Raw genomic sequence first — 71,517 nt, 5'->3', positions numbered from 1 at the left:
AATGTTTCAAATACGTTTTCTGGGGTGGAGTTAACAAAAGTGCAAAAGACAACAAGGATAGATTGAAGCAGATCAAGTAATGTTCAGTAAGGCGACATGGGGGCTGATAATATAATGGTCAGTAATGATACATGGTGGCTGATAATACAATGGTCAGTAAGGATACATGGGGGCTGATAATACAATGGTCAGTAATGTTACATGGGGGCTGATAATACAATGGTCAGTAAGGATACATGGGGACTGATAATACAATGGTCAGTAAGGATACATGGGGACTGATAATACAATGGTCAGTTCGGGTCCAGGGGGACTGATAATACAATGGTCAGTAAGGGTACACGGGGGCTGATAATATAATGGTCAGTAAGAACACATTTGGTGTGATAATGCAATGTCCTGTACGGATACATGTGGGTGACAACTGAATGTTCCGGAAGGATTCTTGAATGCAGATAATGCAATGATCAGTAAGGAAACACGGGGTTTGCTAATGCAATGGTCAGAAAGAACACATTTGTGTGATAATGTAACGGTCAGTAAGAACACAGCGGGATGATAATACAGCAGTCAGGAAGAACACCTGGGGTTTATCCGACAATGGTCAGTAAGGATACGTGGGGTGTGATACTGCAATGGTCAATAACTGTAAATGGGGCAGATAATATAATGGTCACTAATAATGTGTAGGGGTGATAATACAACGGTCAGTACGGATACTTGAGATGTGATAATGCAATGGTCGATAAGGATACTTGGATGCAGATGATACAATGGTCAATTATGATACATGGGGGTTATAATACAATGGGCAGTAAGGATACTTGGGGGCTGATAATGTAATGGTCAGCAAGGAGAGATGGGATTGATAATACAATGGTCAGTAATTATACATGGGGTGTGATAATGCAATGGCAATAAGGATACATCGGTGGTAATAATACAATGATCAGTAAAAATACACGGGGGTGATAACACAATGATCCATAAAAATACACGGGGGTGATAATACACTATTCATTCAGGAAACATGGGGCCGTTAATTCAACAGTCGGTTAGAATACATGGGATCTGACATTTACATGCTCATTTAGGATATTTTAGGCAAATAATGCAATGGTCAGTAAGAAGACACAGGGGCTGATAATGGAGTGGTCTCTAAGAACACATAGTGGTGGTAATACAATGGTCAGTAAAGATAATTGGACACAGATATTACAATTGACAGTACGAATACATGTGAGTGATAATGCAATGGTCTGTAAGAATACATGACGGTTCATAATACAATCGTCAGTCAGGATACATGGGATTGATAATACAGTGGTCAGCAAGTATACATGGGGGCTGATAATTCAATGGTTACCACGAATTCAGGGGGCCTGATAATACAATGGTTAATAAGTATACACGGGGGCCGATAATACAATGGTCAGTAAGTAAAGATGGGTGCTGATAATATAATGGTCAGTAAGTATACATGGGGACTGATCATATAATGGTCAGTAAGTATACATGGGGTCTGACATTACAATGGTCAGTAAGGATACATGGGGGTTGATAATATAATGGTCAGTAAGTATACATGGGATCTGATATTACAATGGTCAGTAAGGACGCATAGGGGCTGATAATACAATGGTTTCTAAGGATGCATGGGGTCTGATAATACGGTAGTTACTAAGGATGCATGGGGCCTGATAATACAATGGTCAGTAAGTATACATGGGGGCTGATATTAAAATGGTCACGAAGGATACATGGAGACTGATAATATAATGGTCAGTAAGTATACATGGGGTCTGATTTTACAATGGTCAGTAAGCATACATGGGGGCTGATAATACAATGGTCAGTAAGGATACATGGCGGCTGATAATAAAATGCTCAGTGACTATACATGGGGTCTGATATTACAATGGTTTGTCAGGACACATGGGGGCTGATAATACAATGGTTACGAAGGATACATGGGGGCTGATAATACAATGGTTTCAAAGGATGCGTGGGGCCTGATAATACAATGGTTACTAAGGATACATGGTGGCTGAAAATACAATGGCCAGTAAGTGTACATGGGGACTGATAATAGAATGGTCAGTAAGGATACATGAGGGCTGATAATACTATGGCCCGTAAGTAAAGATGGGGATTGATAATACAATGGTCAGTAAGGATACATGGGGGCTGATAATATAATGGTCAGGAAGTATAAATGGGAGCTGATAATATAACGGTCAGCAAGTATACATGAGGGCTGATAATGCAATGGTCAGTAAGGATACATGGGGCCTGATAATACAATATTTACCAAGGATACATGGGGGCTGATAATATAATGGTTACAAAGGATGCATGTGGCCTGAAAATATAATGGTTACGAAGGATACATGGGGCCTGGTAATTCAATTGTCAGTAAGGATGCATGGGGCCTGATAGTACAATGGTTACTCAGGATACATGGGGGTCGATAATACAGTGGTCAGTATGTAGACATGGGGGCCGATAATACAATGGTCAGTAATTATCCACGGGGAGTATTAATACAATGGTCAATAAGTATACAAGGGTGCTGACAATACAATGGCCAGTAGGTATACACGGCGGCTGATAATAGAATGGTCAGTAAGTGTACACGGGGGCTGACAATACAATGGCCAGTACGTATACATGGGGGCTGATAATACAATAGTCTTGAAGTACACATGGGAGTGATAATATAATGGTGAGTAAGGATACATGGGAGTGATAATAGAATGGTCCGTACGTATACATGGGGGCTGATAATACAATGGTCAGTCAGTATACATGGGGGCTGATAATACAATGGTCAATTATTATACGCGGCGGCTGATCATGCAATGGTCAGTAAGTGTACATGTGGACTGATAATACACTGGTCAGTAAGTGTACATGTGGACTGATAATACAATGGTCAGTAACTGTACATGCGGACTGATAATACACTGGTCAGTAAGTGTACATGTGGACTGATAATACAATGGTCAGTAAGGATACATGGGAGTGATAATACAATGGTCAGTAAGTATACATGGAGTCTGATAACACAATGGTCAGTGAGGAAGCATGAGGCAGATCTTGCCAGAAATTGTTCGGAGCGTCGAATCAACGTTCACCGCCGCTCCTTCGATTTAAATTAACGAAATTCCTTCCGGCGGGCTCTTCGGCGTCGAATTGTTTGAATTGGACCATGAATCCAATCCTGCTCTGTCCCCCGAGCCTCTGAGCAGCGTTGGTTGCCGCGGCTGGAAATGTCTGTGAGAGGAGAAGACACGCCCACAAAATCTGTCAGGAAGTGAAGTCACGCCCACAGCTCCAGCCTTCATTGCTCAAAGAGGTGAGCTGACTTCTCATTGAAAGTTAGTGTTCTTCATGCAATTGTAAATTCAAAATAAACTTTTTATAAAAAGCCGAATTTAAATGCATTTTTAAAAAGCAGTGGAAACTTAAATACACAGTCTTTAAAAAGGAGTGTAAAATAAAATGAACTGTTTTTGAAAAGGCTGTTTTTACACTGAGAAAAATGATGGAACAGCAAAAGATGAATGAGAAGAGGTGAAACAAATGTTGTGATGAAGACCTCTACACACTCCTCAATGAGGTTGAGGTGAGGCTTCGGCGGCTTCTGGGGAACGGAAGTCTCGGGCGGCACAGAAAGTTAGCGTGTTGGTGTGGAAGGAGGTGGCACAGGTTCTGAGCACGAACAGCACCGTGTCACGGAGAGCGGAACAGGGCCGCAAAAAAATCAATGATTTAATGCAGTCGGCTAGGATATATAGAGAGTTTTTGAAATTCAAAATTTCAGATTTAAATGTGCTGAGTTTAACTAATGCATAAACACAGGTTGTTTCTGGGTGGTGTGGTCAAGGTTCAATCCAATGGCAACTGGTCGTAAAACTCAGTTACCATTGTGGACGGCCCTCACTGAATGCTTTTCGAGATCTTTTATCCCAACTCCAGAGATTTGAGATGTTGAATTAAAATTAATGAATTAGACCCCGTCTCCAAACCCCCAATTTATCTCTCTCGCACAAACAAGCACAAACTGATTTTTATTGTTAAATATCCTGTAGAGTAAAATGGCTTTTACTAACCGTGAGAGGTCGAAGACCGGCGGCGGTTCAGCCTTTATGAGGGAGATGACCGAGCATGAAGAAAGGGCCAATCAGCTGCAGGGCAACACTTCCAGTTTCGTGCCTGGTGTCCGATCAGACACTGGAGCGAGGAAAGGTGAGATTCACATTCCTCTATTGGCCAGCTGCATGTTTAAAACCTGCGTGTTGTCTGAAGGATGGGAAAAGGAGATTCGAGTCTGACCATGCTCGTGCAGCGTGTGGGCGTCTGTGATGTGACCGATGAACATGCTTCACCAGTGGAACATTTTGTTCTTCCTTCCCACAGGTACACAGCCGTCTGAGGACACTCGGGCTGCAGAAGGTGGTGAGTCGGCGGCTGCAGAGGGTGATGGTGTTTGTGCTGCAGAGGGTGATGGTGTTTGGGCTGCAGAGGGTGATGGTGTTTGTGCTGCAGAGAGTGATGGTGCTTGGGCTGCAGAGAGTGATGGTGTTTGGGCTGCAGAGAGTGATGGTGTTTGTGCTGCAGAAGTTGATGGTGTTTGTGCTGCGGAGAGTGATGGTGTTTGGGCTGCAGAGAGTGATGGTGTTTGTGCTGCAGAAGGTGATGGTGTTTGGGCTGCAGAGAGTGATGGTGTTTGTGCTGCAGAGAGTGATGGTGTTTGGGCTGCAGAGGGTGATGGTGTTTGTGCTGCGGAGGGTGATGGTGTTTGCGCTGCAGAGGGTGATGGTGTTTGTGCTGCAGAGGGTGATGGTGTTTGGGCTGCAGAGAGTGATGGTGTTTGTGCTGCAGAGGGTGATGGTGTTTGCGCTGCAGAGGGTGATGCTGTTTGTGCTGCAGAGAGTGATGGTGTTTGTGCTGCAGAGGGTGATGGTGTTTGTGCTGCAGAGGGTGATGGTATTTGTGCTACAGAGAGTGATGGTGTTTGTGCTGCAGAGGGTGATGGTGTTTGGGCTGCAGAGAGTGATGGTGTTTGTGCTGCAGAGGGTGATGGTGTTTGTGCTGCAGAGAGTGATGGTGATTGGGCTGCAGAGAGTGATGGTGTTTGTGCTGCAGAGAGTGATGGTGTTTGTGCTGCAGAGAGTGATGGTGTTTGGGCTGCAGAGAGTGATGGTGATTGGGCTGCAGAGAGTGATGGTGTTTGTGCTGCAGAGGGTGATGGTGTTTGGGCTGCAGAGAGTGATGGTGTTTGTGCTGCAGAGAGTGATGGTGATTGGGCTGCAGAGAGTGATGGTGTTTGTGCTGCAGAGAGTGATGGTGTTTGGGCTGCAGAGAGTGATGGTGCTTGGGCTGCAGAGCGTGATGGTGTTTGAGCTGCAGAGGGTGATGGTGTTTGTGCTGCAGAGGGTGATGGTGTTTGGGCTGCAGAGGGTGATGGTGTTTGGGCTGCAGAGAGTGATGGTGTTTGTGCTGCAGAGGGTGATGGTGTTTGGGCTGCAGAGAGTGATGGTGTTTGGGCTGCAGAGAGTGATGGTGTTTGGGCTGCAGAGGGTGATGGTGTTTGAGCTGCAGAGGGTGATGGTGTTTGAGCTGCAGAGAGTGATGGTGTTTGAGCTGCAGAGAGTGATGGTGTTTGTGCTGCAGAGGGTGATGGTGTTTGAGCTGCAGAGGGTGATGGTGTTTGGGCTGCAGAGGGTGATGGTGTTTGTGCTGCAGAGGGTGATGGTGTTTGGGCTGCAGAGGGTGATGGTGTTTGTCCTGCAGTGGGTGATGGTGTTTGTGCTGCAGAGGGTGATGGTGTTTGTGCTGCAGAGGGTGATGGTGTTTGTGCTGCAGAGAGTGATGTTGTTTGGGCTGCAGAGGGTGATGGTGTTTGAGCTGCAGAGAGTGATGGTGTTTGTGCTGCAGAGGGTGATGGTGTTTGAGCAGCAGAGGGTGATGGTGTTTGGGCTGCAGAGGGTGATGGTGTTTGTGCTGCAGAGGGTGATGGTGTTTGTGCTGCAGAGGGTGATGGTGTTTGGGCTGCAGAGGGTGATGGTGTTTCAGTTCCTGACTCCACCTGCCACCCTCAGGGTGTTTATGTGGGGGGAGCGCTTTACTATGAGGAGCCTCACCTCACCGCCTCTCCAACTCCCGGCCCCTCTGGCTCTGTGCGAGATACACACAATCCCTGAGTCCGACCTGTCGGGGTGTGAGGCACCGATGCGAGTTAGGGTAGATGCGCCCAAGTCCCCCGTGAGTCGACGTTGACGTAATCCCCCCTTCCCCCTCGCCCCCCATGTAGATGATGAATTGGGAGAGGACATCAACGGTCAACAAGTGAGACGATTGACGGCTGATGAGAGCGACAAGTGCCGTGACTGTTTCGTCTCCATGAGACAGGAGATCAAGGATGCTGGACACAACATTCGCGCCCAGCTGGCCCATACTGGACTGAACATTGCCCAGCTGGCCCACACTGGACTGAACATTGCCCAGCTGGCCCAGACTGGACAGAACATTGCCGAGCTGACAAATATTCACAAGGCTCTCGTACATTTCATGGAGTTGAATACGAGTACGGCTATGCTGCACCCGAAGCCCGTGACACACCCCGTGCCACTTCCTGCCGCAGACAGAGTACAGGCCCAAGAGCCAGGAGCTGTTCCTGCACCTGACGCTACTTTTATTCATGTCCCCGTGGAACAGCAGCACTCCAGCTCCGAACTCCCTGATTACAGCCATTTTGTAAGGCACAGATTTCGTGTCCTTGGCTCAAGAGGGGCTCGATCACAGGGAGGGATGGGGGCCAGGAGGAAATCGGATGCTCCTCGAGTGAAGAGTTCGCCTCATCTTGTTCAGAGAGTCACAGCGACCTTCGAGCATGCCGCAAGGGGGCGTCTGTAAATCTCATTGCTGTTTGTTCGGTTGGTGTTTTGGTTGTTTGTTTTCATTCGCTTCTTGATATTTTGTGATGTAATGAATCTCTCCTGATTGTTTGTCTGATATTTTTTGTTGGTGCTGCTGCTGCCCTTCAAACTTAACCTGAAGTCATTTGTAATTGTTCGAAGATTTTCTGAATATAAACCATGTTAGCATCACAATTGCTTTCAAACAAGAAAATTAATGAGTTAACGTAATTTTTATTTAAAGTTTTTCAATACACACCTCAATGTTCACAATAAAGTTTTACAATAATTAACTGCCTCAAAATGTTAATGTAAAGTTTTGCACTAATTTTTTGATGCTGCAATTAAAGCTCACTGTTTCACTTTCAATCTCGCTTGTCCTGTTATCTGCTTTCCTGGGAGGGGGCGAGGAGGCAATTACCCATTTTCATCGATGTCTAAAAGCATCAGCCACTGGGTGCTCTCCCGCTGCCCTGTCCCCTGCAGCCACGGTTTCCTCGGGGGTGGGGGAACCAACAATGGCCCCAGCAACATCCGGGTTGTCATCCTGCATCTCATCCATTCCCAGAGGCATCTCGTCTTCCTGGTCAAAGGTCAGTCCTTCCCGCAGTGTAAAGTTGTGCAATGCGCATCAGACAACCACAACCCTGGACATCTTGACAGGTGATTACGGCAAAGATCCCCCGACCTGTCCAAGTCTCGAAAGCGTGATTTCAACTCCCCGATTCTCCTCTCCACGACTTGGCGTGAGCACACGTGGGCACGGTTGTTCCTCTCCTGAGCTGGACTATTGGTCCTGTGGTTGGGTGTCACCAGCCACGGCTTCAGCGGGTCGCCCTTATCACCTGAAATCCATCCAGATCCTTGCTGCTCTCCGGTGAAGGTATCATTGCAAGTCTGAGTGGCGAAGGACGAAGGCATCATGGGCACTTCCCTTGTGATCTGTATTTACACTCATGATCCACAGGTCGGCATCGCAAAGGATCCTCACATTTCACCTCTTCCTGTTGTTGTTAGTGACAGGTGCCTCATTGGGTGCCTTGAACGTCACATTGAATCCGTCGACAGCCCCCTGCAATCTGGGAATCCAGCGATCCTGTGGAACGCGGTAAACCTTTCCCTTTGAGAATCCAGCGATCCTGTGGAACGCGGTAAACCTTTCCCTTTGAGAATCCAGCGATCCTGTGGAACGCGGTACCCTTTCCCTTTCAGAATCCAGCGATCCTGTGGAACGCGGTAAACCTCTCCCTTTGGGGAAATCAGCGATCCTGTCGAACGCCGGAGACCTCTCCCTTTGGGGAAATCAGCGATCCTGTGGAACACGGTTGATCTCTCCCTTTGGGGAATCCAGCGATCCTGTGGAACACGGTAGATCTCTCCCTTTGGAGAATCCAGCGATCGTGTGGAACGCGGTAGATCTCTCCCTTTGGGGAATCCAGCGATCCTGTGGAACACGGTCGACCTCTCCCTTTACCGCGCTGGGGACATGTCAAGTTTGATCAACTGGGAAACCGCGCGGAATATCGCGCCCGTGACCTCATGAATCCACTCTCACAGGACTCTGGGTGATTGTGTATCTGTGACCTGATGAATACAGACTCCCGCAGGGCTCTGGCTAATGGTGTATCTGTGACCTGATAAATTCAGACTCTCACAGGGCTCTGGGTGATGGTGTATCTGTGACCTGATAAATTCAGACTCTCACAGGGCTCTGGGTGATGGTGTATCTGTGACCTGATGAATTCAGACTCTCACAGGGATCTGATGATGTTGCACATGTCACCAGGGCCTGACTGAAATGACCCACATGCCACTGACGAGGCCCTGCAGGAAGTAGAAGGTGGCTGAAGGTCCTCTTGTAACATCTCATAGAGGCGGCCGATTGCCTCCTTGCTAAAACGAAGTCTCCACACAGATATCTCTTCCGATAACAATGTGGTTGGTGTGGTGTATATGGACTTTCAAAAGGCGTTTGATAGAGTGCCGCACGGTCGGCTTATGATCACGATTGCGGCCCATGGAACAAAAGGGGCAGTAGCAGCATGGATATAGAATTGAATTTGGGACAGGAAACAGAGAGAAGTGGTGAACGGTTGTTTTAGGACTGGAGGGAGGTGGATAGTGGTGTTCCCCAGTGTGGGTCCTGGGACCACTGCTTTTATTGATATATATTAATGACTTGGACTTGGGCGTGCAGGGCTCAATTTCAAAATTTGCAGATGAAACAAAACTTGGAATGGTCGGAAACAGCGAGGAGGATAGTGATAGACTTCAAGAGGATATACACAGGCTGGTGGCATGGGCGGACACGTGGAAGGTGAAATTTAATGCAGAAAAATGCGAAGTGATACATTTTATTAGGAAGAATGAGGAGACGCAATATAAACTAAAGGGCACAAGTCTAAAACGGGTAGAGGAACAAAGAGATCGGGGGCTTTTTGTGCACAAATCTTGAAAGGTGGCAGGGCATGTTGAGAAACCGTTTCAAAAAGCAATGGGATCCTTGGCTTTATAAATAGAGGCACAAGTACAAAAGTATGGAAGTCATGATGAACCTTTATAAAACACTGGTTTGACCACAACTGGAGTATTGTGTCCAATTCTGGGCACCGCACTTTCGGAAAGATGTGAAGGCCCTGGCGGGGGTACAGAAGAGATTTACTCGAATGATTCCAGGGATGAGGGACTTTAGTTACTTGAATGGACTGAAGGTTGAGAGGAGATTTGATCGAGATATTCAAAATCATGAAGGGTCCAGACAGAGTCGATAGAGAAGAAGTGTTCCCATTGGTGGAAGGGTCAAGAACTAGAGGACATGGCTTTAAGGCGATTGACAAAAGAACCAAAGGTGAAAAACTTTTTTACACAGCGAGTGGTTCGGATCTGGAATGCACTGCCCGAGGGGGTGGTGGAGGCAGATTCAATCATGGCTGAAAAAATGCAGGGCCACGGGGACAGGGACGAGCTGCAATGTTCTTGCACAGGGCCGGTACAGACTCGATGGGACGAATGGCCTCCTTTCGTGCTGAAACCTTCATCTGACGGTATGATGTGAATGGGAGAAGAGTGACAATGAGCACTGTCAAAATGTAACCGAAATAACAACTCGCTGGAGTGCGGTTCGAACCCACGAGAACATAAACCCAGCGGATTTTAAGTAAAACGCTTGAACCACTCGGCCACTCTGTTTACTGTGTTTTTATATAATGTGCTTGAGTGTCATTTCTTCCATCTCTTTGTCAGTCAAGGTCCAGAATGAAATGATGTCGGGAGCAGGGAAAGAGAGACACTCTGAAAAGCGTTGAAGAAGTGACACATTAAACATACACATACACGGACAGGTACCCACCTGTGTAGGTTGAAACGCAGAAATGAAATCTTTGGAAAGTAAGCTCTGAACGGCTGTCGGCAGGATTCAAAGCTGCGCGGGGAGATCCCAATGGATTTCTAATCGATCGCCTTAACCACTTGGCGACGACGACTTGATTTCAGTTAAATGCTGCTCACTGGAAATTGCAACGATCCCTCCGTGCTGTAACCTTTCTCTGATGCAAATGGATGAAGAGTGACAATGAGCAGTATCAAAATGAAACAGCTACGAGGAGTGTGGAAACACGCTGATATAAAACAATTGGATTTTAAATCCAACGCCTTAAGCACTAACGATCGTTAGTCTTCAGCTTTTTCCATACCGACAGAAGCTTTTAGAGTCCGTTATGTTTCTTGCTAGTTGACTCTCATTTTCTATTTTCCCTTTCATCATCAATTTCTTGGTCCTCCTTTGTTGAATTCTAAAATGCTCCCAATCCTCAGGTTTACTGCTTTTTCTGGCAACTTTATTTGCCTCTTCCTTTGATTTAATACTATCTTTAATTTATCTTGTTCGCCACGGTTGGACCACTTTTCCTGTTGGGTTTTTGTGCCTTAAGGAATATATATTTGTTGCAGTCTATCACTGTCCTCCTCACTGTTCACTACACTTCCAAGTTTTGAGTCACCTGCAATTTTTTAAATTTTGCCCTGTACACCCAAGTCCAAGTCATTAATATATATCAAAAAAGCAATGGTCCCAATACCGACCTAAGGGGAACACCACTGTACACCTCCCTCCGTCCGAAAAACTTTCACTTGCAATTGATCTCCAATATTAGATGTGGAAAATACACTGAAAATCTAACTCGGACCATCCCACTTTCCACAATTTAATTTCACTGATATTCCAGCGATTTTAAAACCTGCTCTCTGCCTCACTCTTCACCTCGATTTCAGAACACTAATAATGTGCAAGTAATGAATACGCAGAATCGAGCTGTTTGCAGACCCGGGCTAATTCAGCCGCTCTAAACGGAGAGAAAGAGAGAGAGAGACATACAGAAATAAATTTATTTCCAATATTTGATGTGGAAAATACATTGAAAGACTTACTCGGACCATCCCAGTTTCCTGAATTTAATTTCACTGATATTCCACCGATTTTAAAACTCTCCATTAAGGTCTCTCTCTCTGCATCTCTCTCCCCGTATCTCCATCTGTCTCGATCTCTCTCTCTCTCTCTCTTTCTGTCTGTCTCTTTCTATCTCTCTCTCTGTGACTCTTTCCACAACGGCCCGTTAAATAAACTGTCATGAAATTATTCGTTAAGGCGGAATAGTAGAAATCCATTGTTCCTCGATTAGTCGATTGTCGCAATCAGTTGCATGAACCTGTTGATCTGACTTCACCCGCTGAAGAGCATTATCATCGGGTTTTTGCTCGTGGGGTGCGGTGGCCAAGTGGAAAGGCGTTTGGTCTTGTAAACCGAAAAGCGCGGGTTCGAACCCCGTCCGTTCTTGTTTCAAGCTTGAATTTTTAATGAAATGACCTATTTGATGACAGTTTGTTTAACTTTCCACGGGCCACTGTTGAAAGAAGACTCACCGTTCACATTTCCATCTCTCTGTTCGTTCAGATCCAGAATAAAGTGATGTGGGGTGCGAGGAAAAGAGTGATAAAGAGAGACACTCAGAAAGAGAGAGAGACACTGGGACAGAAAGAGACTCTCTCGGTCTGTCTGAGTCTGTGTCAGTCCAATACCCGCAGATTTGAGAATCACAGGGTCAAAGACGGAAACAGATTGGAGAAAATTGAGCCTGTGTCCTGTTTCAAAACCGACTCCCAGGAAAACGGCTCTGGTGGAATCGTTAAATGGTTCAAGTTTTTCCGGCGAGTTTGACCTCCTCCCTGAGATGGCGAGACACGGGGACGTGGGGCGATTAAAAGGCTTCGGAAAAATAATTTCCAATTGGATATTCTCCATCGTGGTGAGATATCCCCCCCAGCCAGGGATTTAGCTCCCCGACGGGGAGGAAGCATTTTTAAGACGCTAACTACAAATTTTGCTTCTTTGCCTCACTTCTTCTTCAAAAACGACAGAAAAATAGAACAGAAAAAGAATGAAACAGGTGATTGTCACTTTCAGAATATTATTGAGCGGAGACTGTTTGGGGACTGAATTCTTTGGGCCCGTCTGTTGCAGAGCACAAATGTGTTCCGATCTGTTTCCTTCTTTGACCATGTGATTCTCAGATCTGCGGGAATTAGAGAGAGGGAGGGGGAGAGACAAACAGAGAGAGAGAGAGAGACTGAAACAGAGAGAGAGAGAGAGAAAGACTGATCCTGAGAGACACCTTGAAATATTGGGGGGAGAGGGAGAGAGAGAGATTTAACGATTATGCCTGTGTGTGTAATGTGCCGAAATAAGTGTGTATGTCTCACTTTTGCTGAGCTTTTCTGAGTGATTCTCTGTTTCTCTGTCTTTCTCTCTCTGTCACTCCCTCCCGCTCTCCCCACATCACTTTATTCTGGACCTTGACGAACAGAGAGATGGAAATGTGAAAGGTCAGTCTTCTTTCAACAGTGGCCCGTGGAAACCAGGGTTCAATTTCCCCACCGGGAGATTACATTTTTATTGCCTTTAAAAGCTTCACTTTCATTCCTCTTGCAATATATCTCCAAGTGGAGGTTTACCAGAAAGATCCCACATACAACAATGAAATGGATGGTCAGTCAATCTGCGTTTTGGTTTTGTTAGTTGAGGGAGGAAGGATAATTTCCTTAATAATGGATTCTAGCATTTTCATTTTAGACACACACATACACAGCCATGTACACACGCAGACACTGATACATAGACAGATACTAACACACACACACACACACACACACACACAGGTACACTCACTGACAGACAGACACACGTGTAGATTGAACCACAGAGATGAAAGGTCATCAAATAAATGGTTAGAATAGATTCACTGAAATTTGAATCCTGTTTAACGCCATCTGTGGTGAGTGTCCTTTACTGACCCACACCAGTTCTTCGTTAGTGTGCTGGTGAGTATCACCGCTTATCACGCAAGTGACCGGGGGTTCAATTCTCCAACGGGGAGGTTGCACTTTCGCTGCCTTCAAAAGTTTCACGTTCATTTCTCTTGCAATTTATCTCTAATATTTGATGCGGAAAATACACTGAAAGGCTATCACGGACCTCGAGGCACCGGACACAACAAAGGCAAACCAAGCCCAGTCGACAATGCAAAGTCCTCCTCACAAACATCTTGGGACTTGTAACAAAATTGGGAGCGCTGTCCCAAGAATAGCCTGACATAGCCATACTCACAGAATCATACCTTTCGGCCAACGTCCCAGACTCTTCCATCACCATCCCTGGGTGTGTCCACTCCCACCGGCAGGACAGACCCACCAGAGGTGGCGGTGTAGTGATATGCAGTCAGGAGGGAGTCCTCAGCATTGACTCCGGACCCCATGAAATCTCATGGCATCAGGTCAAACATGGGCAAGGAAACCTCCTGCTGATTACCACCTAGCGCCCTCCTTCAGCTGATGAATCAGTCCTCCTCCATGTTGAGCACCACTTGGAGGAGGCAGTGACGGGAGCAGGGGCACTCTGGGTGGGGAACTTCCATGTCCATCACCAAGAGTGGCTCGGTAGCACCACTAAATTTAGCGAATTGTAATGAACTAAATGGTTGAAATAGAGTCACTGAAAATTGAAGCGCATCTAACGCCATCCGTGGTGATTGTCCTTGACCGACTCACGGCAGTTCCTCGTTCGTATAGTCTGTCCAGCGGGAGACCGGGGAGACCCAACTTTAACTGCCTTTAAAAGACAGAGAGACAATCTGAAAAACGTTGAAGAAGTGAGACACATTACACACACACATATAGAGCGACCTACACACCCAGACACTGATACACAAACAGGTACACACACTGACAGACAGGCGCACCCTTCACCTCGATGTCAGAACCACAATAATTTGCAAGTAGTGAATACGCAGAATCGAGCTGTGAGCAGACCCGGGCTAATTCAGCAGCTCTAAACAGGGAGAGAGAGAGAGAGAGATACAGTAAGAAAGAGAAACAGAGAGCGAGACACAAGAAGAGAGATGGAGAGTGAGAGAAGCCTTGATAAGGACGCAGAGGAGGATTGGCAGAAAGATCCCACATGCAACAATGAAATGGATGGCCAGTTAATCTGTTTTTTGGTGGTGTTCGTTGAGGGAGGAAGGATTACCGTTCAGGTTTCCAAATTTGCGCACAGCAAGGTCCCATTAATAGTAATGAGAAAGTACCAGGTACATAATGGAGATGTAAAAAGAGTGTCACTGAACAGTATGAAAGTGTAAATTAAAAAGCTACCAGGAGTGGGCTTCAAACCGCAGAACTGGTCGAGGTGTCAGCAGTCGCTCAGTGGGCAGCACTCTCGGCAGCCAGCACACAATCTGCTGAAAGAAGGCTTGTCTTTCACATTTCCATCTCTTTGTCAGTCAAGATGAAATGATGTGGGGAGCGGGGGAAAGAGAGACAGAGAGAAAGAAAGACAGAGAAACACTCTGATATGCGTTGTAAAAGTGAGACACACACAAGCAGACACCCACACTGACAGACAGACACACTCGTGCAGATTGAAACGGAGAGATGAAAGGTTTGAAAAGAAAGCTCTGAACCGTAGTCGGCAGGATTCGAACAGACGCGGGGAGAATCCAATGGATTTCGGGACGACGACTTCACCTGTTCTAAATGCTGTTTACATTAAAATTACAAAGACCCATCGCTCTGTAACAGACGAGCATTAAGAATCAGGATGCCTGTGTGTGTAATGTACCTGTATTTGTGTGTCTCACTTTTTCGAAGCTTTTCTGAGTGAGTCTCCGTTCCTCTGCCTTTCTTCGCTCTGTCACTCTCTCCCGCGCTCCCCACATCACTTTATTCTGGACATTGAAGAACAAAGAGATGGAAATGTGAAAGGTAAGTCTTCTTTCAACAGTGGCCCGTGGAAAGTTAAGTAAATTGTCATCAAATAAATGGTTAAAATAGATTCACTGAAACGTGAAGCTTGTCTGACGCCATCTGTGGTGAGTGTCCTTAATTAGCCCACGGCAGTTCCTCGTCAGTATAGTGGTGAATATCCCCGCCTGTCATGCAAGAGGCCGGGGCTTAATTCCCCGACGAAATATATCAAATCCCATTGCCTTTAAAAGCTTCACTTTCATTTCTCTTGCAATTCATCTTCAACATTGGATGCGTGAAAAAACACTGATAAACTAACTCGGACTATCCCACTTTCCACAATATAATTTCACTGACATTCCAGCGATTTTAAACCTTCCTCTCTGCGTCACCTTGATGAAAGAACCACAATAATGAGCAAGAAATGAAAGGCAGAATCGCGTTGTTTTATTTTATTCGTTCATGGGATATGGGCGTCGCTGGAGAGACCAGCATTTATTGCCCTCCCTAATTGCCCTTGAGAAGGTGGTGGTGAACCGCCTTCTTGAACCGCTGCAGTCCGTGTGGTGAAGGTTCTCCCACAGCGCTGTTAGGAAGGGAGTTCCAGGATTTTGACCCAGCTCCGATGAAGGAACGGCGATATATTTCCAAGTCGGGATGGTTTGTGACTTGGAGGGGAACGTGCAGGTGGTGTTGTTTCCATGCGCCTGATGCCCTTGTCCTTCTGGGTGGTAGAGGTCGCGGGTTTGGGAGGTGCTGTCGAAGATGCCTTGGCGAGTTGCTGCAGTGCATCCTGTAGATGGTACATACTGCAGCCACTGTGCGCCGGTGGTGGAGGGAGTGAATGTTTATGGTGGTGGATGATCCTGAGGACCTTCTGCAGCAGTGTCCTGGGGCTGAGATGATTGGCCTTTGGCAACCACCAATCATCTTCCTTTGTGCTTTGTATGTCTTCAGCCACTGGAGAGTTTTCACCCTGATTCCCATTGACTTCAATTTTACGAGGGCTCCTTGGTGCTACTCTCTGTCAAATGCTGCCTTGATGTCAAGGGCAGTCACTCTCACCCCACATCTGGAATTCAGCTCTTTTGTCCATGTTTGGACAAAGGCTGTAATGAGGTCTGGAGCCGAGTGGTCCTGGCGTAACCCAAACTGAGCATTGGTGAGCAGGTGCCGCTTGATAGCACTGTCGACGACACCTTCCATCACTTTGTTGATGATTGAGAGTAGACAGATGGGGCGGTAATTGGCCGGATTGGTTGTGTCCTGCTTTTTATGGACAGGACATACCTGGGCAATTTTCCACATTGTCGGGTAGATGCCAGTGTTGTACCTGTACTGGGACAGTTTGGCTGGAGGCGCCGCTAGTTCTGGAGCACAAGTCTTCAGCACGAGAGCCGGGATGTTGTCGGGGCCCATAGCTTTTGTTGTATCCACTGCACTCAGCTGTGAGACACACACGCACGGACACATTACACACATGCAGCCATATACAAACAGACACTGATGCACAGATAGATAATCACACATACAGTTACACACACTGACAGACAGACACACACGTGTATGTTGAAACGCAGATATGGAAGGTTTGAAAAGAAAGCTGTGAACCGTTGTCGGCAGGATTCGAAGCTGCGGGGAGGCCCCAATAGATTTCTGGTCCATTGCCTTCAGCACAACTCGTTCACCTCAACTAAAACCTGCTCACTTAAAATGGCAACGACCCATCGCTCTGCAACACACGGGCACCAAGGTTCACGAGGCCTGTGTGTGTAATGTGTATGTTTGTCTCACTTTTTCTAAGCTTTTCTGAGTGGGACTCCGTTTCTCTGCCTTTCTCGCTCTCTGTCACTCTCTCCCGCGCTCCACACATCACTTTATTCTGGACCTTGACTAACAAAGAGATGGAAATGTGAAAGGTAAGTTTTCTTTCAACAGAGGCCCGTGGAAAGTTTGTGTGCAACGTGCCTGAGTGTCACTTCCACGCTTTTCTGAGTGTCTCACAGTCTTTCTTTCTCCCTGTCATTTTGTCCCCAGCTCCCCACATCATTTTGCTCTGCACCTTGACTAACAAAGTGATGGAATTGTGAAATGTAAGACCTCTTTCAACAGAGACCCATGGAAAGTTAATCAAACTATCATCGAATAAATAGTTTAAAAAGATTCACTGGAACGTAAAGCATGTTTAAGACCACCTGTGGGGAGAGGACATTCACTTCGTGCATCAGTTCTCCGTTAGTGGGAGCACGCGGAAGACCGAGGTTCAATTGTGCCATTAAAAGTTTCATTTTTATTTTTCTATCCATTTATGTACAATATTGGATGCAGAAAATCTATTGGTAAAAGTTTCCCACCTTCCCGAAATTAATTGCACTGATATTCCAGCGAATCTCAGATCACTCTTCTCTGCTCCACTCTGGCCTTTGAGTCTGAAGATTGTGGTTTCAAGCCCCAACCCACCAGAGAGCTGAGCAGAGCAGAAGTTCCCAAACCGGGAACCGGACAAGGTTGTCAAGGGGTCTGAGAAGAGGGAGGCCGGTGAAACTCACAAAACAGGAGATGCCTGCAATACCAATCGTCTCCAGTGGTAGCGCTGCAGCTGTCCCCCCTACTCTCTCAGGTTGATTCAATCACTGTTGCCCACAACAAGAATTTGCATTGATACAGAGACTTTAACGCAACAAAATGCCCCAAGGCACTTCACAGCAGCGTAATTGGACAAAACATTGACGCAGAGCCGCAAGACTTGCATAGTTATCAGCCGTCGCTCAGTGGGCGGCACTCACGGGAGCCAGCACACAATCTGTTGAAAGAAGGCATGTCTTTCTCAGATTCCATCTCTTTGTTCGTCAAAGTCCAGAATGAAAAGATGTGGGGAGCGGGGGAAAAAGTGACAGAGAGACACTCTGAAAAGCGTTGAAGAAGTGAGACACACACACACACAAAACAGACACTGATATACAGACAAATACTCACACAAACAGGTACACACACTGACAGACAGACACACACGTGTTGCTTGAAACGCAGACGTGAAAGGCTTGAAAAGAAAGTTCTGAACCATAGTCGGCAAGACTCGAACCTGCCCGGGGAGACCCCAGTGAATTTTTTATCCATCGCTCGAAACAACCCCCGCCACGACTGCTTGAGTTTAGCGAAATGCTGCCCACTTAAAATTGCAACGATCCATCGCTCTGCAACAGACGGGCACAAAGAACGACCATGCCTCTGTGTGTAATGTGTGTGTATCTCACTTTTTCTCAGCTTTTCAGTGAGAGTGTTCGTTTCTCTGTCTTTCTCACAATAGTCCAACATTCCGTTTGCCTTCCGGATTACCTGCTGCACCTGTGTGTTGACTTTTTGTGTTTCGTGTACGAGGACACCCAGATCCCTCTGTACCGCAGCATTTTGTTGTATTTCTCTGTTCAAATAATATGTTGCTTTTTTATTTTTCCTCCAAAGTGGATTAATTTACATTTTCCCACGTTATATTCCATCTGCCAAATTTTTGCCCATTCGCTTAACCTGTCAATATCCCTGTGCAGATACTTTGTGTCACCCTCACAACTTGTTTTTCCACTTATTTTCGTATCATCAGCAAATTTGGCCACAATACACTCTGTCCCTTAATCCAAGTCATTGAAATATATTGTAAATAGTTGAGGCCCCAGCTCTGATCCCTGTGGCACCCCACTAGTTACAGATTGTCATTTTGAAAATGACCCTTTTATCCCGACTCTTTGTTTTCTGTTAGCCAATCCTCAATCTATGAGCTCTTATCTTGTGCCTGTTATTCTCTGCGAGGTAAAGGCCAGAAGCAGTGGCTGCAGCGTGGCAGGAAGCGGCAGAAGGCACGGGTGGGTGCAAGCGTGGAGAATAACAAGCAGCAGGGATATCACCTTTTATGTGGCATCTCATCGAATGCCTTTTGGAAATCCAAATATACTGCATCCATTGGTTCCCCTTCATCCACCCTGCTCGTTACTTCCTCAAAGAACTCTAATAAAATTGTCCGACACGATTTCCCATTCATAAAACCATGTTGACTATTTTAGATTGTATTGTGAGTCCGCGAATGTCCTGCCACTACTTCTTAATAATGAATTCTCGCATTTTCATTTTACACGCACTCGCATTGGTTGAAGAGCAGAGATAAAAGCAATGAAAAGAAAAATCTAAACCGTAGTCGGCAGGACCCCATTGGATTTCTCGTCCATCGCCTTAACCACTCGGCCACGACTACTGGTTTAAAACCTAATGCTGCTCACTTAAAATCGCAATAATCCAGCGCTCTGCTGCACAGAGCCACAGAACTGGTATCGGTATCAACCGTCGCTCAGGGCGTCGGATGTCCATGCCAGTTACTCGTTTGCATAGTGGTGGGTATCCCTGCCTATTACACGGTCGACCTGGCTTCAAATACACCTGGACGATGAACTTCTTCTACCTTTAAAGTTTTCATTTTTCTCCAACATTGGACGTGTGAAAAAACACACATAAAATAACTCAGACAATCCCACTTTCCACAGAATAATTTCACTGATATTTCTGCGATTTTAAATCTCACTCTCCGCGTCACCTCGATGTCAGAACCACCATAATGAGCAAGAAATGAAAGGCAGAGTCGCGTTGTGAACAGACCCGGGCTAATTCAGCACCCCGACGGGGGGATGGCGGCAGATTCAATCATGGCTTTCAAAACGGAACAGGATAAGTACTTAAAAGGAAAAAATTGCAGCGCTACGGGGATAGGGCTGGCGAGTGGGACCAGCTGGATTGGTCTTGCATCGAGCCGGCACGGACTCGATGGGCGGAAAGGCCTCCTTCCGTGGTGTGAAAAGGAGGGTCAATGAGCAGTATCAAAATTCAACTGAGTAATACATACCAGGAGTGGGGTTCGAACCCACGCGGGTATAAGCCCATTGGATCTTAAGTCCAACGCCTTAACCACTCGGCCATCCTGGTGTACTCGCACGTTTGTTCTATGTGTAATGTACCTGACTGTCACTTCTTCTACGCTTTTCTTTGTCATTGAATAAATGGTGGGAAAAGATTCACTGAAGTTTGAAGCGTGTCTCACGCCATTTGTGGGGAGTGTCCATCACCCGCTCACGCCAGTTCCTCGTTCGTGCAGTGCTGAGTATCCCCGTCTGTCAAGCGGTTGATCCAGGTTAAATTCTCCTGTGTCGAGGTTCCAGTGCTGCTGCCTTTAAAAGCTTCACTTTCATTGATCTTGCAATTTATCTCCACTATTTGATGTGGAAAATACACTGAATGTCGAACTCGGACCATCCCACTTTCCACAATTTAATTTCACTGATATTCCAGCGATTTTAAAACCTGCTCTCTGCCTTGCCCTTCAACTCGTTGTCAGAACCCCAATAATTTGCAAGTAATGAATACGCCGAATCGAGCTGTGAGGAGACCCGGGCTAATTCAGCAACCCGAAACAGAGAGATGGAGAGAGAAATAGAAAGAAAGGGAAACAGAGAGCGAGACACAGGAAGAGAGACGGAGCCTGAGAGAGGCCCTGATCAGGGCGCAGAGGAGGTTTATCAGAAAGATCCCGCATACAACAGTGAAATGAATGGCCAGTTAATTTGCATTTTGGTGGTGTGAGTTGAAGGAGGAAATTAAGCTAATTATCATCAAATAAATGTTTGAAATATATTCACTGAAATTTGAAGGCTGTCGAATGCCATCTATGGTGCGTGTCCATCACCAGACGACACCAGCTCCTCGTTCGGATAGTGGTGAGCATCCTTGCCTGTTATTCGTTGGACCCGCGGTTCAATTTCCCGACCGGTGGTGGAAATTTTGCTGCCTTTAAAAGCTTCATTTTCCGTCCTGTGCCAGTTCCTCGTTAGTGTCGTGGTGAGGGACAGGGAGAGACAGAGAGAGAAAGGCATCGGAAAGGGCGGAGAGGAGGTTCACCAGAAAGATCTCACAAACAGCAATGAAATGGATGGTCAGTTCATCGGCTTTTTGGTGGTGTTGATTATCGTCCAGGTTTCGAAATTCAAATATACTGCATCCATTGGTTCCCCTTCATCCACCCTGCTCGTTACTTCCTCAAAGAACTCAAATAAAATTGTCAGACACGATTTCCCATTCAGAAAACCATGTTGACTATTTTAGATTGTATTTTGAGTCCGCGAATGTCCTGCCAATACTTCTTAATAATGGATTCGAGCATTTTCATTTTACACACACTCGCATTGGTTGAAACGCAGAGATAAAAGCTGTGAAAAGAAAAATCTAAACCGTAGTCGGCAGGATTCGAACCTGCGCGGGGAGACCCCAATGGATTTCTAGTCCATCGCCTTAACCACTCGGCCACGACTACTTGTTTAAAATTTAATGGTGCTCACTTAAAATCGCAATAATCCAGCGCTCTGCAACACAGAGCCACAGAACTGGTATCGGTATCAACCGTCGCTCAGGGCGTCGGATGTTCATGCCAGTCACTCGTTTGTACAGTGGTGGGTATCCCTGGTCGACCTGGCTTCAAATACACCTGGACGATGAACTTCTTCTACCTTTAAAGTTTTCATTTATCTCCAACATTGGACGTGTAAAAAAACACACATAAAATAACTCAGACAATCCCACTTTCCACAATATAATTTCACTGATATTTCAGCGATTTTAAATCTCACTCTCCGCGTCACCTCGATGTCAGAACCACAATAATGAGCAAGAAATGAAAGGCAGAGTCGCGTTGTGAACAGACCCGGGCTAATTCAGCACCCCGAGTGGCTGATGGAGTCAGATTCAATGATGGCTTTCAAAACGGAACGGGATAATATTGAAAGGAAAAAAATTGCAGTGCGAGGGGGATAGGGCGGGGTAGTGGGACCAGCTGGATTGGTCTTGCATGGAGCCGGCACGGACACGATGGGCCAAAAGGCCTCCTTCCGTGCTGTCACCTTTCCATGATTTTGTGATGCAAATGGCAAAAGAGATTCAATGATCAGTATCAAAATCTAACGGAAATATCATCTCACAGAAATGGGGCTCGAACCCACGCGGGTAAAAACCCATTGAATTTTAAATCGAAACCCTGAACCACGCGACCATCCTGGTCCTTCCACAATCTTGTTCTGTGTGTAATGTGCTTGAGTGTCACTTCTTCTACGCTTTTTTTGTCATCAAATAAATGGTTGGAATGGATTCATTGAAATTTGAAGCGTGTCGAACGCCATCTGTGGGAAGTGTCTATCAACTGCTCAAGCCAGTTCCTCGTTCGTGTTGTGCCCATGTCTCCCCCATGTCTCCATCTCTCTCCCTCGTTATCCCCATCTTTCACGCGGTTGATCAGGGTTCAATTCTCCAATGTCGAAGTCCCGGTGTTTCTGCCTTTAAAAGCTTCACTTTCATTGATCTCCACTATTTCATGTGGAAAATACACTGAAAGTGGAACTCGGACCATCCCACTTTCCACAATTTAATTTCACTGATATTCCAGCGATTTTAAAACCTGCTCTCTGCCTCACTCTTCACCTCGATTTCAGAACACTAATAACGTGCAAGTTATGAATACGCAGAATCGAGCTGTTTGCAGACGCGGGCTAATTCAGCCGCTCTGAACAGAGAGAAAGAGACATACAGAAAGGAATTTATTTCTAATATTTGATGTGGAAAAAACATTGAAAGACTAACTCGGACCATCCCACTTTCCAAAATTTAATCTCACTGATACTCCAACGATTTTTATACTCTCTGTTAAGGTCTCTCTCTCTCTCCACCCATGTCTCCATCTCTCCATCTCGTTTTCTCTCTCTGTCTCTTTCTATCTCTCTGTCTGTGAATCTTTCCACAATGGTCCGTTAAATGAACTGTCATGAAATTATTAGTTCAGGCGGAATAGTCGAAATCCAATGCTCCTCAATCAGTCGATTGTCGCAATCAGTTGCTAAAAGCTGTTGATCTGACTTCACCCGATGAAGAACATTATCATCCGTTGTTTGCTCGTGGGGTGCGGTGGCCAAGTGGAAAAGCGTCAGTTTCATTAAACAGAGAAGCGCGGGTTCGATTTCCGTCCGTACTTGTTTCCACATTCAACTTTTAATGAAATGACCTATTTGATGACAGTTTCTTCAACTTTCCACGGGCCACTGTTGAAAGAAGACTCACCGTTCACATTTCCATCTCTCTGTTCGTTAAGATCCAGAATAAAGTGATGTGGGGTGCGAGGAAAAGCGTGATAAAGAGAGACACTCAGAAAGAGAGAGAGACACTGGGACAGAAAGAGACTCTCTCGGTCTGTCTGAGTCTGTGTCAGTCTCTCTCCCTCCATCTGTCCAATACTCGCAGATTTGTGAATCACAGGGTCAAAGAAGGAAACATATTGGAACACATTGAGCCTGTGTCCTGTTTCAAAACCGACTCCCAGGAAAACGGATCCGGTAGAATCGTTAAATGGTCAAAGTTTTTCCAGCAAGTTTGACCTCCTCCCTGAGATGGCGAGACTCGGGGACGGTTTCGGAAGGCTTCAGAAAATTCATTTCCAATTGGATATTCTCCATCATGGTGAGATATCCCCATTAGCCAGGGATTCAATTCCCGGACGGGGAGGAAGCATTTTTAAGAGGCCAACTGCAATTTTTTCTGCTTTGCCTCGCTTCTTCTTCAAAAACGACAGAGGAAAATAGAACAGAAAATGAATGAAACGAGTGATTGTCACTTTCAGAATATTATTGAGTGGAGACTGTTTGGGGACAAATGTGTTCCGATCTGTTTCCTTCTTTGACGCTGTAATTCTGAGATCTGCGGGTATTATAGAGAGGGAGGGGGAGAGACAAACAGACAGACAGGCAGAGAAACAGAGACTGAGAGAGAGAGAGAGAGAGAGAATCAGAAAGAGAGAGAGAGAGAGGCATAGACTGATCATGAGATACACATTGAAACATAGAGGGAGGGAGAGAGAGAGGTTTAACGATTATGCCTGCGTGTGTAATGTGTCCAAGTGTGTGTGTGTGTGTGTTTCTCACTTTTTCGAAGATTTCTGAGTGAGTCTCTGTTTCTCTGTCTTTCTCTCTCTTTCGCTCTCTCCCGCTCTCCCCTCATCACTTTATTCTGGATCTTGTCTAACAGAGAGATGGAAATGTGAAAGGTCAGTCTTCTTTCAACAGTGGCCCGTGGAAACCAGGGTTCAATTTCACGACCGGGAAGTTAGAGATTTATTGCCTTTAAAAGCTTCACTTTCATTCCTCTTGCAATTTATCTCCAAGTGGAGGTTTACCAGAAAGATCCCACAGACAACAATGAAATGGATGGCCGGTTAATCTGCGTTTTGGTGGTGTTAGTTGAGGGAGGAAGGATAATTTCCTTAATAATGGATTCCAGCATTTTCATTTTAGACACAAAGATACACAGCCATGGACACACGCAGACACTGATAGACAGACAGTTACACACACACACAGGTACACACACTGAGAGACAGACACACACGTGTAGATTGAAATGCAGAGATGAAAGGTCATCAAATAAATGGTTAAAAAAGATTCACTGAAATTTGAAGCGTGTCTAACGCCATCTGTGTTGAGTGTCCTTTACAAACTCACACCAGTTCCTCGTTAGTAAACTGGTGATCACGCGGGTGATCAGGTTCAATTCTCCAACGAGAAGGTTGCGCTTTCGCTGTCTTCAAAAGTTTCAATTTCATTTCTCTTGCAATTTTTCTCTAATATTTGATGTGGAAAATACCGTGAAAGACTAACACGGACCACGAGGCACCGGACACAACAAAAGCAAACCAAGCCCAGTCGACCCTGCAAAGTCCTCCTCACAAACATCTGGGGACTTGTGCCAAAATTGGGAGAGCTGTCCCAAGCAATAGCCTAACATTGCCATTCTCACAGAATCATAACTTTCAGCCAACGTCCCAGACTCGTCCATCACCATCCCGAGGTATGTCCACTCCCACCGACAGAACAGACCCACCGGAGGTGGCAGTATATGCAGTCAGGAGGGAGTGACGCTGGGGGTCCTCAACATTGACTCCGGACCCCATGAAATCTCATGGCATCGGGTCAAACATGGGCAAGGAAACCTCCTGCTGATATCCACCAACAACACTCCATCAGCTGGTGAATCAGTCCTCCTCCATGTTGAGCACCACTTGGAGGAAGCACTGACGGGAGCAGGGGCACTCTGGGTGGGGAACTTCAATGTCCATCACCAAGAGTGGCTCGGTAGCACCACTAAGTTAAGCAAATTGTAATGAACTAAATGGTTAAAATAGAATTAGTGAAACTTGAAACGCATCTAACGCCACCTGTGGTGATTGTCATTGACCGACTCACGGCAGTTCCTCGTCAGTATAGTCTGTCTCGCGGGAAACCGGGGAGGCTCAACTCTAACTGCCATTAAAATACAGAGAGACGCTCTGAAAAACGTTGAAGAAGTGAGACACATTACACACACATATATACAGCCGCGTAAACATATAGACACTGATACACAAACAGGTACACACACTGACAGACAGGCGCACCCTTCACCTCGATGTCAGAACCACAATAATTTGCAAGTTGTGAATACGCAGAATCGAGCTGTGAGCAGACCCGGGCTAATTCAGCAGCTCTAAACAGACAGAGAGAGAGAAAGAAAGAGAAACAGAGAGCGAGACACAAGAAGAGAGATGGAGAGTGAGAGAAGCCTTGATAAGGACGCAGAGGAGGATTAGCAGAAAGATCCCACATGCAACAATGAAATGGATGGCCAGTTAATCTGCTTTTTGGTGGTGTTCGTTGAGGGAGGAAGGATTACCGTTCAGGTTTCCAAATTTGCGCACAGCAAGGTCCCATTAATAGTAATGAGAAAGTACCAGGTACATAATGGAGATGTAAAAAGAGTGTCACTGAACAGTATGAAAGTGTAAATTAAAAAGCTACCAGGAGTGGGCTTCAAACCGCAGAACTGGTCGAGGTGTCAGCAGTCGCTCAGTGGGCAGCACTCTCGGCAGCCAGCACACAATCTGCTGAAAGAAGGCTTGTCTTTCACATTTCCATCTCTTTGTCAGTCAAGATGAAATGATGTGGGGAGCGGGGGAAAGAGAGACAGAGAGAAAGAAAGACAGAGAAACACTTTGAAAAGCGTTGGAAAAGTGAGACACACACAAGCAGACACCCACACTGACAGACAGACACACTCGTGCAGATTGAAACGGAGAGATGAAAGGTTTGAAAAGAAAGCTCTGAACCGTAGTCGGCAGGATTCGAACATACGCGGGGAGAATCCAATGGATTTCGGGACGACGACTTGACCTGTTCGAAAAGCAACTCACCATAAAATTACAAAGATCCATCGCTCTGTAACAGACGAGCATTAAGAATCAGGATGCCTGTGTGTGGAATGTACCTGTATTTGTGTGTCTCACTTTTTCGAAGCTTTTCCGAGTGAGTCTCCGTTCCTCTGCCTTTCTTCGCTCTGTCACTCTCTCCCGCGCTCCCCACATCACTTTATTCTGGACCTTGATGAACAAAGAGATGGAAATGTGAAAGGTAAGTATTCTTTCAACAGTGGCCCGTGGAAAGTTAAGCAAATTGTCATCAAATAAATGGTTAAAATAGATTCACTGAAACCTGAAGCGTGTCTGACGTCATCTGTGGTGAGTGTCCTTAATTCGCCCACGCCAGTTCCTCGTTAGTTTTGTGGTGAATATTCCCGCCTGTTATGCAAGAGACCGGGGCTTAATTCCCCGACGAAATATATCAAATCATATTGCATTTAAAAGCTTCACTTTCATTTCTCTTGCAATTTATCTTCAACATTGGATGGGTGAAAAAACACTGATAAACTAACTCGAACTATCACACTTTCCACAATATAATTTCACTGACATTCCAGCGATTTTAAACCTTCCTCTCTGCGTCACCTTGATGACAGAACCACAATAATGAGCAAGAAATGAAAGAAACAGTCGCGTTGTATTATTTTATTCGTTCATGGGATGTGGGCGTCGCTGGAGAGACCAGCATTTATTGCCCATCCCTAATTGCCCTCGAGAAGGTGGTGGTGAGCCGCCTTCTTGAACCGCTCCAGTCCGGGTGGTGAAGGTTCTCCCACAGTGCTGTTAGGAAGGGAGTTCCAGGATTTTGACCCAGCTACGATGAAGGAACGGCGATATATTTCCAAGTCGGGATAGTGTGTGACTTGGAGGGGAACGTGCAGGTGGTGTTGTTCCCATGTGCCTGCTGCCCTTGTCCTTCTGGGTGGGAGAGGTCGCGGGTTTGGGAGGTGCTGTCGAAGATGCCTTGGCGAGTTGCTGCAGTGCATCCTGTAGATGGTACACACTGCAGCCACTGTGCGCCGGTGGTGGAGGGAGTGAATGTTTAGGGTGGTGGATGGACCTGAGGAACTTCTGCAGCAGTGTGCTGGGGCTGAGATGATTGGCCTTTGGCAACCACTAACCATCTTCCTTTGTGCTCGGTATGTCTTCAGCCACTGGAGAATTTTCACCATGATTCCCATTGACTTCAATTTTACGAGGGCTCCTTGGTGCTACACTCGGTCAAATGCTGCCTTGATGTCAAGGGCAGTCACTCTCACCCCACCTCTGGAATTCAGCTCTTTTGTCCATGTTTGGAAAAAGCATGTAATGAGGTCTGGAGCCGAGTGGTCCTGGCATAACCCAAACTGAGCATTGGTGAGCAGGTGCCGCTTGATAGCACTGTCGACGACACCTTCCATCACTTTGTTGATGTTTGAGAGCAGACAGATTGGGCGGTAATTGGCCGGATTGGTTGTGTCCTGCTTTTTATGGACAGGACATACCTGGGCAATTTTCCACATTGTCGGGTAGATGCCAGTGTTGTACCTGTACTGGGACAGTTTGGCTGGAGGCGCCGCTAGTTCTGGAGCACAAGTCTTCAGCACGAGAGCCGGGATGTTGTCGGGGCCCGGAGCTTTTGTTGTATCCACTGCACTCAGCTGTGAGACACACACGCACAGACACATTACACACACGCAGCCATGTAAAAACAGACACTGATGCACAGTTAGATAATCACACATACAGTTACACACACTGACAGACAGACACACACGTGTATGTTTAAACGCAGATATGGAAGGTTTGAAAAGAAAGCTGTGAACCGTTGTCGGCAGGATTCGAAGCTGCGGGGAGGCCCCAATAGATTTCTGGTCCACTGCCTTCAGCACAACGACTGAACCTCAACTAAAACCTGCTCACTTAAAATGGCAACGACCCATCGCTCTGCAACACACGGGCACCAAGGTTCACTAGGCCTGTGTGTGTAATGTGTATGTTTGTCTCACTTGTTCTGAGCTTTTCTGAGTGGGACTCCGTTTCTCTGCCTTTCTCTCTCTCTGTCACTCTTTCCCGCGCTCCACACATCACTTTATTCTGGCACCTTGACTAACAAAGAGATGGAAATGTGAAAGGTAAGTTTTCTTTCAACAGAGGCCCGTGGAAAGTTTGTGTGCAACGTGCCTGAGTGTCACTTCCACGCTTTTCTGAGTGTCTCACAGTCTTTCTTTCTCCCTGTCATTTTGTCCCCAGCTCCCCACATCATTTTGCTCTGTACCTTGACCAACAAAGTGATGGAATTGTGAAATGTAAGAACTCTTTCAACAGGGACCCATGGAAAGTTAAACAAACTATCATCAAATAAATAGTTTAAAAAGATTGACTGGAACATACAACATGTCTCAGACCATCTGTGGTGAGAGGACATTCACTTCGTGCATCAGTTCTCCGTTAGTGGGAGCACGCGGAAGACCGAGGTTCAATTGTGGCATTAAAAGTCTCACTTTTATGTTTCTGGCCATTTATCTGCAAAATTGGATGCAGAAAATCTATTGATAAAATGTTCCCACCTTCCCGAAATTAATTGCACTGATATTCCAGCGAATCTCAGATCTCTCTAATCTGCTCCACTCTGGCCTTTGAGTCTGAAGATTGTGGTTTCAAGCCCCACCCCACCAGAGAGCTGAGCAGAGCAGAGGTTCCCAAACCGGGAACCGGACAAGGTGATCAAGGGGTCTGAGAAGAGGGAGGCCGGTGAAACTCACAAAACAGGAGATGCCTGCAATACCAATCGTCTCCAGTGGTGACGCTGCAGCTCACCCCACTACTCTCTCAGTTTGATGCAATCACAATTGCCCACAACAAAAAGTTGCATTGATACCGAGTCTTTAACGCAGCAAAACGCCCCAAGGCGCTTCACACCAGCGTAATCGGACAAACAATTGACGCAGAGCCGCATGACTGGTATAGTTATCAGCCGTCGCTCAGTGGGCATCAGTCTTGGCAACTAGCTGACAATGTGTTGAAAGAAGGCTTGTCTTTCACATATTCCATCTCTTTGTTAGTCAAAGTCCAGAATGAAATGATGTGGGGAGCGGGGGAAAGAGTGACAGAGAGACACTCTGAAAAGCGTTGAATAAGTGAGACACACACGGACAGACACAATACACATACACTGACTCAGCAGACACTGATACACAGATAGATACTCAAACACACAGGTACACACACTGACAGACAGACACACACATGTCGGTTGAAACGCAGACGTGAAGGGTCTGAAAACAAAGCTCTGAACCTGCACGGGGAGACCCCATTGAATTTTTTATCCATCGCCCGAAACAACTCGGCCACGTCTGCGAGAGCTCAGCTAAATGCTGCTCACTTAAAATTGCAACCATCCATCGCGCTGCAACAGACGGGCACCAAGAACGACCGTGCCTCTGTGTGTAATGTGTGTGTGTCTCATTTTTTCTCAGCTTTTCTGTGTGAGTGTCCGTTTCTCTGTCTTTCTCTCAATCGTCCAATATTCCGTTTGCCTTCTGGATTACTTGCTGCACCCGCATGGTGACTTTTTGTGTTTCATGTACGATGACACCCAGATCCCTCTGTACTGCAGCATTTTGTAGTATTTCTCCGTTGAAATAATATTTTGCTTTTTTATTGTTCCTGCCAAAGTGGATGACTTCACATTTTCCCACCTTATATTCCATCTGCCAAATTTTTGCCCATTCGCTTAACCTGTCAATATCCCTTTGTGTCACCCTCGCAACTTGCTTTTCCACCTATTTTCGTATCATCAGAAAATTTGGCAACAATACACTCTGTGCCTTCATGCAAGTCATTGATATATATTGTAAATAGTTGAGGCCCCAGCACTGATCCCTGCGGCACCCATCGGTTACCGATTGCCATTTTGAAAATGACCCTTTAATCAAGACTCTTTGTTTTCTGTTAGTTAGCAAATCCCCAATCTATGAACTCTTATCTTGTGCCTGTTATTCTCTGCGAGGTAAATGTCAGAAGCAGTGGCAGGAAGCGGCAGAAGGCACGGGTGTGTGCAAGCGTGGAGTATAACAAGCAGCACGGATACCACCTTTTATATGGCACGTTTTCGAATGCCTTTTGGAACTCCAAATATACTGCATCCATTGGTTACCCTTTATCCACCCTGATCGTTACTTCCTCAAAGAACTCCAATAAAATTTTCAGACACGATTTCCCATTCATAAAACCATGTTGACTATTCTAGATTGTATAATGAGTCCGCGAATGTCCTGCTCCGACTTCTTAATAATGGATTCGAGCATTTTCATTTGACACACACTCGGATCGGTTGAAACGCAGAGATTTAAGGTCGGAAAAGAAAATTCTGAACCGTAGTCGGCAGGATTCGAACTTGCGCGGGGAGACCCCAATGGATTTCTAGTCCATCGCCTTAACCACTCGGCCACGACGACTTGCTAAAAGCACAATGCTGCTCACTTAAAATCGCAATAATCCAGCGCTCTGCGACACAGAACAGCAGAACTGGTGTCGGTGTCAGCCGTCGGTCAGGGGGTCGATTGTTCACGCAAGTTACTCGTTTGTATAGTGGTGGGTATCCCTCCCTATTACATGGTCGACCTGGCTTAAAATACACCTGGACGATGAACTTCCTCGACATTTAAAATTTTCATTTATCTCCAAAATTGGACGTGTGAAAAAACACTGATGAACGAACTCGGACAATCCCACTTTCCACAATATAATTTCACTGATATTTCAGCGATTTTAAATCTCACTCTCCGCGTCACCTCGATGTCAGAACCACAATAATGAGCAAGAAATGAAAGGCAGAGTCGCGTTGTGAAGAGACCCGGGCTAATTCAGCATCCCGAGTGGCTGATGGAGGCAGATTCAATGATTGCTTTCAAAACGGAACGGGATAAGTACTTGAAAGGAAAAAGGTTGCAGTGCTGGAGGGATAGCGCGGGGGGGTGGGACCAGCTGGATTGGTCTTGCATAAAGCCGGCACGGACACGATGGACCAAACGGCCTCCTTCCGTGCTGTCACCTTTCTCTGATTCTGTGATGCAAATGGCAAAAGAGAGTCAATGATCAGTATCAAAATGTAACGCAAACCGCACCTACCAGGAGTGGGGTTCGGACCCCACGCGGGTATAAAACCATTGGATTTTAAATCCAACGCCTTAACCACTCGGCCATCCTAGTCCTTTCATAATGTTGCTCTATGTGTAATGTGCTTGAGAGTCACTTCTTCTACGGTTTTGTTTGTCATCAAATAAATGGTTGGAATGGATTCATTGAAATTTGAAGCGTGTCCAACGCCAACAGTGGGGAGTGTCCATCAACTGCTCACGCCAGTTCCTCCTTCGTGTTGTGCTGAATATCCCCATCTGTCACGCGGTTGATCAGCGTTCAATTCTCCAATGTCGAAATCCCGGTGTTGTTGCCTTTAAAAGCTTCACTTTCATTGATCTCCACTATTTGATGTGGAAAATACACTGAAAGTCGAACTCGGACCATCCGACTTTCCACAATTTAATTTCACTGATATTCCAGCGATTTTAAAACCTGCTCTCTGCCTCACTCTTCACCTCGATTTCAGAACACTAATAATGTGCAAGTTATAAATCCGCAGAATCGAGCTGTTTGCAGACCCGGGCTAATTCAGCCGCTCAAAATAGAGAGAGAGAGACATACAGAAAGGAATTTATTTCCAATATTTGATGTGGAAAAAACATTGAAAGACGAACTCGGACCATCCCACTTTCCAAAATTTAATCTCACTGATACTCCAACGATTTTAAAACTCTCTGTTAAGGTCTCTCTATCTCTCTCTCCCCATGTCTCCATCTCTCTCCCTCGTTTTCTCTCTCTGTCTCTTTCGATCTCTCTCTCTGTGAATCTTTCCACAATGGCCCGTGAAATGAACTGTCATGAAATTATTAGTTCAGGCGGAATAGTCGAAATCCATTGCTCCTCAATCAGTCGATTGTCGCAATCAGTTGCTAAAAGCTGTTGATCTGACTTCACCCGATGAAGAACATTATCATCCGTTTTTGGCTCGTCGGGTGCGGTGGCCAATTGGAAAAGCGTTGGTCTCATTATAATAGAAAAGCGCGAGCTCGATCCCCGTCCGTACCTGTTTCCAGCTTTAACTTTTAATGAAATGACCTATTTGATGACAGTTTGTTTCACTTTCCACGGGCCACTGTTGAAAGAAGACTCACTGTTCACATTTCCATCTCTCTGTTAGTTAAGATCCAGAATAAAGTGATGTGAGGTGCGAAGAAAAGAGTGGGAAAGAGAGACACTCAGAAAGAGAGAGAGACACTGGGACAGAAAGAGACTCTCTCGGTCTGTCTGAGTCTGTGTCAGTCTCTCTCCCTCTATCTGTCCAATACCCGCAGATTTGAGAATCACAGGGTCAAAGAAGGAAACAGATTGGAACAAATTGAGCCTGTGTCCTTTTTCAAAACCGACTCCCAGGAAAACGGCTCCGGTTGAATCATTAAATGGTCAATATTTTCTTCTTCTTTCTCTCAATAGTCCAATATTTCGTTCGCCATCTGGATTACCTGCTGCACCTGCATGGTGACTTTTTGTGTTTCATGTACGATGACACTCATATCCCTCAGTACTGCAGCATTTTGTAGTATTTCTCCATTGAAATAATATTTTGCATTTTTATTTTTCCTGCCAAAGTGGATGAATTCACTTTTTCCCACCTTATATTCCATTTGCCAAATGTTTGCCCATTCGCTTAACCTGTCAATATCCCTTTGTAGATACTTTGTGTCACCCTCGCAACTTGCTTTTCCACATATTTTCGTATCATCAGCAAATTTGGCCACAATGCGCTCTGTCCCTTCATCCAAGTCATTGATACATATTGAAAATAGTTGAGGCCCGAGCACTGATCCCTGCGGCATCCGTCAGTTACCGAATGCCATTTTGAAAATGACCTTTAATCCCGACTCTTTGTTTTCTGTGAGTTGGCAAATCCCCAATCTATGAGCTCTTATCTTGTGCCTGTTATTCTCTGCGTGGTAAAGGTCAGAAGCAGTGGCAGGAAGCGGCAGAAGGCACGGGTGTGTGCAAGCGTGGAGAACAACAAGCAGCAGGGATATCACCTTTTATGTGGCACCTTATCGAATGCCTTTTGGAAATCCAAATATACTGCATCCATTGGTTCCCCTTTATCCACCCTGATCGTTACTTCCTCAAATAACTCTAATAAAATTGTCAGACACGATTTCCCATTCATAAAACCATGTTGACTATTCTAGATTGTATGATGAGTCCGCGAATGTCCTGCTCCGACTTCTTGACAATGGATTTTCATTTTGCACACACTCGGATCGGTTGAAACGCAGAGATTAAATGACAAAATGGTAACTCTAAACCGTAGTCGGCAGGATTCGAACCTGCGTGGGGAAACCCCAATGGATTTCTAGTCCATCGCCTTAACCACTCGGCCACGACTACTTGCTAAAAGCACAATGCTGCTCACTTAAAATCGTAATAATCCAGCGCTCTGCGACACCGAGCCGCAGAACTGGTGTGGGTATCAACCGTCGGTGAGGGGGTCGGTTGTTCACGCTCGTTGCTCGTTTGGATCGTGGTGGGTATCCCTACCGATTACATGGTAGACCTGGCTTCAAATACACCTGGACGATGAACTTCTTCTGCCTTTAAAGATATCATTTATCTCCAACATTGGACGTGTGATAAAAAGACTGATAAACGAACTCGGACAATCCCACTTTCCACAATATAATTTCACTGATATTTCAGCGATTTTAAATCTCACTCTCCGCGTCACCTCGAAGTCAGAACCACAATAATGAGCAAGAAATGAAAAGCAGAGTCGCGTTGTGAAGAGACCCGGTCTAATTCAGCATCCCGAAGTGGCTGACAGAGGCAGATTCAATGATGGCTTTCAAAACGGAACGGGATAAGTACTTGAACGGAAAAAAAAGTGCATTGCAAGGGGGATAGGGCGGGTAGTGGGACCAGCTGGATTGGTCTTGCATGGAGCCGGCACGGACACGATGGGCAAAAGGCCTCCTTCCGTGCTGTCACCTTTCTCTGATTCTGTGATGCAAATTGCAAAAGAGAGTCAATGATCAGTATCAAAATGTAACAACTACCAGGAGTGGGGTTCGAACCCACGCGGGTATAAACCCATTGGATCTTAAGTCCAACGCCTTAACCACTCGGCCATCCTGGTCTTTTCAGAATCTTGCGCTATATGTAATGTACTTGAGTGTCATTTCTTCTACGCTTTTCTTTGTCATCAAATAAATGGTTGGAATGGATTCAATGAAATTTGAAGCGTGTCTGACGCCATCTGTGGGGAGTGTCCATCAACTGCTCACGCCAGTTCCACGTTGGTGTCGTGCTGAATATCCCCATCTGTCACGCGGTTGATCAGGGTTCAATTCTCCAATGTCGAAGTCCCGGTGTTTCTGCCTTTAAAAGCTTCACTTTCATTTATCTCCAATATTTGATGTGGAAAATACACTGAAAGTCGAACTCGGACCATCCCACTTTCCACAATTTAATTTCACTGATATTCCAGCGATTTTAAAACCTGCTCTCTGCCTCACTCTTCACCTCGATGGCAGAACCCGAATAATGTGCAAGAAATGAAGACGCAGAATCGAGCTGTGAGCAATCCCGGGCTGATTCAGCAGCCCGCAACAGAGAGAGAGAGAGAGAGAGAAACAGAAAGAAAGAGAAACAGAGAGCGAGACACAGGAAGAGAGACGGAGAGTGAGAGAGGCACTGATGAGGGCGCAGAGGAGGTTTGCGAGAAATATCCCACATACAACAATGAAATGAATGGCCAGTTAATCTGCGTTTTGGTGGTGTTAGTTGAAGAAGGAATTTTCGCAAATTGTCATTAAATAAATGTTCAAAATAGATTCACTGAAATTTGAAGGGTGTCCAACGCCATCTGTGGTGAGTGTCCATCACCAGATTACACCAACTCCTCGTTAGTATTGTGGTGAGTATCCTCGCCTGTAACTCGGGCACCCGCGGTTCAATTCCCCGACTGAAAGTGGAACTTTTGCTGCCTTCGAAAGCTTCACTTTCCGTCCTGTGCCAGTTCCTCGTTCGTGTTGTGGTGAAGGACAGGGAGAGACAGAGAGACAAAGACAACGGAAAGGGCGGAGAGGAGATTCACCAGAAAGATCTCACATACAGCAATGAAAAGGATGGTCAGTTCATCTGCTTTTTGGTGGTGTTCATTATCGTCCAGGTTTGGAAATTTGCGACCAGCAAGGCCCCACAAACAGCAATGACAGAGTAACAGGTGCATGAGGCAGATGGAACAAGAGTTTCAATGAGCAACATCAAAATGGAACGGAAATAACTGTTATCAGAAATGGGTTTCGAACCCACGCGGGTATAAACCCGTTGGATTTTTAGTCTAATATTTTAACCCCACGCCTCCATGCTTGTCGATGTGTTGAGATGTTGCTGAGTATCCCCGAGTGGTTAAAGCGATGGATCAGAAATCCATTGGGATCTTTCCGCGAAGGTCCGGATCCTGCCGACTGCGGATGCCATTATCAGCGGTTTAACATGCAGCAAACTTCTCATTCTTCAGTGAATTAAAAATGCACAGCTTTGAACACTTCGAGTTTTATGCTCGTTGGAATTGATCTGCAAGATTTCACGAAATCGACGACAGAAATAGAACAAAGAATGTGCCAAATGACCGATAGTCTGTCTCTCTCTGTGTGTTTGAGTCACCCGATGTGTTTCTGTCTGTTTGTGTGTGTGTGTTGGTGTGTGCGCGCGCCACACATTTTCTCCGTTTTTCTGAAGGGGTCTCTGTCTCTTTCTTTCTCTCCCTCACTCTCTCCCGCGTTCCTCACATAATTTGACTCTGGACATGATCCAACAAAGAGATGGAAAAGTGGTCGTTCATCTTCTTTCACCAGTGGCCCGTGGAAAGATAAATAAAGTGTCATTAAGCACCAGGCCGAGCGGTTAAGGACTTAAGATCCAATTGGTTCACAAGCGGGTGAACCCCACTCCAGGCAGCTCTTTAATTTAATCCCGTTACACTTTCATACTGCTCAGTTCCACTCGTTTCCCATCTGCATTATGTACCTGTTACTTTGTCATTGCGGTTTGTGGGATCTTGCTGTGCGCATGGCTGGAAACCTGGACGATAATCTTTCCTCAAACAACACCACCAAAAAACAGATGAACTGTTGGTTCTGATATCGAGGTGAAGGGTGAGGCAGAGAGCAGCTTTTAAAATCGCTGGAATATCAGTGAAATTAAATTGTGGAAAGCGGGATGGTCCGAGTTTGTCTTTCAGTGTATTTTCCGCATCCAATATTGCAGGTAAATTACAAGAAAAATGAAAGTGAATCTATTAAAGACAGCAAAAGTGTAACCTCCCTGACGGGGAATTGAATCCTGGTCTTCGGCGTGGATTTTTCTCTCTGAATACACAGATTCCAATGTTGAAAACGTGACAGGAACATTCTCTCCAACACGAATTATATATAAGACACTTGGAAATCCATGAACAGACATTGATAGCCTCATGGTAGCACTGGGTCTGGATATGGAATGGCCGGTTCAAATCACTGGAGAATGACAAGAATCCCATCGTTTTAAATCTGTTTGGTCATCAAATCACTTATTTAAATTTTTTTAATAAAGCATTAAGCAATATAGGAGCATAAGAACATAAAATAGGAGCAGGAGTCGGCCACTCGGCCCCTCGAACCTGCACCGCCATTCAATAAGATCATGGCTGATCTTCGACCTCAACTCCACTTCCCGCCCGATCCACATATCCCTTGATTCCCCGAGAGTCCAAAAAATTATCGATCTCAGCCTTGAATATATTGAATGACTCAGCATCCACAGCCCTCTGGGGTTGAGAATTCCTAAGATTCACAACCCTCTGCGTGAAGAAATTCCTCCTCATCTCAGTCTTGAATGGCCGACCCCTTACCCTGAGACTATGCCCCCTACTTCTCGACTCTCCAGCCAGAGAAATCAGCCTCTCGGCATGTACCCTGTCAAGCACCCTCATAATCTTATATGTTCCAATGAAATCACCTCTCATTCTTCTAAACTCCAGAAAGTATAGTCCCATTCTATTCAACCTCTCTTCATAGGACAAACCTCTCACCCCAGGAATTAATCTAGTGAACCTTCAGACACCGCCTCAAAGGCAAGTATATCCTTCCTTAGATAAGGAGACCAAAACTCTGCGCAGTACTACAGGTGAGGTCTCACCAATGCCCTGTACAACTGTAGTAAGACTTCCTTACTGTTGTACTCCAACCCCCTTGCAATAAACGCTAACATGCCGTTTGCCTTCCTCATTGCTTGCTGCACCTGCATAATCACTTTTTGTGTTTCTTGTACGAGGACACCCAATTCTGCCTGAACACCAAATTTGACTAATTTCTCAACATATAAAAATATTCTGCTTTTCTATTTTTCATACCGAACTGTAAAACCTCACATTTCCCCACATCATACTCCACCTGGCACCTTCTTACCCATTCACTTAGCCTGTCTATATCCCTTTGCAGACTCTTTGTGTCCTCCTCACAGCTTACTTTCCCACCTAGCTTTGTATCATCAGCAAACTTGGATGCATTGCACTCGGTCTGTTCATCTAAGTCATTGATATAGATTGTAAACAGCTGAGGCCCAAGCTCCGATCCTTGCGGCACCCCACTAGTTACAGCCTGCCAACCTGAAAATGACCCATTTATCCGCACTCTATTTTCTGTCCGTTAACCAATCCTCTATCTGTGCTAATGGATTATCCCAACTCCATGAACCCTTACATTGTGCAACAACCTTTTATGTGGCATCTTATCGAATGTCTTTTGAAAATCCAAATGTACGACATCCATTGGTTCACCTTTATCTATCCTGCTAGTTGCATCCTCAAAAAAATCGAATAAATTTGTCAAACACGATTTCGCTTACATAAAACCTTGTTGACTCTGCCGAATCATATTATGATGTTCTAAGTGCCCTGTTACCACTTCCTTAACAATGGATTCCAGCATATTCCCGACGGCAAGAGGTCAGGCTAATTGGCCTGTCGTTCCTTGTTTTTTCTCCCCCTCCCTTCTTGAACAGCGGGATAACATTTGCTGCATTCCAATCCACTGGGACCATTCCAGAATCGAGAGAATTTGGGAAGATCATAACCGATGCATCCACTATCTCTGCAGCCACCTCTTTTTGAACCCACGGATGTTGGCCATCAGGTTCAGGGGATTTGTCGGCTTTTAGTCCCATTGGTTTGTCCAGTACTTTTTCTCCAGTGATATTAATTGTATTAAGTTCCTTCCTCTCATTTAGCCCTGGTTCCCCATTATTTTTGTTATGCTTTTAGTGTCTTCCACTGTGAAAACAGAGAAAAAAAATATTTCTTTAACGTATCTGATACTTCCTGATTACCTATTATAATTTCTCCTGTCTCAGCCTGCAAGGGACCAACGTTTACTTTTGCTACTCTCTTCCTTTTTGCATCGAAACATAGAAACAAAGAAAATAGGAGCAAGAGTAGACCATTCGGCCCTTCGAGCCTGCTCCGCCATTCAATATGATCATGGCTGATTCTTAATCTCAATGCCATATTCCCGCTCTCTCCCCATACCCCTTCATGCCTTCTGTGTCTAGAAATCGATCAATGTCCTTCTTAAATATTTTCAGTGACATGGCCTCCACAGCCTTCTGGGTGGAGAATTCCATTGCTTCACCACCCTATGAATTAAGAAATTTCTCCTCATCTCAGTCCTAAATGTCCTGCTCCGTTTCATAGCCTGTGACCCCTCGTTCTGGACTCCCCAGCCAGGGGAAACATCCTCCTTGCATCCAGCCTGTCTCGCCCTGTCAGAGCTTTATACGTTTCAATGAGATCCCCTCTTTTTCTTCTAAACTCTGGTGAATACAGGCTTAGTCGATTGAATATCTCCTCATACGACAGTGCTGCTATCCCAAGAATCAATCTGGTGAAACTTCGCTGCACTCCCTCCATGCCAAGTATATCCTTTCTTCGGTAAGGAGGCCAAAACTGCACACAAACAGGTGTGGTCTCACCAAGGCCCTGAAAACTGCAGTGAGACATCTTTTCTCCTGTACTCAAATCCACTTGCAATAAAGGCCAACATACCATTTGCCTTCCTAACTGCTTGCTGCACTTGCATGCTTGCTTTCAGTGATTGGTGTACAAGGACACCCAGGTCCTTTTGTACATCAACGTTTCCCAATCTATCACAAATTAAATAATACTCTGCCTTTCTGTTTTTCCATCCGAAGTGGATAACTTCACATTTATCCACGTTATACTGCATCTGCCATGTATTTGCCCACTCAATCAACTTGTCTAAATCACCTTGAAGCCTCTTTGCATCATCCTCACAACTCACCATCCCACCTAGTTTTGTATCATCAGCAAACTTGGAAATATTACATTTGGTTGCCTCATACAAATCAGGGGACCAAAGAACGGATCCCCGCGGTACCCCACTAGTTACCACCTGCAACCCCGAAAAAGATCCATTTATTCCTGCTCTCTGCTTCCTGTCTGTTAACCAATTTTCAATCCATGCCAGTATATTAACCCCAATCCCATGTGATTTAAGTTTGTACACGAACCTCTTATGTGGGAGTTTCTCAAAGGCCTTCTGAAAATCATAATGCACCACATCCACTGGTTCCCACTTATCTATCCTACCAGTTACACCCTCAAAAACCTCCAGTCGGTTTGTCAAACAAGATTTCCCTTTCATAAATCCATGTTGGCTTTGTCTGATCCCATTGATATTTTCGAATTGTCCTGTTGTCACATCCTTTACAATAGACTCGAGCATTTTCCCGACAACTGATGTTAGGCTAACCGGTCTGTAGTTCCCTGTTTTGCCTCTCCCCCCTTTTCTAAATAGTGTGGTTACCTTTGCCACCCTCCAATCTGCAGGCATTTCTCCAAAAACTATACAATTTTTGAAGATGACAACCAATGCATCCACGATTTCCATAGCGAACTATTTTAATACTCTGGGATGCAGATTATCAGGCATTGGGGATTTGTCGGCTTTCAGTCCCATTAATCTCTCCAGCACTATTCTTTTACAAACACTAATTCCCTTTAACACCTCCTTCTCACTAGACCCTTGGTTCCCGAGCATATCTGGGAAGTTGTCTGTGTCCTCTTCCGTGAAGACAGAACCAAAGTATTTGTTCAATTGCTCTGCCATTTCCTTGTTCCCCATTATAAATTCTCCCGTTTCTGACTGTAAGGCACCTACATTTGTCTTCACTAATCTTTTTCTTTTTACATACTTGTCGAAGCTTTAACAGTATGCTTTTATGTTCCTTGCAAGTTTACTCTCATGCTCTATTTTCCCTTTTTAATCTTTTTTGCTGAATTATAAACTGATCTTGATACATTTAGTCTTATAGTCTTATAGTCTTGATACATTTTATGGCAACTTTATTTGACTCCTCTTTGGATCTAAAATTATGCTTAATTTCTTTTGTTAGCCATGGTTGGGCCGCTTTTCCTTTTGTGTTTTTGCGCCAGAAAGGAATGTATAATTGATGCAGTTCATGCATTCATTCCTTAAATGTTAACCATTGCCTATCCACCATCACGGTAATCCCCAATCTATCACAGCCAACTCACTCCTCATTCTTCGTAGTTTCCTTTGTTTAGATTTGGGACCTTAGTTTCGATTGGACTATTTCACTTTCCATCTAAATGAAGAATTCTATCATGTTATGGCCATTCTTTCCAAAAGGACCACGCAAACAAGATCATTAAGTAACCCCTTCTCATTGCACAATATCCAATTTGGGATAGCCTGTTCCCGAGTTGTCTCCTCAACGTACTGGTCTAAAAAACCATCTCAGACTCGCTCCAGGAATTCATCCTCCACAGTATTATTACCAATTAGGTTTGGCCAAGTCAAGATGTAGATTAAAGACACCCATGATTACTACAATGCCCTTGTTACATGCATCTCTCATTCCCTGTTTGATGCCATTCCCTATATTACCACTGCTGGTATTGATTCATGTTATCATGAAGAATCTTTTTTGTTTTCATTTTATTCCGTTTACCTTATTTTATGGACACTGCACAAATGGCGGATGAAAATAAAATCAGCAATCATTTTGAGAGAATTGTTGTAACCTGGAGTTCAGGTTACATGAGCTGATGCCTGATTGCTGGACGCTTAACTTTCAAATATTGATTGGTAAAAAATGGTCCTTGACTGGGCACAGTTTACACTCCAGGGATTTGAGCAGAAAATCTGGGCTGACACTCCAGTGCAGTACTGAAGGAGCGCTGCACTGTTGGAGATGCCGTCTTTCGGATGAGTCGTTAAACTGAGGACCTCACAGGTGGATGTAAAAGATCCCATGGTACTATTCGAAGAAGAGCAGTGGAGTTCTCCCCGATGTCCTGGCCAATATTTATCACTCAACCAACATCTAAACAGATTATCTCATCATTTTCTTCATTGCTGTTTATGGGAGCTTGCTGTGCTCAAATTGGCTGCCTGCATTACAACAGTGAGTACAGTTAAAAGTATTTCATTGATTGTAAAGCGCTTTGGGACAACGTGACACTGGGAAAGGCGCTATAGACATGCAAGACTTTCTATCTTTCTCATTCTGCATGGGGTCATTTGACTGAGATAATCTGATACACCCCTCTACCCATGATTCCTCTCTTGAATTGTGCTTTTTGCATACATAAATATTGTTTTTTTTTTAATGTATATACGTGTAGATTGCCCACGTCTATTTTTCTGATTGGAAGAATTTTGATGAAGAAGATTCTCACGCCCGAAACGATAACCTTTGTTTTTTCAGATTTCGAATATTTTGCTTTTTGTTGCAGTGCTGTGGGACCCTGTGTTTACTAACACAGCAGAAGGGGGAAGAGTACAGGCTGATTTAATACAGAATACAGCAGGTCACTGGGAAAGTTACACACTGTACAGTGCAGCTGATAAAACTCCTGCTGCAAATAAAAGGCAGGGTCAGTTACACAATACTGAGTGACTTTATTGTGCAGCCTCCAGGCATCATCTTTAAAACTGTCAAAATTAAACCCAAAATCTGTTCCCCCAGAACAGACATTAACTGGCTCGCCTGCTTCATCTGCTGCTGATCTGCTTCTGCACTCACCCACTCCAAGCTGATTACAATGAGTTGTTTTATGATTATTTCGTGCTCTCTGTGTGTTAATCACATTCCTGTCTCTACCTTGCTGTTTTTTTTATCTGTCTGCCTTTCACTGGTTCTGTCTCTCTGTCAATATAATTATCTTTCTCAGTCTTCTTTCTGGCATTTTTCTGTCTTGTTACTTCACCCTCTTTTAATTTCTATCTCTGTATCACTGTTCCATTTCTACATTTTTTCTCTGTCACCCTTTGCTTCTCTCTTTATATCTCGATGTTTCTGTCTTCCATCTTTATCTCTTCTTTCCATTTGCCTCGCTGTCCCTCTCGCTCGTTCTCTCCCCACTCTCTCTGTCTATCTCTGTCTTTTTTGCCTTCTCACCCCCTTTTCAACTCTTTCTCTCTCTTTCGCTCAGCCTTTCACTCTCTCTGTTCTGTCTCTCCTTTTCTTTATTTCTCTCTTCACTTTCTCCATCTCTTTCTTTTTTATGAATTCACAATCAACTTTAATTTCGTTGTACGCAGACTCCGTAAATGCATAATTAATTCTTGCACATTAGTCCAACATTACCTTTTATACAAATGAAGAAAAAGTAACAGTAAAATTGGATGTTTTTTTCAACATAAAAATACCCATTTCTTCTGTTCAGATACATATAGAGTAATTATATTCATAAACATATTTATTTACATAGCTGTCTCCGCAGTTCAGAATTAATTCATTGTGTAAAGTGTTTTGAGATGTGTTCATATAAAGGGCACTGCAAAAATTCCGTTTTAATGAATTACATTGTCCATTTGTAGACCAGAAAATATCCGCCTCTTTCTTTTGTTGTCTCACTTTGTCTCTTTTGCTGTCTGTCACTCTCCTGCACTGATTCTTTCTGTGTCTCCAGTTCTCTTTGTTTCACTTCTTTTGTCTCTATCGCCCTGTTTCAATCACTCTTTGCAATTTTCCCTGTGTGCCTCTCACTTTCTGTCCACTTTCCTTCTGCACCTCTGAGTTTCTTTCTGCATTTGTCCACCTGTTTCTCTCAACCAGCTCTCGCTGGTAAATTCCCTCTCTTTCTCTTAATCTGTGTTATTCATTTCTTGTCTCTGATTTCTAATGGAAATATGCTCCTTTCCTGTTTGTGCTTTTTCTCCCTGTATTTCTTTCTCATTATATTTTTCTCCTTTCATGTTTTTCCATCTCTCTTGTCTTTTCTATTTATCTTCCTGTCCCCTCTCTGTTTCTGCCCTTTATTCTTTCTCCCTCTCTCCCTCTTTTCTGTTTATTTCTTTTTCTTTCCGATTGTCTCGAGCTGTTTCTCCATCCAAATCTCTTACTCTGTTTCTTTCCGTCTTTCTTTAACTTGTTAACTGTTCTTTTCTCTCTGCCGCTTTCTGCTCTTCGGTCACTTTCACTTTCTTTTTCTCTACGTCTTCCTTTCTATCTCTTTCTTCACTAGTTCTTTCTCAATTATCTGCTTTTCTCTCTGTTTATGGCTCTAACTGTCTCTCATTTCCCCTTTCTATCTGCCTCTATATGTAAGTTTATCTCCATGTGTAACCCTGTCTCTTCCTCTCCATGCATCTATCTATCTATCTATCTATCTATCTATCTATCTATCTATCTATCTATCTATCTATCTATCGATCTATCTATCTGTTTGTTGGTCTGTCTGTCTGTCTATCTCTCTCTGTCATTCTATCTCTCCATTTATGTGGAGTGCACCCATTCCGATCAGGCCCACAGTAGCTACTTTCATTGACAGGTTTGCCCATTTTGCAGGGCGGCCATTTCGTTGAAGTCCAGTTGAGCTCTTTCGTGCCGCCTGTTGGAGCAACAATTCATGTGTTGTCTGCAGAGCGAATCACGCCTCAATGGGGCAGATTATCAATATAATGTAACATCAGAATCAGATGTAAGATTATTTCAGCGAATATAAAATGTACTTTCCATCCGGTGGGTAGTGCAGGGGGTGGAGTATGAAATGGCTAGAAATAGTTATTGTGCTTGAAACCCTTCAGCCCTTTCTACGATTTAACGAATTTAACAATTAGATTGAGTGGGTATTTCACCGCGTTCTTCAGCTCCTCTCTGAATTTAGCCTGGGTCAGGACATAAATACACGTGTTTGTGCAGGAACTGAGAAGCTGCAGCATTCCTGATGTGGCTTCTGTGATATAACGAGGGTCAGTGAATGAATTATAATACCGAGTGTCTGAAATTCGCCGATAAATGTTATTTACAACCTGGGTCACCCATAATAGGATAAAACTGCCCGATATACTGAAGAGTAAAATGATGGATTTCTTTCGGTTCTCCATCTCTGGATCCTTCTGATTCTCTTCATTGCTGCGGCCCCGGAGTCCCCTGCGGACTCGACTGGCCACTAAAATACGTCTGACCGTCAGAACATTGAGCAGCAAAATCAGAAAGAACGGGACACAAGGGGTTAAAATGAGGTGAAATAACTCAAATGCGGCCCACACTGGGGAAGTGCGGAAGATCACTTTAAAGACACAATACCGGGGAACATTATCAATTATAAGGTAAGGTTGATATATAAAGTACCAGGGAACACTCTCTAAACAGCCCAACACACTCACTGTTCCTATAACTACAGCCGCCATTTTCTCGGTGCAATATTTTGTTTTAAGATTCTCACAAGAAATGGCCACAAATCGATCAAAGGTGAAAGCGACTGTCAGCCAGACAGAAACCACCGTGGCTGCAGAACCCAAGAACATAATGGGACGACACACGGGAGTAATGAACAAGAGTGAATTGGGGAAATAACTTAGACCAACCCGTGTCAATATCAGATCAGTGATAACGACCAGGAGATCGGCCGCTGCCATTCCCAGCAGGTAGCGACTGATACACTTGGAGAGCCCGCACTTTCCTCGGGCCAGGATCACAATCGCCAACAAGTTAACTGTAAGAGAGAGAAAAGGAAGCAGAGAAATTACTGATCAGACCTGGAGCCAAAGCAGCAATTTGACAGGATCTGGGGTTAAATTTCCAGCTTTGTTGCTGCATCGAACGGTGGAAACTGATTCATTCACCTGGGCAGCGCTTTCGGGCAGAGAAATATTTATAAACTCAATGATCAATAATGAATTGTGAAATCGATAAAGAAAGTGAATAAATGAGCACCGGATCCACTGGAAGGGCCGAGTGAGAGCGCAGTGCTGGTGGGGAAGGGAGAAGGAGTTTTACCGAGCGGGAATCCAACGGGTTAAAGCCGAATTTGGGCTCCAGACTGACGGGAAAGAGAGCGAAGGCCGGAAAGGTGAGGGGACAGGGGGAGGTGCAGCTGGTTTGTTGCCCTGGGTTAAGAGAACCGACAGAGGCTGACACAAAACGGGGAAAGGCCGAAAGCGGTGGCCGTGAGTTTGAGGCTTCGGATCGGATTGGAAGAGGCAGCTGGAGACCGAGGCAATGAGTGAGATTGGGAGGGAGACAAGGAAAAGGACATGTCGGAGCAGGAGGGGAGTTAGGAGCAGGTTGTTTGGGATAGCGGATAAACTGAAGCAATGGATGAGGAGACAGAGGATTCAATGTGGTGGTTGGAGAGACTGGGATTCACAGGGAGAGACTGCAGCAGAGTGTGAGAGGAAATCTAATCTATCGGTCCCACTAACACAATCCAACTAATACACTGAACGGTTCATTTCAGTGGTTATTGGTGTCAGGGAACAGCTGGTTGGATATAAAATGTGTTAATTAAATTTACTTTGCACATTCAATTAAAACTAAATTAAAATATATGAATTAAATTAACCACGTTCTTCAGTGAATTCTGCTGATTCTGAGTTTTTGAATACAGTATCCTAATAATTCATTAGGATCAAGAAATCACGAATTCTATTCTTTAAATACATTTGAATTATGTTTATTTATTCAGTCAGTGAATAAGGAAAAGTAACAATCACCAAAATAGACTGAGGTCCTGATAGCGATAAACACACTCAGCGAGAGTGCAATAAAACTCTCACAATCTGACAATTTCCTATTGACATCTTCAAGTCACATTTCCTCTTCATAATTGCACTGGAAGCTTCAACAGTTCATTCCGATGAATGATTCACCGCATGACCGCTTTATCTCTGTCTCTCTCCCATTCTCTCTCTCTCTCTCTTCTCATGTTCTTTTCCCCCCTCCCTCTCGTTTTCCGTCTCCGTCTCTGTCTCTATCGCTTCTCTATCTATTATTCTGCCATCTCTACTCTTTCTCAATGCCCCTTTTCACATCCGATTCAATCCTAACATCCTGCAGCGCATTCTGTTCACCAGCGCCGTGTTCCACGGATCCGATTCTCAGTTTCAGTTTGTTAAATTGTGAATCCTCTGTGGAATAGTTTAATGTTACTACAGAAGATCTAAGTCTCCACCTGTTCACCTGCACTGTTAACTTCATCTGCAAATCATGGAAGAAACAGAATCAAATGTCTCTTCCAGACAGACCTCACAATAATTGAAATTCCTTCTCCTGTAATTATAAAGTACACCATTAGATGGAGCTGTTGTTCAATTCACAAAACGCCAACATCACCGCTGCTGCAAAGAATCGACAGACAAATAGAAGGGCTCAGGATTCCAATGGATACAGTGCAAACTGATTTATCATACCCTCAAAACATTGCATTTTACAATGAACTCATCCACCGTGACACAGAGAAGGAGATGTGAAAGAGTCAGCAGCAAACTCAGTTCAGTAGCCAGAACTTTGGAGCTGCGCCAGATACACACAATGAAATAATATTTCATAAGAGTGAGAACCAATAAATACATTGAAATCCCAGTTAAGCTGAACCATGTTACTGGGGAGGGAGGACATTGCGCTGCCTCCTTGTAACACTGCGACCGTGAGCTGTCTCGTCATCAATCACTCAAAACACATTTTTGAAAAAATACTGCAGGACACGTTCGTTCCACAACATGAAACTGTTCCGAGCTCCTGATGGTCTGATACCAGCTCTTAGCCCAGACACCTGATTCCAATACATTTAGTACAGAGAATAATTCAGTGACAATGCCAGGGTTGGACATAAAAAGTTCATTATAAAAATAAAGGAATTGCTACAAGACCGAAAGTTTACAATTGAAGAGATGCCATTATTGAACAGTACACTTAGTGCAGACAATTATCCATTGACAAGGTCAGGGTTGGATACACAAGGATCATTACTGATCAGTCCTGTAACTAAAAGAGCAGAGACTCCATCAGTCAACTGCTAGAACAGAACAGGCGACTGTGTGAGACATTCAGGGAGCAAAAATATTTTGCCAAGTACAGCAGCACAGTTATCACCGATTTACACCACAAACAGCTGAGATAACAGCTTACCCGGCACTCCAATTACTGCAAGGGCAGGATAGTAAATATCTTCTATCTGATAAATTATTGGATATTCCATTTCTGTGAGAAGCAGTCACTTCCGTTGTTGTGGAAACCATAACTCCGGCAGGTACTCTGAGCTGATACATTCCAATGAACCCTGATTTATACAGGGGACAAGACTCCACTGACACGGTTATACTCGTGATCATTGCTATTAGTTACAGTCACTTAAACAAACACATTACATCAGCAGCTTTGACTCCGATATAAATAATGCGGTGGATATAACACAAACATCTCAAAGTCCAGGACATTATCTTAATGAGGCCTCTCTCAGGAATAAAGTTAAAATCTGTACTCATACAGGACTGATCCAACAATAATGAGCGGCTTCATTTACAGTTTTCATATAATTGTATTGTCCATGTTCACTCTTGGCGATTCATTTACAATTTATACCGATTTATCCGCAGTGTACATTAAATCCAGTGTCTCAACCAGACCCGTTCCACTCTTTTCCTGCAGTTTCCCAGTTATAATATGAATTCTGAGTCTCCAACACGAGGAGATTTAAAGGGCAGGTTGAGGATTGCAGCCTAGAAATGACTGTGGGTGATATTAGGGGACGGAGACTGAAAGTGCCCCATTGAGATTCCTCACTTATCGTAACTTTGACGTCGTATTCGACCCCGTGCTGAGCTTCTGACCCCATATCCTCTCCATCACAAAGACAGCCTACTTCCGGGTCCGGAATAACTCCCGTTCCACTCCCCCTGCCAATCTGCTACTAAAACCCTTACCATGCCTTTCTACCCTTTCTGGCCTTTGTTCACCTCTCCGGCATCTCCAAAAACTTCAACTCATCCAAAACTCTGCTGTCTGTCACCTTTCCCTCACTAACTCCTTCACCAATCATCCAAGCCCTTACTGAGCTGCATTGGCTTCCAGTCTCCGAAGTCTTTATTTTTTTCTTTCTTAGAAACTTAAATACTTAAGAGCCTCACCCCTCCATATCTCTGCAACCGCCCCCAGCTTTACAGCCCTCTCTCTTCTCCTCCACCCCTAGCTGCTTGTGTATCCATACTCTCTTTGGCCGACTTTTGGCAGCTTATTCTTAAGCCACATCCACGCCCCAGAATGTGTTCCCTAACTCTCCCCATCTCCATTACTCCCTTTCAGCTGTCAGCTGTGATTCAGTGGGTGGCACTCTTGCCTCGGAGTTGGAAGCTGTGAAGATTGTGAGTTCATAGACCCATTCCAGACACTTGAACACAAAATCTTCAGTTCAGTGCTGCACTGAGGTAATGCTGCACTGTCAGAGGTGCCGTCCTTCAGATGAGACGTTAAACGGAGGACCAGTCCGTCCCCTCAAGTCGATGTACAAAATCCCATGGCACTATTGGAAGAAAAGCAGGGAAGTTCTCCCCGGTGATCTGGCCAATATTTATGCCTCAACCAACATCAGTAAAACTAGATGATCTGCTAAATTTCACATTATTGTTTGCAGGATCTTGCTGTGTGCAGTTTGGCCGTTGTGCTTCTTACATTACAAAAGTATTTCTTCGGCTGCAAAGCACTTTGGAAATAGTGAGATCGTGAAATGCGCTAAAAAATGCAACTTTCTTTCTTTCTTTCTATCCATCTCTTGCTCCAATATTTTGTCATTTCTACGGATATCTCCTTCTTTGGCTGGGGTCCATTTTTGTCTGATTATATTTCTGTGAAGCACCTTTAATTTTTATCCATGTTAAAGGCGCTTTATCAATCCAGGTAGTTATTGTTATACTTTACCATCCTCCTCTGTCTTCATCCCACCATTGGTGGCCATTCCTTCACACAACTAAAACCAACCTTATCCCCTCCGTCTCTCGTTTTACACCCCCCTTAAACCCTCCTTGCCGGAGGATTTCATCACACCTCCTGATTCCGTTTGTGCCTTTTACTTCCAGCCCCTGTGAATCCCCTTGGGAATGTTTATTCCATTAAAGGCGGCCTGTGAATGCAAGTTGTTGTTGATTTTCATTGGAATGTGTTCATTAGTTGTCCACTGTGTGAGCAAAAGTAATTACTGGGCTAATATTCTTGTACCAGAAAGAGATTTCTATAATAGGCAGACTTGATAAGATACATTAATTTCGGCAACGACTCGCACAAATCTTTTTGTTAGAACAACATAAGTTGGTTTGTCTACAGACAGCGCATTGAAATAGGTTTGACCCTCTGTGAGACAACATTTAGGGAGTCTGCTATCGAAGATGAGACCAGCTACAGTGACTAAGATGAAGATTTATTGGTTATTTGTCTTTTTTCTCTTTGGTTTTAACTCATTTTACTGCACCCTGAATGATGACTGGGATGAAGCTTTAATTGTTATTCTCTTCGGTTTGGGGCTGATTCACTTTTTTTGCCATCCAATCTGCGATGTCACTGCTCCCTGGGGCTGATTGAGAAAGACCCCGGATGTTCTGACATTGTGGTGCCTTGGTATGAAATTAGATTGTTGTTTTTGGTACGGGAGGGAGAGAGAAATCCATTGGATACGTGTAGACCAGTGGTTCTAACCTTATTTGTGGAGAAACTCTTAGAATTCATCATTAGATCTAAATCTGTGGAGCAGGTAGCAGTGCTCGGGTTAATCAAGGAATGTCCATGTGCCAAACCCCACGAAGTCCCACTGTTTGTAGAGATGATTTGGGCTTCGGCCGACGGAGGGCAATCTCTAATTCTGCTGATAAACAAAAGCAGAGTTTGGCAAAATATGAAGACGGTTATATCAATATTAAAGAACGATGCAGGCAGCTTGGCTGGATTGAGCAGACACGAGGCAGCTGTATTTTAATGTAAAGTGAACGATATTGGAAGCAAATCAATAAATTTGTGTATACAGTTAATGAAAAGACGCCGAATGATTTTGAATAAAAGTGAGAATTAATCGTCAAATGTGTAATTCCATGGAATTGTGACGGCAGCTCCATAAATCATAAACAAATGCAAAGAGCATTTTGAATTTTATAAGTAGGGTCATACAGTACAAATATAAAGAAGCAATGACAAATTTGTACAAAACATGGGTTAGCCCACATTTCCAGAGTATTGTGTGCAGCTTTGTGCATCCCATTATAGAAACTACATGAACGCCATGGAGAGCACAGTGTAGATTCACTCTAAGAAGCCAAGGAAGGGAAACAGTATCTGGGTTCAATATTGGAATTATTTCTACAGAAACAGAGAAGGCTGGGGGGAAAACAACGTATAGGACAAGGAGGGTGAAGAATTCCTAAAATGTGTTTTGGAGAACTTTGTAATCTGTATGTTTCGAGCCCAAAGTGGAAGGAGGCAGTGCTGGATCCAGTTCTATGGAATGAAGTAGGGCAAGTGGAGTGTGTTTCATTGGGAGAACATCTGGGTAATAGTGATCATAATATAATTAGGATTAAAGCAGTTACAGAAAGGGACAAATGAAAATCAGCGGTGAAAATACCCAACGGGAAGAGAGACAAGGTCAGTGCTTTGAGAAGGGATAGAACCATAGATCCATCGAAAAGATTCAGCATAGAAGGGGGCCATTCGGCCCAACGAGTCCGCACCAGCTCGTAGAACAACCAGGTGCCCATTCTAATCCCACCTCCCAGCACCCGGTCTGAGCCCTACAGCTTTCAGCACTTTGGCTGCAGATCCAGGGACTTTTTAGAAGAGTTGAGGGTCCCAGCCTCCACCACCAAATCGGGCAGCGAATTCCATACACCCACCACCCTCTGGGTAAAAAAGATTTTCCTCATGTCTCCTTTAATCCTTCCGCCAACCAGCTTAAATCGATGTCGTTTAGTTCTTGAACTCTCCGCTAGTGGAAACAGGTACTTCCTGTCTACTCTATCTGGGCCACTCATAATTTTGTGCACCTCAATCATGTCACCCCTCAGCCTCCTCTGCTCCAAGAAAAACAACCCCAGCCTATCCAACCTCTCCTCGTAGCTGCAACTTTCAAGCACTGGCAACGTTCTTGTAAATCTTCTCTGCACTCTCTCCACAGCAATTACGTCCTTCCTGTAATGTGGTGACCAGAACTGCGCACAATACTCCAGCTGTGGCCTTACCAGCGTTTTATACAGTTCCATCATTCCATCCCTGCTTTTGTATTCTAATAACGGAGAGCATTCTGTCTGCCTTCTTCACAACCTTATCGACCTGTGCTGCCACCTTCAGGGACCTGTGCACATGCACTCCGAGGTCTCTCACTTCCTCGACCCCTCTCAATATATTCCCATTCACTGCGTATTCCCTTTTACTGTTTGCCCTCCCGAAGTACATTAACTCACACTTCTTTGGGTTGAACTCCATTTGCCACTCTTCCGCCCACTCCACCAACCCATTGATATCATTTACACGGCCAATTTTTGTGTTGTCTGCAAATTTACCAATTATGCCCCCGACATTCATGTCCAAATCATTAATATATACCACGAACAGCAAGCGATCCAACACTGAGCCCTGTGACACACCACTGGAAACGGATTTCCATTCGCAAAGACATCCATCGACTTTTACCCTTTGTTTCCTGTTACTAAGCCAATTTTTGGATCCAATTCGCCACATTTCCCTGTATCCCATGGGTTTTTACCTTTCTGACCAGTCTGCCATGTGGGACCTTGTCAAATGCCTTACCAAAATCCATGTAGACAACATCCTCCTTGTCGTTTCCTCAAAGAATTTAATCAGATTTGTAAGGCATGACCTTCCCTGAACAAATCTATGCTGACTATAACTGATTAAACCATGCCTTTCCAAGTGACAGTTTATCCTATCTCTCAGTATTGATTCTAATAGTTTGCCCACCACCGAGGTAAGACTGACCGGCCTATAATTGTTCGGCCTTTCCCTCGTACCCTTTTTAAACAATGGTACTACGTTTGCAATCTTCCATTCCTCCGGAACCTCCCCTGTATTTCGTGAGGATTGGAAAATGATCCTCAGAGCATCTGCTATTTCCTCCCTGGCTTCCTTCAATATCCTGGGAAACAATCCATCCGGCCCTGCTGACTTATCAACAATCAAGGATTCCAGTCCCTCGACTACTTCCTCTCTCGTGATGTTTACCTTATCCAATATTTCACACCACTCCTCTTTAAAGTTTACCGCAGGATCGAGCACAGGTGCAAATTGTTGTTGTAACAAGCTGTTGTGGGGGGCGGGGTCGACGCTATTAGACCCCACTTGTGCTGCTTGCCAAACCGCAAACATTAATCACTCATGAGCATAGGAACAGGAGGAGGCCATTCAGACCCTCCAGCTTGTTCCATCATTCTATGAGATGGTGGCTGATCTGGACCTCAAATCCATTAACTCGCCTTTGTTCCGTATCCTTTGATCCCCTCACCCAACAAAAACCTTATCAATCTCAGTCTTTAAAGCTTCAATTGACCCCCAGCATCCACAGCCTTTTGGGGGAGACGGTTCCAGATTTCTACTACACTTTTTGAGAAGAAATGCTTTCTGATATCTCCCTTGAACAGCCTAGTTATAATTTTAAGATTAGCCCCCTTGCTCTGGATTCCCCCACCAGAGGAAATAGTTTCTCCGTATCTACCCGATCTAATCCCCTGATCATTTTAAACGCCTCGATCAGAACTCCCCACAACCTTCTAAATTAAAGGGAATACAAGCAAATTTTATGCAACCTGTCCTTATAATGTAGCGATTTAAGGCCCTGTATCATTCTGGTGAATCTGTGCTGCTCCCGCTCCAAGGCAAATATATCCTTCCTGAGGTTCGGTGCCCAGAACTTAAGACAATCTCCTGATGGGGTCTGACCAGAGCTCCAAACAATTGAAGCATAATTTCCACCCCTTTTTATTCCAGCCCTCTTGAGATAAAGGCCAACAGCCCAATAGGCTTTTGAATAATTTTGGTGATTTGTGTACTTGAACCCCAAATCTCTCTGCTCATCCACGGTTCCTAATCTCTCCCCATTAAGACAATATTCTCCTTTGTTTTTCTCTGACCCAAAGTAGATGGTCTCACACTTGCCCACATTAAACATAAATTCTGCCCCAGTTTTGCACACTCACTTAGTCTGTCTGTTTCCCTGGTTTCTAGTTTCTGAACAGGATCAGATTCTGTTTTCAGTACAAAGTCGTAAGTCATAAAACCTCCCCTTTTATTTGGTCTGGGGATCGAGGGATATGGAGATAAGGCGGGGAAATGGAGTGAGATACAGATCGGCAAAGATTTAATAAAGTGGCGGGAAAGGCTCGAGTGGTAGAATGGCCTCCTCCTGTTCCTTTGTAACAGGCTTGAAAGGCAGAATGGACTCCTCCAGTTCCTGTGTAATGGGCTTGAGAGGCAGAATGGACTCCTCCAGTTCCTGTGTAACAAGCTTGAGAGGCTGAATGGACTCCTCCAGTTCCTGTGTAATGGGCTTGAGAGGCAGAATGGACTCCTCCAGTTCCTGTGTAACAAGCTTGAGAGGCAGAATGGACTCCTCCTGTTCCTGTGTCACAGGCTCGAGGGGATTAATGGGCATCCTCCTGTTCCAATGTAACAGGGAGGGGATCTGACGAGGCTTCCTACTGTTCCTGTGTTACAGATTTGAGGGGCTGAATCATGGAATCATAGAAAGTTACGGCACAGATGGAGGGCATTCGGCCCATCGTGCCCGTGCCGGCCTAAAAAGAGTTATCCAGCTTAACCCCACTTTCCAGCACTTGGTCTATAGCCGTGTAGGTTATGGCACTTCAAGTGCAAATCCAAGTACTTTTTAAATGAGTTGAGGATTTCTGCCTCTCCCACCCTTTCAGGCATTGAGTTCCAGACCCCACCAACCTCTGGGTGAAAAAGATTCTTCTCAGCTCCCCTCCAATCCTTCTACCAATCACTTGAAATCTATGCCCCTGGTCAATTGCACTTCCGCTAAGGGAAATAGGTCCTCCCTATCCACTCTGTTTCGTCCAGTCATAATTTTATACACCTCAATTAAATCTCCCCTCAGCCTCCTTTGTTCCAAAGAAAACAACCCCAGCCTATCCAATCTTTCCTCATAGCTAAAATTCTCCAGAAGTGGCAACATCCTCGTAAATCTCCTCTGTAATATTTCGAGTGCAATCACGTCGTTCCTGTAAAGTGGTGGGCAAAACTGTCCGGAGCACTCAAGCTGTGGCCTGACCAATGTTTTATACAGTTCTGGCATAAACTCCCTGTTCTTCTATGCTATGCCTTGGCGAATGAAGGAATGTATTCCATATGCCTTTTTAACCTTTTTATCTACCTATCCTGCTACCTTCAGGGGCCTGTGGTCATGCACTCCAAGGTCCCTTTGTTCCCCTAAACCTCTCAGTATCCTCCCATTTACTGTGTACTCCCTTGCCTTGTCTGTCCCGAAATGCATTACCTCACACTTCTGTAGATTGAATTCCATTTGCCACTTTTCTCCACATCTGACCAGTCCATTGATATCTTCCTGCAGTCTACAGCTTTCCTCCTCACTATCAACCACACGGTCAATTTTTATATCATCTGCAAACTTCTTGATCAAGACTTTCATGTAGAAAAACGACCCAAGGCGCTTCACAGATGCATAATCAGATATAAATGGACACTGAACTACAGAATGAGGTATTATGAGGATCGGCCGGAAGCTTGGGCGAAGAGGTGGGTTCCAAGGAGGGTCTTGAAGGAGATGGAGCGGTTGAGGAAGGGAATTCCAGAGCTTGGGCCCGAGACGGCTGGAGGCACGGCCGCCAATGGTTGGAAGAAAAGTGTGGGGGTGGATAAGACGCCAGAATTGGAGGAGTGCAGAGATCTCGGAGGGTTGTCGGGCTGAAGGAGGTTACAGAGATAGGGAAAAGTGAGGCCATGGAGGGTTTTAAAGACGAGGATGAGAATTTTAAATTGGAGGCGTTGGGGAACTGGAAAACAATGTAGGACAGCGAGGACAGTGGTGATGGGTGAGCGGGACTTCCTCTGTGTATTCCAAAGCAAATGTAAGGAATCTTACAACACCAGGTTATAGTCCAACAAATTTATTTTAAAATCACAAGCTTTCGGAGATTATCCCCTTCGTCAGGTGAATGAGTGAAAAGTTTCTCAAATCGCATATCTGAAACTGGGCTGGGACACCATCACACCAATCAAAAGGTGTCGTTGTTGTTCAAACAGGCCAGTCACGGAGAACAGCACGTCCCAGTACACTGGATATACATTGTGTCAATTTAACAAACAGACAGAAAGAAACCCAAATGGCAGAGAGAGAGAGAGAGAGAGAGAATATTAAAAACATAACTTTTTTTCCCCCTTTTTGCTGGTGGGGTTACGTGTCGCGTGACATGAACCCAAGATCCCGGTTGAGGCCGTCCTCATGGGTACGGAACTTGGCTATCAACTTCTGCTCGACGATTTTGCGTTGTCGTGTGTCTCGAAGGCCGCCTTGGAGAACGCTTACCCGAAGATCGGTGGCTGAATATTCCAAAGCAGACATGTTCATTGTGATTTTTTAATGTTTTTTTTTTACTTACATGGTTAAACACCTCCTTCAAGACCCTCCTCTGAACCCACCTGTTCGCCCAAGCTTTCGGCCGATCCTCATAATACCTCATTCTGTAGTTCAGTGTCCATTTATATCTGATTATGCATCTGTGAAGCGCTTTGGGTCGTTTTTCTACATTAAAGTCTTGATCAAGAAGTTTGCAGATGATATAAAAATTGACCGTGTGGTTGATAGTGAGGAGGAAAACTGTCGATTTACAGTTTGCATGTTAATATGCACAGAATCATCAAATTTGAGCCGAAGAATATCATTAACAATGTCATTGTACCACATTTGGAATGGGAAACGCCAATGGAACTTGGCATGATGCAGTTGCATTCTCTTGCCAGTGAAGGCGCTGCAGTGCCACTGCTGGTGGGAGGGTGTAATTGCAGCGTGACAAGTTACAGACGCGGTTCCCATTTCAAAAGCGGACTTGTGCTTTTTGGAACACAGGAATTCAAAAAGGAAAGAAAGACCAAGGTCCATCTAGTTGATCTTCTACTATCCTGGGTAGTCACATGATATAATGATAATGGAGTTGTTGACGAATCATGACAATCAATCTCTATCAATTAATCTACATCAGACCCAGGCATGAGGGGAGGGAAACCCCAGTGGTGGAGAGCTTCAGGAACCATAGGTCCAAAGTTACCTGTTCCTCCCAACCATGTTACACTAACCACATGTCATGTCCCATATCACTCTTATACTGGATCCAATATTTTCTGAAAGAAATCGATCCAACTGCTTCCACTGTCTCCCGAAGGGAATCTGTTCCACACATTGGCCACTCGCTCACTGAAATATTATTTCTGCAGATTAGTTTTGAATTTATCACCTTCAAGTGCAGACCGTGCCCGCTGGTCCTACTGTTTTGGACAAGGTAGAATAGCTTGCCATGGGAATTTAATTGTAAACAATTTTACAACACCAAGTTATAGTCCAACGATTTTATTTGAAATCTACAAGCTTTCGGAGGCTTCATCCTTCCTCTGGTAAATGTCAGGAACTCCTCGAAGCGTACGCATTTATAAATCACAGAACAATACATGGTGATTACAGACAGCCTTTGCAACTGCCCGTTGCCAAGGCAATCACCGTGTTCAGCCAGAGAGGTGTTACCAACAGAACCCCCGAATATACATTCAACAAAAAAAACAAACAGGAAAAAAAAACAGAGAGAGGCAGAAACATCCGGAAGGCACAGAAAGACAGCAAATGACCCGTTATATTAAAAACAGATAGATATTGTTCGCTGGTGGGCTTACGTGTCGCGTAACATGAACCCAAGATCCCGGTTGAGGCCGTCCTCATGGGTGCGGAACTTGGCTATCAATTTCTGCTCGACGATTTTGCGTTGTCGTGTGTCTCGAAGGCCGCCTTGGAGTACGCTTACCCGAAGGTCGGTGGCTGAATGTCCCTGACTGCTGAAGTGTTCCCCGACTGGGAGGGAACCCTCCTGTCTGGCGATTGTTGCGCGGTGTCCGTTCATCCGTTGTCGCAGTGTCTGCATGGTCTCGCCAATGTACCATGCTCTGGGGCATCCTTTCCTGCAACGTATGAGGTAGACAACGTTGGCCGAGTCACAGGAGTATGAACCATGCACCTGGAGGGTGGTGTCCTCTCGTGTGATGGTGGTATCTGTGTCGATGATCTGGCATGTCTTGCAGAGGTTACCGTGGCAGGGTTGTGTGGTGTCGTAGACGCTGTTCTCCTGAAAGCTGGTTAATTTGCTGCGAACGATGGTCTGTTTGAGGTTGGGTGGCTGTTTAAAGGCGAGTAGTGGCGGTGTGGGGATGGCCATAGCGAGGTGTTCGTCGTCATTGATGACATGTTGAAGGCTGCGGAGAACATGGCGTAGTTTCTCCGCTCCGGGGAAGTACTGGACGACGAAGGGTACTCTGTTGGCTGCGTCCCGTGTTAGTCTTCTGAGGACGTCTATGCGATTTTTCGCTGTGGCCCGTCGGAACTGTCGATAGATGAGTCGAGCGTCATATCCCGTTCTTACCAGGGCGTCTTTCAGAGTCTGTAGGTGTCCATCGCGTTCCTCCTCGTCTGAGCAGACCCTGTGAATTCGCAGGGCCTGTCCACAGGGGATGGCCTCTTTGACGTGGTTAGGGTGGAAGCTGGAAAAGTGGAGCATCGTGAAGCTGTCCGTGGGCTTGCGGTAGAGTGAGGTGCTGAGGTGCCCGTCTTTGATGGAGATTCGTGTGTCCAAGAAAGAAACTGATTCTGAGGAGTAGTCCATGGTGAGCTTGATGGTGGGATGGAACTTGTTGATGTTGTCGTGTCGTCTCTTTAGTGATTCCTCACCGTGGGTCCATAGAAAGAAAATGTCGTCGATGTATCTGGTGTATAGCTTGAACTTGTAGTTCGGGCTAAAATGCATCCACGATTGGAGCCAGAGAAACTTAAACAGTGGAAGAGAGGAGATTGGGGGAGAAAGGGCAAAGGATGGCAACGGATGGTCAAGGATAGAGATGCAGAGCAAAGGAGCTCCCCAGGGAGCAGCCAAACCTGGGCAGGATCTTAGCCTCAAGAATGTCCGGGTAATAGAGGAATAGGTGATCAATGTATCTTTACTATACCCCAGGTGATTGGTGAATGGGACAGAAATCCAGGCACCACAGTCACAAGGATGTATCTGCAGTTTTAGACTTACTTCCCATTGGTTTGAACTTCTCATCGAGGCGACTGCACGGAGTCACAGACAATGCCTCGCGCCTCTTTGTGGAAGGCGGCAGACACTTGTATTCCTGGTAAATTTGGAGGAAGATCATTTAAAATGAGATTAATCTGTCCGTCAGACTCATCTTCATGGACACAGAGGGCGGCTGGTGGGCGGTGACCAATGATGGGAGAATAATGGGCGGTCAGTGTGTGTCCCATTTCAAAGACAATCGTTCGTTCAAGAGGAAAACCATTCACCAGGGTTAAAATAAGTTACCATTGTTGGAAAATAACTGTGGTTCTATATGGGTTTTAGCATTAAACAATGATAATATGGCTATTACAGGCATCATGGGTAAGTGGAGTTAGCTTCGGAATATGGGAACATGAGGAGGCTATTCAGCCCCTCGAGCCTCTATTTTTTTTCTTTTCCAGTATTTATCCAATTCCCTTTTGAGAGTTACTATTCAATCTGCTTTCACCATCCTTTCAGGCCGTGCATTCCACATCATTACAAAGATCTGCATTAAAACAATGTTTCTTCATGTCGCCTCTGGCTCTTTTGCCAATCACCTTAAATCTGTGCCCTCTCGTTACCGACCCATCTGCCAATGGAAACAGTTTCTCCTTGTTTATTCTCTCAAAATTGTTCATGATTTTCAATACCTCAATCAAATCTCCTCTTCACCTTCTCGGCTCGAAGGAGAACAATCCCACCTTCTCCAGTCTGTCCACATAACTGAAGTCCCTCATCCCTGGTACCATTTTCGTAAATCTCTTCTGCACCCTCTCTCAGGCCTTCACCTCCTTCCTCCTGTGTGGTGCACATAACTGAACACAATTGTCCAGCTGAGGCCTAACCAGTGTTTTATAAAGGTTTAGCTTAACTTCCTTGCGTTTGTACTCCATGCCTCTGTTAATAAAGCCCAGGATCCCATGTGCTTTTTCAACAGCCTTCTCAACTTGTCCTGCCATCGTCAAGGATTTGTGTACATAATCCCCAGGTCTCTCTGTTCCTGTACCCCCTTTAAAATTGTACCATTTCGATTATATTACCTCTCCTCATTCTTCCGAACAAAATGGATCACTTCACATTCTCTGCATTAAATTTTATCTGCCATGTGTCTGCCCATTTTACCAGTCTGACTCTGTCCTCCTGAAGTCTGTTACTATTCTCCACATTGCTTATTGCATTCCTGAGTTACGTATCATCCGCAAACTTTGAAATTATACCCTGTATACCTAAGTCCAGGCCATTAATGTAGATCACATAGAGCAATGGTCCTAACACCATCCCCTGGGGAACACCACTGCAAGCTCCCCTCCGTCCTGCAAAACAACCGTTCACCACTACTCTCCGCTTTCTGACCATAAGCCAATATTGTATCCACAATGCCACTGTCCCTTTAATTCCATATGCTTCAATTTTGTCTATTAAGTGGTGCTTCATGAAAAGCCTTTTGAAAGTCCATATTTACAACATCTACCACACTGCCCTTATCAACCCTCTCCATTACTTCATCAAAGAACTCAATCAAGTTAGTGAAACGTGATTTTCCGTTGACAAATCCGTGCTGACATTCACTTATTCGCCCATACTTTTCCAAGTGCAAATTAATTTTGTCCAGAATTATTGTCTCTAAAAGTTTCCCCACCACTGACGTTAGGCTGATTGGCCTGTAATTGCCGGGTTTATCCCTCTCCCCTTTATTGAACAGGGTTACAGCAATTGTGTTCCTCCAATACTCTGGCATTGCCGCATATCTAAGGAAGATTGGAAGATTGTGGCCAGAGCCTCTGCAATTTCTACCCTGACTTCCCTCAGTCACATCGGATGGATCTGGTTAGAATCGGTGATATTTCTATTTTGAGAGCTGCCAACCTTTCAAGTACCTCCTCTTTATCTATTTTTGCCCTATCTGATATCGCTACTACCTCCTCCTTTACTGCGACAGTGGCAGCATCCTCTTCTCTCTTGAAGACTGATGCGAAGCATTCATTTAGTACCTCAGCCATGCCCACTGCCTCCACAAGAAGATCTCCTTTTTGTCCCAAATCAGTCCCACGCTTCCTTTGACTGCCCTTTTACTCATTGTTTTATCAGCCCCAGGTATCCTTACTGACCATTGTATTATCAGCCCCAGGTATCCTTACTGACCATTGTATTATCAGCCCTTATGTATCGTGACTGACCATTGTATGATCAGCCCCCATGTATCCTCTCTGACCATTGTATTATCAGCCCCCATGTATCCGTCCTGACCACTTTATTATCAGACCCCATCTATTCTCACTTACAATTGTATTATCAGCATCAATGTATCCTTAATGACCATTGTATAATCAGCCCCCATTTATCCGTACTTACCATTGTATTATCAGTCCCATTTACCCTCATTGACCATTGTCTTATCAGACACCATATACCCTTATTTATCATTGTATTATTAGCACCCGTGTACCCACACAGACCACTGTATTATCAGTCCACAGGTAGCATTACTGACCATTGTATTATCAGTCCCATTTGAACTGAATGCCCATTGTATTATCAGCCCCATGGATCAACATTGGCCATTGTATGATGAGCCCCAAATATCCTTAATGTAGATTGTTTTATCAGACCCCGTTTATCCTTACTGACGAATGTATTATCAGTCCCATATATCCTTCCTGACCATTGTATTATCAGCTTACTGTATCTTTACTGACCAGAGTATTATCAGCCCCCATGTATCCTTACTGACCATTATATATTCAGCCCCACCTATCCTTCAGGACCATTGCATTATCAGCCCCATGTATCCTCACTGAACATTGTATTATCAGCCCAATGTATCCTCACTGAACATTGTATTATCAGCTCCATCTATCCTTAATGACCATTGTATTATCATCCTTCGGTATCCTTAGTTCCCATTGTATTGTCATCCTCTTCTATCCTTCCTCACTATTCTATCATCAGAGTCATGTATCCTTGAATTATCAGCCCCCATGTATCTTTACTGACCATTGTATTATCATCCTCCGGTATCCTTACTGACCGTTGTATTATCAGCCCCCATGTATCCTTACTGACCATTGTATTATCAGCCCCCATGTATCCTTACTGACCATTGTATTATCAGCCCCCATATATCCTTACTGACCATTGTATTATCAGAACCCGTGTATCCTTACTGACCATTGTATTATCAGCCCCCGTGTATCCTTACTGACCATTGTATTATCAGTCCCCATGTATCCTTACTGACCACTGTATTATCATCCTCCGGTATCCTTACTGACCATTGTATTTTCATCCTTCGGTATCCTTTGTTACCATTGTATTATCATCCTCTTGTATCCTTACTCACTGTTCCATTATCAGAGTCATGTATCCTTGAAGACCGTTGCATTATCATCCACCTGCATCCTTTCTGACCATTGTATAATCAGCCCCGTGTATGCTAACTGACCATTGTATTATCATTCTCCTGTATCCATACTGACAATTGTATTATCAGACCCCGTGTTTCCTTAATGACCATTGTATTATTATCGCTCATTTATCCGTACCTACCATTGTATTATCAGCCCCATTTATGCTTACTGACCATTGAATTATCAGCCCCATGTATCTTTACTGACCATTGTATTATCAGCCCTCATGTATCCTTACTGACCATTGTATTATCAGCCCCCATGTATCCTTACTGACCATTGTATTATCAGCCCCCATGTATCTTTACTGACCATTGTATTATCAGCCCCCGTATACCCTTACTGACCATTGTATTATCCGCCCTCATATCCTTACTGACCATGACTTGATCTGCTTCTATCCATCCTTTTTTGTCTTTCGCACATTTGTTAAGTCCAACCCAGAAACTGATTTGAAAAATCCTGAAATTGCAGGCTGAATTCATATCACAGAATTAATCTGAACTCTGTCAGTAAAGCTGCTCTCTCTTCACATCAGTACTGTAAGACTGCGGGATTCATATTTTCTTCCTTCACGATGTTTTTTGAAGTAATATTTCGAATTATCGATACCATCACTTCATGTCAGTGAACTACTTGTTTACCCTTAATAGAGTGATGGAGTTAAGGGATTAATCTAACCTGTTTGTTCAGTGACTGTAATTAATGTCAGTCATTGTGTCGTTTAATTGTCTCACTGGAGAGTTCCCCCAAGATATAAATAGGGACTGTTTTCAAGGCGTCACATCAGAGTGTTTGATGCGGCTCTGCCTCCAGGTCAAACAGTGATCATTGGATCTCAGAGATGATGAAAGAATGTTCTGGTATATTCCAACTGAACTTCGGATTTTGTGGGCAATTATTGATGTACAAAAGATTTACTATCCGCTCCTCGCTGCTGTTGGTGTTCCTAGTAAGTCATTATTTCAGCAAATCATTCTGTAAACCATGATTAACTGTATTTACTGTCCTTGTCCTTTAGACCCGGTTATTAATTGTATTCAGTGTAATCCTCTTGTTCAGTGTCTGGTAATGCACCTTGTTTCCTTCATGTAACATGTGAACAGTTGCCGATTCCCTGCTCCCAGACCAATGAACAGTCTGTCCTTTTCATTACTTTTCATCACTTTCTTCAACTGATAGTCATTTTTATAGGATTCAATGCTAATTTGACTGTTGGCTGTAAACAAGGAAGGTTGTTGGAGGATTCTCTTTATTGAACAGTTTGCCCTCTGCTCTCTGCACTGAACCCTAGTGTCGGATCAGAAATATGTGTTCACAGGCAACAGGAGTTTTAAGGTCTGCTGGTTATAGTTAATGACACTGATCTGTGGAAACCAGCGCTGACAGTCAGATCACCAATACACTCTGAAATATTGGACAATATCCAATAATGATTCAGCTCCAGGCAGCTGTCTTACTTTCAACCGTCTCTCGCTCTACCTTATGGTCACTGGTGGTGGATGGTCAGGACAGGCTTTAAACTATAGTATATATTCCAGTAAATTATTTATTCAGTTATGTTTGAGTTGATTTATTTCCACTGTTTTCATTTCGTCCCGTTCCCGTGGGCCACATTACAGGAGATCTCAGTGAGGTCCACATGGACTATCCAACATCTACTGTTGATGCGCATTGGGATATTTTACGATGTTAAAGGCGCTATATAAATGCAAATTGTTGTTGTTTGTTCCGTTATGTTTGAATTGATTTATATCCTTTGGTTTTGATTTAATCCCATTCCTTCAGATCACTTTGAAATTCCCAACTGTTTCACCTTTGACCCTCCATTCGCCACGGTACTTCTGCAGCTCAATCTCACCCTCACCTCCACCTTTGATACCCTTGACCCCAGTAAACCCCTTACTCTCTCTCACCCTGTTCGTTCTCCTTGGCACGACTTCCATCGTTGCTCCTTAAGGTCCAAGGGACGCAGATTTGAACACTTATGGCGCACATCTGGATAAGCCATTAATCGCCAGATCTCGCTCGACCTCATCAAGCACTATCGGAACCTGCTCTCCTCTGTTAAAACTGCTCACTATTCCAGGATCACCCTGGAATGCAAAGATGACCCGGCTTCTCTTCACTACAAACCGTCTTCTTAAACCCCTCTCCCCTGTCCCCTCCACCCTCACTTCCTTCAAGTGCGAGGAGCTCATGGATTTCTTTGTCACTAAGATTGAGATCATTCATTCAGCTGCCTCTGCCGCTTCTCTCCCTTCCTCCAGTCCACCGAGCCAATCTTCCCGAAGGTCCCCGCCCCCCATCCCTAACCCTGAAGCCACATCTTTCTCTTGTTTCTCTTCTATCTCCCCTCATGCCCTCTCCGAGCTCATCTTGACCATGAAACCAATCTGCTGCTCCCTCGGCCCTTTTCCCACTGAACTGCTGACCACCCAACTTCCCTTCCTGATCCCCATGCTAGCTGATATTGTAAACGATTATAGGGCCTGGACAATAGTCAGTCAAAGATGTATGTTGTAGGTTCGTTAATCAAAGTGATTATTTAATGATTTACATAATTCTCACAAGCATCAAACAAATCAAACAATACATACAACCTTTAAACCAAGGATTTCAGCCTCAAGGCAGAAGATCGATCAGCTCTCTCTCTCTCTCACTTGTAGTTTTCTTCTTTTGTTGTTGGACGTCCTTCCTCCAGGCGAAGCTTCTTAAGGTTCCTCCAACGACATTAAAGAGTCTGCCACGATGTCCCATCTTTATATGATTTTGCCGGTTGTGGTGTGAGTAAAAGTTAAGAGAAGTCCCATTTTGGCCACTCACCCACGATTGCATTGATGATGGACTGTTGGCTGGGCCAATAAAAACCATGTGACCCCAGGTGCGGCCTTTCCACCGTGTGAAATCACCGAGTGAAACCACTGTGTGAACCCACCGTGTGAAATCACCGAGTGAAACCACCGTGTGAAAACACCGTGTGAAACCACCGAGTGAAACCACCGTGTGAAAACACCGTGTGAAATCACCGAGTGAAATCACCGTGTGAAACCACCGTGTGAATCCACCGTATGAAATCACCGAGTGAAACCACCGTATGAAATCACCGAGTGAAATCACCGTGTGAAACCACCGTGTGAAATCACCGAGTGAAATCACCGTGTGAAATCACCGAGTGAAACCACCGTGTGAAATCACCGAGTGAAATCACCGTGTGAAACCTCCGTGTGAAACCACCGTGTGAAATCACCGTGTGAAATCACCGAGTGAAATCACCGTGTGAAACCACCGTGTGAAACCACCGTATGAAATCACCGAGTGAAACCACCGTGTGAAATCACCGAGTGAAACCACCGTGTGAAATCACCGAGTGAAACCACCGTGTGAAATCACCGAGTGAAATCACCGTGTGAAATCACCGTGTGAAACCACCGAGTGAAACCACCGTGTGAAATCACCGAGTGAAATCACCGTGTGAAATCACCGTGTGAAACCACCGAGTGAAACCACCGTGTGAAATCACCGAGTGAAATCACCGTGTGAAATCTCCAACAGCCTTTTCCCCGTGTGAAACCAGGTGTAAGTAACTTGAATTGTCTTTCCCAAAGATTTCAAACTCTCTCAGCACTGTTTTTCCAAGTTGCTGTTTGTTGAGGTTCCTATCAGTTGTTTTGAGAACCAAAAGCCTGTTCGTAGCTTCTCGAAGTTTCTGCACATTGCTGCCTTTGCAGTTTAAACTTACTATGTCCGAATGTAATATCTAAAGGGGCAAAGTTAACTCTTTCCTTCCCGGTTCTCTTTTGTCTGATTCTGTCACCTTCCTTTCAAATCTGCCGTCATCATCCCATCCTCAAAAAAACCATCCATGACCCCTCTGTCCTTGCAAATTACCGCCCCCGTCTCCAACCTCCCTTTCCTCTCCTGAAACTTGTTGTCACCTCCCAAATGCATGCCTTTCTTGCCTGAAACTGCACCAGTAACCTCTCCAATCAGGTTCCCGCCCCTGCAACAGCGCGGAATCGGGCCGAATCAAAGTCACAGATCACATCCTATGTGACTGACCGTGGTAAACTATCCCTCTTCATCCTTTGACACGGGTGACCACACCATACATCTCAAACGCCTCTCGTCCGTTGTCCAACAGGGTGGGACTGCCCTCGCCTGGTTCCATTCCTATCCATCCAGGCTTCTTCAGGGAATCTCCTCGATCGGCATATCTTCCCGCTCCCGCACCGTTATCTCTGGTGTCCCCCAACGAACAATCCTCCTATTTCACATCTGCAAGCTTCCCCTCGGCGACATCCTCCGATAGCACACTGTCAGATTCCACGTGTACACTCACACCCAGCAGTACCTCAGCACCGCCTCTCCCGGCCCCTTCACTGCCTCTGATTTGTCAGACTGCTTGTCCGACGTCCAGTCCTGGATCAGCAGAAATTTCGTCCATTTAAACATTGCGAAGACTGAAGCCAATGTCTTCGGCCCCTATCACATATTCCGTTCCCTCGCTATTGATTCCATCTCCCTCCCTGGTCACAGTCTGAGGCTGAACCGGACCAGTAGGCGTTCTATTTGACCCTGAGCTGAGCTTCTGACCCCATATTCTCTCCATCACCAAGATCACGGACTTCCACCTCCCGAACATCGCCTGTCTCTGCCGCAGCCTCAGCCAATCTTCCGCTGAAATCCTGATCCATGGTTTTGTTACCTCCAGACTCGACTATTCCAAAGCTCTTCTGACTGGCCTTCCACCCACCACCCTCCATAAACTTGAGCACATCCAAAACTCTTCTGCCTGTATCCGAACTCGCAACAAGTCCCGTTCACCCATCACCCCTGTGCTTGCTGACCAACATTGGCTCCCGGTCTAGTAGGCGTTCTACTTCATCTCCGAACACAAGGTCACTGAGGCCATTGTAATTTCCAACTGCAGACCAACGACAGGCCCTGGATTGGAGCTGGGGCCTGCTGGTGGTTTTGGTTTCCTTCTACACCGGGGCGGACCTTAACAACAAACCCTCTCCGCAGCAGAAAGTTATTTTACAAGGAAAGTACATAAGAACATAAGAAATAGGGGCAGGAGTTGACCATCCGGCCCCTCGAGCCTGCTCCGCCATTCAAGAAGATCATGGCTGATCTTCGACCTCAAATCCACTCGTAATTAGATTCTGTCCCTGGATTCAATAATAACGCTCAAGATTTCACCCTGAATTCGACCAGGCTGCTGCTTTTGCTCTCAGTCTGAAGCAGAATTCCCTGTTTTTCTCTTCCTTGCAGTGAACATAGTGACGATTGTGATTCTCTCTCGAGGAAGGTGCGGTCTCTCCAAATGTGTCACCCGTTACCTGGTGTCCATGGCAGCGGCGGATCTACTGGTCGTTATCATTGATCTGCTATTAAGACAGATTCCCATTCTTTATTCGGCTCAGTTTCAGTTCATGTGGGCCTTTAAAGTGTGTAATATTCACGCCGTTCTGCTTTACGCAGCCACAGACTGTTCTGTCTGGTTCACTGTCACTTTCACCTTTGATCGATTTGTGGCCATTTGTTGCCAGAAGCTGAAAACAAAATATTGCACCGAGAAAACGGCGGCTGTGATTCTGGGAACAGTGAGTGTGCTGTTCTGTGTGAAGAACACTTTCTGGTACTTCATGCTTGGAGGTGAATATTGGATTGGTAATTCTCCCAGGTTTTGTTTTGTATCAGATTATGTTATTTACTCGCAGGTGTGGACAATAATTGAATTCCTTCATTTTATTGTAACCCCATTTGTTCCATTTGTTCTGATTCTGCTGCTCAATGCTTTAACCGTCAGACACATTTTAGTGTCGAGCAGAGTCCGCAGGAGACTCCGGGCCCACAGCAGTGGGGAGAGTCCCAGTGACCCAGAGATGGAGAAGAGAAGGAAATCCATCATTTTACTGTTTGTGATATCGGCGAATTTGATCCTGTTATGGGCGGTGTTTCTGTTGTATTTTGTATGCAACCGATTGTATCTGTTGCGCTTTATTCCTGTGTATCTACCTGAATTTTTACAAGAACTGGGATTTATGCTCCAGCTCCTGAGTTGCTGCACCAACACGTGTATTTATGCCGTGACCCAGACTAAATTCAGAGAGGAGTTGAAGAATGTGGTGAAATATCCCTTGACTGGAATTGTTAAATTCATTAAATAATGAGAAGACTTTCCATCATCACAAGGTGTTGGTCTGGTTTTCTGCCCAATCTTCTTATCTCTGTGATACAAAGACAGTGAGGCCGGTTTTCATCTTTCACCGCCCTGATTCAGTGACTAACAGGAACGGTAGATGTGGGGAAGTCCGCGGAGTTCAGTCCCGCTTGATTCCTGCTGGTTTTTAGCCCCGTTAAGTCCTCTGGTGCGGCCTGGGGTGGGTGTATGAAGCTCCCGTCCGCCAGGCTCTTGTTTCATGTGTTTAACCAAAGCGGGCGGGGCGAGGCACACATGCAGCCCATGGTGTGAGGACCAGAGAATCATCTTTTAATTATCATTTCACTTCTCTTTAGGAACAGAGGAACAGGAGGAGGCCATTCAGCCCCTCGAGCCTATTCCTCCATTCAATTAGATCATGGCTGATCTGTACCTTAACTCAATTTACCCCCTTGGTTTTGTAACCCTGAATACCCTCGCCCAACAAAAATCTATCAATCTCAGTTTTGTAATTTTCCATTGAACCCCGGCATCAACAGCTTTTGGGGGAGAGGGTTCCAGATGTCCACTCCCTTTGTGTGAAGAAATGCTTCCTGACATCACCCCTGAACCTCTCATTTTAAGATTATGCTCCCTTGTCATGGACTAGCCCACCAGAAGAAATAGTTTCTCTCCATCTCCCCTATCAAATCCTTTAATCATCTTAAACATCAATTAGATCACCCCTTAATCTTCTATATTCAAGGGAATACAAGCCTAGTCTATGCAACCTGTCCTCATCATTTAACCGTTTAACCCCGATAACAATCTGGTGAATCTGCGCTGCACCCCCTCCGAGGCCAAATATCCTTCCTGAGATGCGGTGCCCAGAACTGAACGCAGTCTCCAGCTGGGGTCTGACCAGAGCTCTGTACAACTGGAACATAACTTCCACCCTTTTGTATTCCAGCCTTTTGTGATCAGGCCCAACGTTCCATTCGTCTTTTCAATTAGTTTTTGTACCTGTCCATCAGCATTTAATGATTTCTGTACTTGGACCCCTAAATCTCGCGGCACTTCCACAGTTCCCAGATTTTCGCCATTTAGAAAATACCCTGATCTATCTGTCTTGGGACCAAAGCGGATGACCTCACACTTTCCCCCTTTGAACTCCATCTGTCACAGTTTTGCCCATTCACTTAATCTATCAATGTCCCTTTGCAACTATCTGCTCCCATCGACAATATTTATTGTGCTACCGAACTTGATGTCGTCAGTAAACTAAGATATACGGCTCTGTATTCCTTCATCCAAGTCATTTATAAATACAGTGAAAAGCCGCGGTCCCAGTACAGTTCACTGGGGACACCACTAGTCACATCCTGCTGATTGGAGTACAGACTCATTAAACCTACTCCCTGTCTCCTAACTCCGAACCAATTCCCTGTCCAAGCCAATAGATTGCCTCCAATCCCATGCACTCTCGATTTTATTAACAGACTCTTATGTGGAACCTTATCGAACGTCTTCTGAAAGTCCATATAAATAACATCCAGAGACACGCCATTGCCGACCACATTAATGACCTCCTCAAAAAATTTAACGACGGGTTCATTCGACATGACTTAACCTTTACAAATCCATGCTGCTCTCTCTGATCAGCTCCAATTTCTCCAGATGCTCAGTCACTCTGTCCCTAATAACAGATTCCACCAACTCCCCCACAATTGATGACAGACGAATGATTTTATGATTTCCTGCTTCATCTCTACTGAATTGAAAACTATTTGAACAATGCGTTGATATACAGGGAATAAAGTGGTGATGTACCGGGTATAAAATGGTGATGTACAGGGTATAAAGTGCTGATGTACAGGGTATAAAGTGGTGATGTACAGAGTATAATGTCGTCATGTACAGGGTATAAAGTGGTGATGTACAGGGTATAAAGTAGTGATGTACAGGGTATAAAGTGGTGATGTACAGGGTATTAAGTGGTGATGGACAGGGTATCAAGTGGAGATGTACAGGGTATAAAGTGGTGATGTACAGGGGAGAAAGTGGTGATGGACACGGTATAAAGTGGTGATGTACAGGGTATAAAGTGGTGATGTACAGGGTGTAAAGTGGTGATATACAGAGTATAAAGTGGTGATGTACACGGTATAAAGTGGTGATGTACAGGGTATAAATTGGTGATGTACAAGATATAAAGTGGTGATGTACAGGGTATAAAGTGGTGATATACAGGGTATAAAGTGGTGATGCACAGGGTATAAATTCGTGATGTACAGGGTATAAAGTGGTGATGTAGAGGGTATAAAGCGGTGATGGACAGGGTATAAAGTGGTGATGTACAGGGGAGAAAGTGGTGATGGACTCGGTATAAAGTGGTGATGTACCGGGTATAAAGTGGTGATGTACAGTGGAGAAATTGGTGATGGACAGGGTATAAAGTGGTTATGTAGAGGGTATAAAGTGGTGATGTAGAGGGTATAAAGTGGTGATGTTCACGGTATAAAGTGGTGATGTACAGGGTATAAAGTGGTGATGTACAGGGTATAAAGTGGTGATATACAGGGTATAAAGAGGTGATGTACAGAGTATAAAGTGGTGATGTACAGGGTATAAAGTGGTGATGTACAGGGGAGAAATTGGTGATGGACAGGGTATAAATTGGTCATGTGGAGGGGAGAAATTGGTGATGTACCGGGTATAAAGTGGT

At 44.8% G+C, this 71,517-nt stretch overlaps 6 non-coding genes and 1 pseudogene across 6 annotated transcripts; all 7 read right to left on the bottom strand.

Annotated features, from left to right (window-relative positions):
- Positions 1-20,097: 20,097 nt before the first annotated feature.
- On the bottom strand, positions 20,098-20,180 carry trnal-uaa (transfer RNA leucine (anticodon UAA)). The gene has a single exon. It is a non-coding gene; the product is annotated as a tRNA-Leu (tRNA).
- A 1,299-nt stretch (positions 20,181-21,479) lies between these two features.
- On the bottom strand, positions 21,480-21,561 carry trnas-aga (transfer RNA serine (anticodon AGA)). Its single transcript has one exon. It is a non-coding gene; the product is annotated as a tRNA-Ser (tRNA).
- A 9,310-nt stretch (positions 21,562-30,871) lies between these two features.
- Positions 30,872-30,953, bottom strand: trnas-aga (transfer RNA serine (anticodon AGA)). Its single transcript has one exon. It is a non-coding gene; the product is annotated as a tRNA-Ser (tRNA).
- A 670-nt stretch (positions 30,954-31,623) lies between these two features.
- Positions 31,624-31,707, bottom strand: trnal-uaa (transfer RNA leucine (anticodon UAA)). Its single transcript has one exon. It is a non-coding gene; the product is annotated as a tRNA-Leu (tRNA).
- A 2,198-nt stretch (positions 31,708-33,905) lies between these two features.
- On the bottom strand, positions 33,906-33,987 carry trnas-aga (transfer RNA serine (anticodon AGA)). The gene has a single exon. It is a non-coding gene; the product is annotated as a tRNA-Ser (tRNA).
- A 662-nt stretch (positions 33,988-34,649) lies between these two features.
- Positions 34,650-34,732, bottom strand: trnal-uaa (transfer RNA leucine (anticodon UAA)). Its single transcript has one exon. It is a non-coding gene; the product is annotated as a tRNA-Leu (tRNA).
- A 9,985-nt stretch (positions 34,733-44,717) lies between these two features.
- LOC137315779 (probable G-protein coupled receptor 139) lies at positions 44,718-48,106 on the bottom strand (annotated as a pseudogene).
- Positions 48,107-71,517: the final 23,411 nt, after the last annotated feature.

Source organism: Heptranchias perlo, unplaced genomic scaffold (genome assembly GCF_035084215.1).
Source record: "Heptranchias perlo isolate sHepPer1 unplaced genomic scaffold, sHepPer1.hap1 HAP1_SCAFFOLD_56, whole genome shotgun sequence".
Classification (NCBI taxonomy): domain Eukaryota; kingdom Metazoa; phylum Chordata; class Chondrichthyes; order Hexanchiformes; family Hexanchidae; genus Heptranchias; species Heptranchias perlo.
Note: the sequence above shows the minus strand (reverse complement) of the source record. Positions and strands in the feature narration are given on the sequence as shown.